The sequence below is a fragment of the Tachyglossus aculeatus genome, chromosome 2, assembly GCF_015852505.1.
Source record: "Tachyglossus aculeatus isolate mTacAcu1 chromosome 2, mTacAcu1.pri, whole genome shotgun sequence".
NCBI classification, from domain to species: Eukaryota; Metazoa; Chordata; class Mammalia; order Monotremata; family Tachyglossidae; genus Tachyglossus; species Tachyglossus aculeatus.
The window spans coordinates 134,867,323-134,939,411 of record NC_052067.1 but is presented as its reverse complement, the minus strand read 5'-3'; the positions used below and the strand labels follow the sequence as shown (position 1 = coordinate 134,939,411).

Genomic DNA, 72,089 nt, shown 5'->3' with positions numbered 1-72,089 from the left:
CCACACAGCAGACAAGTGGCAGAGCTGGGATTATAACCCATGACTTTCCTACTCCCAGACCTGTGCTCTATCCACTATGCCATGCTGCTTCCCAATAATAATGGTATTTGTTAAGCACTTACTATGTGCCAAGCACTGTTCTAAGTGTTGGGGTGGGGGGGATACAAGGTAATCAGGTTGTCCCACATGAGGCCCAGAGTCTTAATCCCCACTTTACAGTTGAGGTAACTGAGGCCCAGAGAAGGTAATTAACTTGCCCCAAGTCGCACAGCTGATGAGTGGCAGAATGAGGATTAGAACCCACGACCTCTGACTCCCAAGCCTGTGCTCTGTCCACTGACCCACGCTACTTGGATTGACTGGCTGATTGACCGGTGAATACTCCAGCCAAGGCTGAATCAGCCTGGGGAGGACTGGTCCTGAGAAGCAGAATCAGATCCCTTTTATTGCTGTAGAGGCTAGTGGGGATCAGCTCAGAGGGAGGGTAGCAATGGACTGAACTGAACCATACCCACCAAGATAACTAGTCACTGGCCATGTGCCTTTCACAAGATCACATCATTGCCCCCAAGACTTTTGTTATTAATTTTAAAATAACTATGACTTCACAGAAATAGCTCCATGGCAGAGGACAGGAGACTGCACCCAGTGCTGCCTTCTACCACCCTACAGAGAAAGAGAACAGCACCGGCCCCACAAAACCACAGAAAGACTGATGGCTGCTATAGTCGTTGCTGTGCCTATGGGTGAACCTGGACTCTGAGCCACGTGGAGCTTGAAATTCTGCTCCACTAGCCACAGCATCTTCCTGATGATTGTATTTATTATGTTTATTTGTCACTGTGTTTATGCTGTTTTGGTGTTCTATTGTTTCATCAGTCCTAACGCATCTGTCTACAATCCCCTCTCCCCATTTGTATTCTCAGATTGCCAGCCTCCTGAGGGACAAGGCCCGAGTTTCATTCCCACCTCTGAATATTCTCCTTGACCTTAGTACAGAGCCCTGCACAAAGTATTCACTTATAAATACTATTACTTATACTACTACTACTACTTATACTACTACTACTAAAACATGAAATTACACCACGTATTTTTTTCTTTTTCCAGATCATTTCTGCTGCCATTGTGGTTGGCAAGGAAAGGGACTAACTCATTTCCAGCCTAGTTAACTCTAATCAACTAGTTATCAGGGAGTGGAAATATCTCCACCTACCATTTTGCTGGCAACAAAGCATGGCCAAAGATTCCTGTTGCCTCCAGTTTGTTTCTTCCCTCTTTTTTTCCCTCATTCACCCCAAATATCTGGGAAAACTACAATTTCCCCAGTAGCCCTCCTTAGAGCATGGCACTTTGATTTTAAATTTTCCAGATCCACAGGCCCAGAGAGCTGAACAGGGCCATTTGTGAACGGGCACTAGAAGAGGTGGGTAATATGAAGGCAGTGACTTTAGTGACTTCCTGTCATTGGTCTGTGCATCTCAAAAAGATTTTATTGTCACCCGAAGCCTCCAATGGCTTCAACCCCAGGTTGACAAGTTCATCCTAATGGTTTTCCTGGGCATTCACAGCTGGAAGCACTGGCTCTTCCTGCCCCTGGCCCTGCTCTGCTAATGATCTTGCTCACTATCTTGTAAGAAACGTTTTTGCATCAGCCTGTGTTCTATTTCCTGGCTGTTATGGGCCTGGTGGACGTGGGTCTGAGCACCACCATCATGCCAAGACCTGGCTCAATGCCAGGACCATCAGTCTCCCATAATGCTTCATTCAGATCTATGCTATTCACATCTTCATCGGGCTGGAGTCCAGCATCTTGCAAGGCAGTGGTCAGGTAAGTGGCCGTCTGTCACTCCCTCTGCTACCCCTCTGTAATCACAGAAGGCTTTGTCCTCAGAGACACCATGTTCATGGTGTCAGAAATGGTCTAGTTGTCCCATGCCTGTCTTGACCACAAAGCATAATAACTGCTCCAGGAATGAGTTTGACCACTGTTTGTGCTCCAACCTGGTCATCACCAGCCTGGCATGTGATGACAGAAAGGCCAGCAGCATTTTCCAGCTATCTGTGGCTTGAATCTTGATGGGCAGTGACTTGGGTCTCATCATTCTCTCCTATGCCCTGATCTTGCAGGCGGTACAGAAGTTATACTTGGCCAAAGTTGCCTCCAAAGCCCTGGGCACCTGAAGCTCCCACATCATCCACTTTCTCTTCTTCTACACAGTGATCGTAGTCATGTCCATTACTCACAATGCCAAAAGACAAGGTGCCCCTCATCCTGGTCCACCTCAGTGTTCTGCATGGTAATAATAATACTAATAATAATGATGACATTTATTAAGCGCTTACTATGTGCCAAAGACTGTTCTAAGCAGTGGGGTAGATTCAAGGTAATACAGTTGTTCGACATGGGGCTCACAGTCTTAATCCCCATTTTACAGATGAAGTAACTGAGGCACAGAGAAGTTAAGTGACTTGCTCAAGGTCACACAGTAGACAAGCGGCAGAGCCAGGATTAGAACCTATGTCCTCTGACTCCCAAGCCCGTACTCTTGCCACTATCCCCCTAACCCTCAACCCCATAGTGTATGTCCTGAGGACCCAGGGGATCAAAGAGGGGATCTTGAAGCTGATAAGACTGGCTGGGGTGAGAAAGTGACCTGCTCTACCATGGCTTCCATGGACTTTCTTTCTCCACCACTCAGTGTCAGCACAGCAACCAGGAAAACACAAGAAGAAGGAGGAGCCAGATTCCAAACCTGGCTTCTGGCTGCTCTTAGAGGGAAAGTCACCAAAAGTCACCGTCAAAGTCACCGTCACCAAAACCTGCCGTTCTCAGCTCCGCAACATTGTCAAGATCTGCCCTTTCCTCTCCATCCAAACCGCTACCCTGCTCGTTCAAGCTCTCATCCTATCCCGTCTGGACTACTGCACCAGCCTTCTCTCTGATCTCCCAGCCTCGTGTCTCTCCCCACTTCAATCCATATTTCATGCTGCTGCCCCGATTGTCTTTGTCCAGAAACGCTCTGGGCATGTTACTCCCCTCCTCAAAAATCTCCAGTGGCTACCAATCAATCTGCGCATTAGGCAGAAACTCCTCACCCTCGGCTTCAAGGCTCTCCATCACCTCGCCCCCTCCTACCTCACCTCCCTTCTCTCCTTCTACAGCCCACCCTGCAATCTCCACTCCTCTGCTGCTAATCTCCTCACTGTGCCTTGTTCTCGCCTGTCCTGTCATCAACCCCCAGCCCACATCATCCCCTGGGCCTGGATTGCCCTCCCTCTGCCCATCCGCCAAGCTAGCTCTCTTCCTCCCTTCAAGGCCCTACTGAGAGCTCACCTCCTACAGGAGGCCTTCCCAGACTGAGCCCGTTCCTTCCTCTCCCCCTCGTCCCCCTCTCCATCCCCCTCATTTTACCTCCTTCCCTTCCCCACAGCACCTGTATACATGTACATATGTTTGTACATATTTATTACTCTATTTATTTTACTTGTACATATCTATTCTATTTTATTTTGTTAGTATGTTTGGTTTTGTTCTCTGTCTCCCCCTTTTAGACTGTGAGCCCACTGTTGGGTAGGGACTGTCTCTATATGTTGCCAACTTGTACTTCCCAAGCACTTAGTACAGTGCTCTGCACACAGTAAGTGCTCAATAAATACCATTGATTGATTGATTGATTGAAAGTCAGGTAGATAGCTCTGAAGTGATGGCCCATTTACAAGGAGAAACTGGGGCACATTGAAGAAACATTCAGATAGACATGATCTAGTTCCTTCCAACCCTGCTTTTCATCCAAAACCTGGTGCTTCATGCTGGGAGTTAGATCAGTGAACTCTATGAGGTCAATGCTGTGCAAACCTTCCCTCCCTGGAAAGTCATCTCCATTTTTACTTTCTTGATGACTGAAATAGGAAATTAGGAAACTTTTTTTCTATAATAGTGCCATACCCCTCTAACTTGGCTCTAGTCTCTTCTATGTTCCTCTTGCTTACATATTGAAACTGACATGCTTCAATGTTTGGTTCCTTTTGTACACTCCTTGAGGATAGAGAAAGTGTTTACTAACTCTATTTTACTCTGCTAAGATTCATTCATTCATTCAATCATATTTATTTAGCGCTTACTGTGTGCAGAGCACTGTACTATGTGCTTGGGAAGTACAAGTTGGCAACATATAGAGACGGTTCCTACCCAACAGTAGGCTCACAGTCTAAGATCTTAATATGATGCTCTGCACATCATAAGTACTTAATAAACATCATTGATGGATTGATCGATTGATTGAGATCTCTGAGAGAGTAACAAGCACCCAGCCCAATGTTACGTTCTGATTGATTTTATAGTAACTGATAATCATTAGTCATGATGTTTTGAATTTCCATGCACCCATATGCTTCTTCTACTGCATCAGGCCAGAGATAAAACCAATAATAATAAGTATGGTACTTGTTAAGCACTTACTATGTGCCAAGCACTGTTCTAAGCACTGGGATAGGTACAAGTTTGGTTGGACACAGTCCCTGTCCCACATAGGGCTCACACACATTCCCATTTTACAGATGAGGTAACTGAGGCCCAGAGAAGTAAGCACTTAGTACAGTGCTCTGCACACAGTAAGTGCTCAATAAATATGATTGAATAAATGAATGAAGTGACTTGCCCAAGGTCACACAGCAGACATGTGGCAGAGCTGGGATTAGAACCCATGACCTTCTGAATCCCAGGCCCATGCTCCATCCACTAAGCCATACTTCTTCTCTATCTTCCATAATTCCTGGGTAGATTTGGCATTGGGCCACAAAGGCAGACTCTACCTATGGCTCTGGGAGAGGCTGCCAGAGTCCAGGATTGAATAGTCAGCTGTGGGCAGACTAGATTACTTATCTCCCTCCTGTTTCTGAATTTCCTTTGCTCAGCCTATTTGGAATACTTGTTGTGGATCTCTAGTCCACAGCACCTATGGTGGACATGTAGACTTATTGCATTACTATACACCAAATCTGTCAAGCAAGATATAGCCGATTCAAGGTTCTCATGTACACTAGGGACACTAAGGACACTAGGGTTTTTGTATTTATATGTGTGCACTGCAGGTGCTGTGAACCATCCTTTGATGAATCAAAATCAGAATCAGAATAATAATCAATTTGAAGCAAAAATGTCCATTTGGATATTATACTGTCTATAATTTCATTAAATGTACTTCGTGGTTTTTCTTGGTATTAGAGAGTTCTGGTCTCCTATTCCAGTTAAACTATCCCAGCCTGGAAATATTTCATGTTGGGTCCTTCCGAGCTGTGCTAACACCCCTCGTTCTCTGGCCTGTGCTCTCTGGGAGCCCTCAGTTCCCACTGGGATTTCTGCCCACCTAAATAAAGCAGACCACTCTTAAGGTTGCACCTGGAGAGTTTCCAGTACTCTACCAGTCTCAGCTATGGGAGTGAGAGTCAAGCAGAGGCATATCCATTCCATTTCTAGCTTGGCAGTGGCTAACGAGTGGAAGGCAATCTGTTACAAGTCAAAACCCACCTGTGCTGGGCAGCAGCAGCGTGAGGGAGAGTTGAGGGCAGAGACTCAAGTTTACTGTGTGGAAGGAGAAAATGGTAAACCACTTCCATACTTTTACCAAGAAAACCCTATGGACACACTCCCAGAGTGATTGCAGAAGGTGAGCATGGTGTTCTGGGAGAAATCTGTCTGTAGTGTCACTATGGGTTGGAAATGACTTGACGGCATGAGACAAGACAAATAAAACAGAAAACTACTAACTCAGTTTCCTCTCATTAACCCACATCCATTTCTCTCTGACTTTATTTCATAGTAAAAGAAAGACCATCAAACACCACCAATTTCCCATTGAATAATCCTCCCTGGATTTCTTATCTAAAATCGTTCTTTAAAATTATTATCATTATTATTAATAATAATAACAATAATATTTGTTAGGCACTTACTTTGTAGTCAAGCTCTGTTACTAAGCACTGGGGTGGATAGAGAAGCAGCATGGCTCAGTGGAAAGAGCATGGGCTTCGGAGTCAGAGGAGGTGGGTTCTAATCCCAACTCCCCCACTTGTCTGCTGTATGACCTTGGGCAAGCCACTTAACTTCTCTGTGCCTCAGTTTCCTCATCTACAAAATGGGGATTAAGACTGTGGGCCTCACATGGGCCAACCTGATTACCTTGTATCTACTCCGGCACTTAGAATAGTGCTCGGCACATAGTAAGTGCTTCACAAATGCCATTATTATTATTATTACAAAATATTCAGGTGAGACACTGCCCTTGTCCCACATCATAGTCTAAGTAGAAGGATGAAATAGGTATTGAATCCCTATTTTACAGGTGAGGAACCTGAGACCAAGAGAAATTGAATGACTTGCCCAAGTTACACAGCAGACAAGTGTTGGAGAGGGCACTAGAACCCAGATCCCCATACTCCCAAGATCATGTCCTTTCCAATAGGCTACACTACTTCTCCATAACCAACTGCACAACTCTTGACAAATTTCATGTGCTTCCTAATATCTGGTTCGTTTACTTCTAGGATTTTTGAACTGTAGACACTGTAATTTCATGCTCATTTCCAAGGTGGGAGGGGGGTATACATTTACAACTGTGTCCTGAGAAAGAGGAGACAAAGCCCAAGAATAAGAATGGTTTGGATGACAATCAATGAATAGTACTGTAAAGCACTTAAGTGCTTTATCCTCACTACCAGCCCCACAGCACTTTCATTCATTCATTCATTCATTTATTCAATTCAGTCATATTTATTGAGTACTTGCTGTGTGCAGAGCACTTTACTAAGCACTTGGAAAGTACAATTCAGCAATAAAAAGAGACAATCCCTGCCCACATCAGGCTTACAGTCTAGAAGGAGGGAGACAGACATTTAAACAAGTAAACAGGTGTCAATATAAATAAATAGAATTATAGATATATACACACCAAAATAAGCACTTATGCACATATCTGTATTTTATTTATTCATCTTAATGTCCGGCTCCCCCTCTAGACTGCAAGCTCGTTGTGGTCAGGGAACGTGTCTGTTTATTGTTATATTGTACTCTCCCAAGTGCTTAGTACAGAAAGTGCTCAATAAATATGATCGAATGAATGAATGAATGGGAGAGTACAATGCAACAAAATTCACTGACACACTCCCTGCCCATAGCGAGTTTAGAGGCTGGAGGACTAGCTTACGGTCTAGATGATATGTCTGAAACATTCTGGAGACCAGTCCTGCTTTGTGGGTGTTGCTTCTGGGAATGTGACATTCTGACCACAGCACCTATGGTGGATTTGAGGTCTTACTGCATCGCAGTACACCAAATCTGTCAAGCGGGATATAGCCGATTCACAGTTCTCATGAGTGGCAGGCTCACAATAAGCTGCCTTATTAGTGACTGTTTGTGATCCCATGAACGACAACAAGGAAGAGACTTGCGAAGGCACTGATGATTGCTGGCCTGTGGGAGTGGGGCATGGAGGGAGGTATGGCCTTCTCTCCCTGTTTTATCTGGTAACAGGCCTGGACCAATCAATGACTGCCAAGTAGAGCCCCAGCTGTGACGCCTAAGGCAAATAAAAGGCATCAGAGGTGCTCATTTTGAATGGTCAGGGGGCACCTGGGGGGTAGCATGGAGGCACACAAAGGAGCAGAGTGTGAAGAGAAGCAAGAAGGAAGCACGGTGAGAGCAGCACTTGAAAGCAGCAGAAGGCAGCAGCACTTGGAATCAGAAAGAAGAAGCATTGGCAGAATGGGCTCCTTTGACCACAGACTAGTATCGGACCCTTGGGTGGTCGAGTGAGTGTATGTATGTGTCACTCCCTTGCATGTTCGTTAAACTAAGTAAAAAATTTACCACACTAACCTTGGTGATGATGTGTGGTTTGAATTCTACTTTGTGTTACTGAGGCTCCCCCAGTCCAGGAGGTCCTGGTTGGTGTGAACTGGGGGCTTGTGACATCATGTACATGTGAAGGGACAGACACTAGGGCTTTGGTATTTACATGTGTGCCCTGCAGATGCTCTGACCCATCCTTTGATCATCTCTGCCTGGTCTTCAGTAATGAGGTGAAGGTGCTTTTGTCCTAGAGCTAAAGGGGCAACAACAGACAAGCACACCCATTCTTGGGCCCTGTCTGGTACCCAAAATCTCTCAGGCTATTCCCACTCTGGGCCACTGGAGATATAGGGAGAAGATGGGGGCCTGAGACCCAGGAACCTCTCCACCTGTTCTCTTCCCAAATCCCAATCACCAACCATCCCTGCTCCCTTCCCTATTCCAGCCAACCCAACCTAGATGGTGTGATCAGGGTGAACATGGAATTGGAGCCCACCATATGTAATTTACCAGGAAAAAGGGATACATGTTTCAATGCTTGAGGGCCAGATTTCTCAAGTGATGTCACCAGGGACCCTCTCTCTCATGTGAGTGGCTCTGTTGCGCTGGAATCACTGAGGATACCAGGTGCTACTTAGGGGCTCCCAGCAGCCCCAAGGCTCAGGTCGCCCTCCTCCTGCAGCTACAAAACTGCTCCCTCCTTCCCTTTCTCACTATAAAGGCCCAGATCACCACAGCTTTGGCCCAGATGGCCCCTAAAGAATGAGCCAAATTTCCGCTGCAGACCCCCATCACAGAGGAGAAGCCACAGCCCATCTGCACACTGCTGGTGAGTATCCCAGCCAAGGAGCATTGATCTGGAGAGAACAGGTCCTGAGAAGCAGAATTATATTCCTCTTCAGACTGAAAGGAATAACTCCCAGTCAAGGAGAATTGATTTGGAGAGAAGAGGTCCTGAGAAGCAGAATCATATTCCTCTTCAGGCTGAAGGGAATAGCAGTGTCAGTTGAGTCAAACTGAACCTGAGCTACAGAGTTGGATGGTCAACAGCCATATGCCTTTCCCAGGATCCATCCACTGCTCACAAGACTTTACACTGCTATATCGTTATACTGTACTCGCCCAAGAGCTTAGTACAGTGTCCTGCATACACTAAGGACTCAATAAATACAATTGATTGACTGTGCTTAGTATGTGCTCTGGAAATAATAAGTGGTCAATAAATTCGATTGATTTTATTTGTAATTATTAAAGAGCTATGATTTTACAGCTCTAGCTTCATGCTGGGAGAGGAGACTGCACTCCATCCATCCAGCACTCCAGAGGGAAAGAGAAGAGCACCTTCAGCTCAAGGCATCCACAAAACCCTGGGAAGACTGATGGTTGCTGTAGTGGTCACTATGGCTATGGGTGAACTTCAACTCTGAGCCAGGTGGAGCCTGAATTTTTGAGCCTCTATCTACAGCACCCTACTGATTATTGTATTTATTATGTGTATTTGTCCTTGTTTTTCACACATGCCCACATCTCCTGGCTGCCCTCCTCAGTTTCTGTTGTCAGATTATGAGCCCCTGGGGAACAAGGACCTAGTTTAATGACCACCTCTGTATATATTCCCAAAGCTCACTTCAATGCTCAACACACCTAAGTGCTTAAAAATACTATTCTTCCACTACATGGGTAAAATGATTTGTCTTTTGTCTATTTGAAATTGCACCATCATTTCTGCTGCCTTTGGGGTTGGCGAAGAAGGGACTCACCTATTTCTGGCCAAGCTAAACTCCTATCAACTATCCATAGGGAAGTAGAAATACTTTCACCTGCCATTTTGTTGGCAATGGGGATTGGCCCAAGATTCCTCTGTTACCTCCTCCTTGTTTTTTCATCTGCTTTTTTTGTCTTTTCCTGCTCAACCCAATATTTCCCAGCAGTGTGCCCTTCTTGCAGCATGGCACTTTGATCTAAAATTCCCCAGATCCACAAGGCTATTGGAGGGACACAGAGGCAAGAGGATAGTTATTGTTCCAGCAAGCTGAACAGGGCGCCTGGTAAAGGGGCATTAGAAGGGGAAGGAAATAGAAAGGGAGTGATTTCCGGGTCTTCCATGTGCATCCCAAAAAGATGGTTGTGTCCATCGGAGCCTCCAATGGCTCCAACCTCCAGGTGACTGAGTTCATCCTAATGGGTTTCCCAGGCATTCACAGTTGGCAGCACTGGCTCTCTATCCCTCTGGGCCTGCTCTACCTCTTGGCCCTCGTGGCCAATGTGATGATCCTGCTCACCATCTGGAAGGAAACAGTTCTGCACCAGCCAATGTTCTATTTCCTGGCTGTTCTGGCCGTGGTGGACATAGGTCTGAGCACCACCATTATGCCCAGGATCCTGACCATTCTCTGGTTCAATGCCCGGGCAATCAGCCTCCCAGAATGCTTCATTCAGATCTATGCCATTCACACCTTTTTCGGGATGGAGTCAGGCATCTTTGTGTGCATGGCATTGGACAGGTATGTGGCTATATGTCACCCACTCCGCTATTCCTCTGTCATCACAGAAGGCTTTATCCTCAAGGCCACCCTGTTCATGGTGTTCAGAAATGGTCTCCTATTGGTCCCGGTGCCTGTCTTGGCCTCAGAGCATATTTACTGTTCCAGGAATGAGATTGACCACTGTCTGTGCTCCAACCTGGCTGTCACTAGCCTGGCATGTGATGACAGGAAGGCCAGCAGCATTTTCCAGCTCTCTTTGGCTTGGATTCTGATAGGCAGTGACGTTGGTCTCATCATTCTCTCCTATGCCCTGATCCTGCTGGCGGTACTGAAGCTACACTCGGCCAAAGCCACCTTCAAAGCCCTGAGCACCTGCAGCTCCCACATCATCCTCATCCTCTTCTTCTACACAGCGATCCTGGTCCTGTCCAGTACCCACAGGGCAAAGGGGAAGGTGCCCCTCATCCCGGTCCTCCTCAATGTCCTACACAATGTCATCCCCCCTGCCCTGAACCCCATAGTGTATGCCCTGAGGACCCAGGAGATCAAAGTGGGAATCCTGAAGATGGTCAGGCTGTCAGAGGTGAGAAAATGACCTTGGGTCCCTCATGGTTGCAATGAGACTTTTTTCTCAACCACCCAATGTAAGCACAGGATTTGGAAAGCACAAGAAGGAGCACGAAGTGGATTCCAAGCCCAGTTTCTGGCCACTCTTTGAGGGTAAGTCAGATATATGTCTTTGCAGTGGTGTCCCAGTTCCCACCTGGCACCAGGATACATTGAACATTGACATCCAGATAGACAAGATTCCAATCCTTTTAACCCCAGCTTTTCCTTCCAAATCTGCTGCTTAGTGCTGAGACTAAAGCCAGCAAACCTCATGAGGTCAAGGCTCCTGAAAGCTTTCCAACCCAGAAATTCATCTCCATTTTTATTTATTTCCAGGCTAAAGGAGCATTTAGTTGGAATAAGTGCCATAGCTTTCTGAACTGGCTTTAGGCCCTTCTGTGTTTTTCTCTCCATTATCCACTATAGCCAAATTGGAAGGTTGCCTAGTCCAGCCTAGATGAATTTTTGGTTGTGTCTTCCCTACCTACCTTTGCCTAGCTCATCTGGTGCTCTGACCTGTGCTCTCTGGGGCCTTCTACTTTCCATTAGGATCTCTCCCCCTGAGCATGACAGAAAATTTAATAAACTGCTGTTGCCTTTCACCAGATTTTATCCATTCCTTTGTGATCTTATCTTCATCAAAAGGAAAGACAATCAAGCCCCTTTAATTTTCCTTTAGGTAGTTCTCCCTGAATCACTCATTCCTACCCCTTTAATAATAACTGTGATATTTATTAAACACCTACTCTGTGCCAAGCACTGTACTGAGGATATATGATAATCAGGTTGGACACTGTCCCCATAATAATAACAATAATAGTAATGATGGTATTTGTTAAGTACTTACAATGTGCCAAGCACTGTTCTAAGCCCTGGGGTAGATACAAGATTATCAGGTTGTCCCACGTGGGGCTCACAGTCTTAATCCCCATTTTGCGGATGAGATAACTGAGGCACAGATAAATTAAATGACTTGCCCAAAGTCACACAGTTGACAAGCAGTGAAGTTGGGATTAGAACCAATGATCTCTGACTTCCAAGCCCATGCTCTTTCCTCTAAGCCACAATGCTTTTCTAAGCAGCCCCATCCCACCTGGGCTCACAGTTTAAGTAGGGGGAGTCAGGTATTGGATGCCCATTTTACAGATGAGGAACCTGAAGCACAGAGAAGTTAAGTGGCTTGCCTAATGTAATTTAAAAGGCCAGTGGTGGAACCAGATTTAGAACCCAAATCCTCTTACTCCCAGGCTTATATTGTTTCTAGCGACTAGGTGTTGCTATTTCTCTAGGACCGCCTGCACAACTTGTGAGAAATTGTGTTCTTCCCATTTGCTAGGTCAAGAACTCTTCCTGTTGAGTGTTTTTGAACTCTAGACATAATAATTTCACCTTTTTTCACAGAGTGGGTGTTAGGGAGCTGCACAACCTGCACAAGGAGACATGAGTGTATCATGGAGAAGAGGAGACCAAGTGCAAGAGTGAGGTCAGCTGGCACACATTTGACACACTCAGGAGACCAGCCCTGGTTTTATGTAAGGTGCTTCTGAGAACGTGACTTTCTGAAATGGTGGTCTTCAGAGCTTTTTGCATCATAGCTCACAAAGTCTGTCGAATGGGTTTCATGTGATTCTATTGTATTGAACTGTCCCAAGCTCTTAATGCAGTGCTCATCACCCTGTAATTGATCAATAAATACCATTGACTGATTGATTCATCTGATTCAAAGTTCTCCTGTACTTGTGAAGGGAGTGCCCAAGTTCCAGCCCTGAGCATCATTGTTGAATTAGAAAACCTTTCACAATTAGAGCTTGTGTGTCCTGCATATTCGTGATCATTTGTACATTTTTTTTAATCTTTGGGCTGCCCTGCCCAGGAAAACCATGTTTCTGTGGATATTGGCTGAACAATATACCAGACACATTCACTGCCCACAATGAAATTATAGTCTAGTGGGGGTAAAAGACATTAATATAAATACCTAAATTACAGATAGGTACATAAATACTGTGGGGCTGGGGTTGGGAGAGATTAAAAAAGAAGCAAGTCAGGGAGATACAGAAGGGAGTGGAAGAACGTCCCATCACCTTGCCCCATCTTACCTCCCCTCCCTTCTCTCCTTCTAGCAGCATGGCAGTAAGCAGCAAGCAGCATGGCAAAGAGTGTGAGCCCACTGTCTTCTAGTCTGTGAGCCCACTGTTGGGTAGGGAAAGGTCTTAGCATGGCTCAGTGGAAAGAGCCCAGGCTTTAGAGTCAGAGGTCATGGGCTCGAATCCAACTCCACCACATGTCTGCTGTGTGACCTTGGATGTCACTTTACTTCTCTGAGCCTCAGTTACCTCATCTGTAAAATGGGGATTAAGACTGTGAGCCCCACATGGGACAACTTGATCACCTTGTAACCTCCCCAGCGCTTAGAACAGTGCTTTGCACATAGTAAGTGCTTAACAAATGCCATTATTATTATTATTATTATTATTATTATTAGGGACTGTCTCTGTATGTTGCCAACTTGTACTTCCCAAGCGCTTAGTACAGTGCTCTGCACATAGTAAGCGCTCAATAAATACGATTGATTGATTGATTGATTACGGGCTTGGAGGTCAAAGGGTGTGGGTTCAAATCCCTGCTCCACTAAGGGTCATATATGTGACTTTGGGCAAGTCACAACTTCTCTGTGTCTCAGTTACCTCATCTGTAAAATGGGGATTAAGACTGTGAGCCCCACGTGGGGCAACCCAATAACCTTGTATCTACCCCTGTGCTTAGAATAGTGTTTGACACATAGTAAGTACTTAACAAATACCATTATTATTATTATTATTATTATTCTAAATCCCAGCCTGCACACTCCTCTCTTTTGGTGCTGACCTTCTCACTCTGCCTTGCTCTCGCCTGTCTTGCCATCAATCCCTGGCCCACATCCTACCTCTGTCCTGGAATACCCTCCCTCCTTAAATCCACCAAACAACCAAACTTCAAAGCCCTACTGAAGGCTTACCCACTCCAAGAAGCCTTCCCAGACTAAGTCCTGCTTTTCCTCAAGTTCCCCCTCTCCATTGTAGCCCTGACTTGCTCCTTTTGCTCTACCCCCCTCCCTGCTCCACAGCACTTGTGTATATATGTACATATCTCTAATTCTATTTATTTATATTAATGCCTGTTTACTTGTTTTAATGTACATATATCTATAATTTCAATTATTTATATTGATGCCTGTTTACTTATTTTGATGTCTGTCTTCCCCCTTCTATACTGTAAGCCTGTTGTGGGCAGGGGTTTTCACTTTATTGCTGAATTGTACTTTCCAAGTGCTTAGTACAGTGCTCTGCATACAGTAAGCAATCAATAAATACAACTGAATGAAAGAAAAGGAGAAGAGCACTTAGTCAGGGAAGGCCTCTTGGAGGAGATGTTCCTTTAAAGAGGCTTTGAAGTGCTGGGGAGTAATTGTCAGGTGTGAAGAGGGAGAGCTTTCCAGGCCAGAGGCAGGATGTGAGTAAGAGGTCAGTGGAGAGATAGATAAGCTCTCTCAATGTTTCCATTGACTGTCCCTCTTCCCCAAATGCCACCTGTCCTTTCTCTCTTCCCCCCCAGAGCTCCCCACTCCAGGTATGTTGTGATGGCCAAGCACAGAGAGACCCCTGGGCTGGTCTGGCCTTGGTTTTTCCTCCATCCATACTTCAACGGGTTTAGCAGCCGCCTTGTTCCTGGCCTTAGCCTGCCTGACACTCCAGCCCCAGACAGAGAGGTCAAGAAGTAGTTAAACTGATTGGCATCTACCTTTGTTTTTTTTCCAATAAAAGTAAAAGGTAGTCAGGGCTCCTGGGGAGTTATAAATTCTCTATCTCCAAAATGGTCACAAGAGAGATTCATACATTGGGGGCTCTGGGAGGGGAGGAGCAGGAAAGCAGCTAAGTGTGTGCCTGGGAAAATTCAGCAGAAGCACAATATATGTTCCCTAACAATAAATAGAAGCAGTAGTGGTAATAGTAGCGGTAGTAGTAGTGGTAGTAATAGTAATAGCAATAGCAGTAGCAGCATTTATTGAGCAATCACTAGGGGTAGCACGTACTACAGTGTGCTTGGGAAATGCAGAATAAGGAAATGACCTTTTCCCTGCCCACCAGGAGCCTATAGTCTAAATGAGGAGACAAACTTAAAAGTATCTACTTGAGTAGTCAAAATTTGTGAAGGGTGTAAATAATTCATAAGTACCAGAGTTGACTGTGAACCCATTGTTGGGTAGGCACCGTCTCTATATATTGCCAATTTGTACTTCCAAAGCGCTTGGTACAGTGCTCTGCACACAGTAAGTGCTCAGTAAATAAGATTGAATGAATGAATGGATGAATGAAGGCACGATATAGCTCAGAGTGTTGGGAAAACACTGGGAAAAAGTTGTTGGAAGAGGTGAGATTTAAGGAAGGATTTGAATGTTGGGAGAGCTGTGGTCTGTTCGATGTGGGGAGGGAGAGAATTCCAAGGGAGGGAAGCAGCATGAGTGAGGTACAGATAGAAGGTTGGTTTGGGAGGAATGAAACAGTGTTTAGGGAATAGGAGGTGAAAAATGCAGACAGGAAAATGATAATAATAATAATGGCATTTATTAAGCACTTACTATGTGCAAAGCACTGTTCTAAGCGCTGGGGAAGTTACAATAATAATAATGGCATTTATTAAGTGCTTACTATATACAAAGCACTGTTTTAAGCGCTGAGGAGGTTACAAGGTGATCAGGTTGTCCCACGGGGAATCACAGTCTTAATCCCCATTTTACAGATGAGGTAACTGAGGCACAGAGAAGTTAAGTGACTTGCCCAAGGTCACACAGCTGACAGTTGGTGGAGCCGGGATTTGAACCCATGAAAACTGACTCCAGAGCCCGGGCTCTTTCCACTGGGCCATGCTGCGTGATCAGCTTGTCCCACGGGGGGCTCACAGTCTCAATCCCCATTTTACAGATGAGGTAACTGAGGCCCAGAGAAGTTAAGTGACTTGCCCAAAGTCACCCAGCTGACAATTAGCAGAGCAGGGATTCGAACCCATGACCTCTGACTCCAAAGCCCGGGCTCTTTCCACTGAGCCACGCCAGACGGTGGGGAGCCTTCGACGCGGATGGTGAAGAGTGTTTGCATCATCGGGGGGTGGCGACGTGGTCGTAGGGGCTCGCTGGGGCGGGGAGTCGGGCGGAGGAGAAGGCCACCCCCAACTCCCCCTGTCCCTCTCCTCTCCTCTCTCGCGCTTGGGAGGACCCCTTCCCCAGTCTCTCCTCCGGCCGTTCTCCGGATCGCCCCTTCGCGGAGCCGCCCCCCCCGACGGCCCTCCCAACCTTCCCCTCCGGGGGAATTCTGGTGTTGGGGAGGGGGAGATAGAGGGAGAAAGCTGGCGCGCCCTAAGGCGGAGCCCATCTCCTTGGCTGGGCGCTCATTCATTCATTCATTCAATCGTATTTATTGAGCGTATACTGTGTGCAGAGCACTGTATTAAGCGCTTGGGAAGTACAAGTTGGCAACATATAGAGATGGTCCCTACCCAACAGCGGGCTCACAGTCTAGAAGAGGGAGACAAAACAAAACAAAACATATTAACAAAATAGAGTAAATGTGTACAAATAAAATAAATAAATAGAGTAATAAATACGTACAAACATATATACATATCTACAGGTGCTGTGGGGAGAGGAAGGAGGAGGCCCAGTGTGGGAAGGCCTCCTGGAGGAGGTGAGCTCTCAGTAGGGCTTTGAAGGGAGGAAGAGAGCTAGCTTGGCGGATGTGCGGAGGGAGGGCATTCCAGGCCAGGGGGAGGACGTGGGCCGGGGGTCGACGGCGGGACAGGCGAGAACGAGGCCCGGTGAGGAGATTAGCGCTCAATCAATCAATCAACCCATCAATCGTATTTATTGAGCGCTTACTGTGTGCAGAGCACTGTACTAAGTGCTTAGGAAGTGCAAGTTGGCAACATATAGAGACAGTCATCATCATCATCATCAATCGTATTTATTGAGCGCTTACTGTGTGCAGAGCACTGTACTAAGCGCTTGGGAAGTACAAATTGGCAACATATAGAGACAGTCCCTACCCAACAGTGGGCTCACAGTCTAACAGGGGGAGACGGAGAACAAAACCAAACATACTAACAAAATAAAATAAATAGAATACATATGTACAAGTAAAATAAATAAATAAATAAACATATATACATATATACAGGTGCTGTGGGGAAGGGAAGGAGGTAAGATGGGGGGATGGAGAGGGAGACGAGGGGGAGAGGAAGGAAGGGGCTCAGTCTGGGAAGGCCTCCTGGAGGAGATGAGCTCTCAGTAGGGCCTTGAAGGGAGGAAGAGAGCTAGCTTGGCGGATGGGCAGAGGGAGGGCATTCCAGGCTCACTTACCCCGCGCACTCCCGCTCTCACTCTCTCCGCCCCCTGTCTCCCCGTCGTCCTCTCTCTTCCCCGTCCCACGCCAGCCCCAGCCACCCATCCCGCCTCCGTGAGGGTGCGTGTTGGGGGTCGGTGTGCAGGGGAGGTGGGGGTTGGAGGGGCGCCGAGACGATTTGAGCGCGGGGAGGAGGGGGCGGTGGGAGCCGCGTCCGCCCAGAGGCTCGCCGCGTCGGGCTAGTGTGGGTTCCAGGCGGACGATGTCACCGCTGGTTGCGGTGTGGATTCCCGCTGGAGCAGCCTTGCTCAATGGAAAGAGCCCGGGCTTTGGAGTCAGAGGTCATGGGTTCAAATCCCGGCCCCGCCACTTGTCAGCTGTGTGACTTTGGACAAGTCACTTAACTGCCCTGAGCCTCAGTTACCTCGTCTGTAAAATGGGGATTAAGACTGTGAGCCCCCAGTGGGACAACCTGATCACTTTGTAACCTCCCCAGCGCTTAGAAAAGTGCTTTGCACATAGTAAGCGCTTAATAAATGCCATCATTTCATTCATTCATTCAATCGTATTTATTGAGCACTTACTGTGTGTAGGGCACTGTACTAAGCGCTTGGGAAGTACAAGTTGGCAAGATATAGAGATGGTCCCTACCCAAGAGTGGGCTCACAGTCTAGTAGGGGGAGACAGAGAATAAAACAAATCATATTAACAAAATAAAATAAATAGAATAAATATGTACAAATAAAATAAATAAATAGAGTAATAAATACGCACAAACATATATACGTATATACAGGTCCTGTGGGGAGGGGAAGGAGGTAAGGTGGGGGGGGATGGGGAGGGGGAGGAGGGGGAGAGGAAGGAAGGGGCTCAGTCTGGGAAAGCCTCCTGGAGGAGATGAGCTCTCAGTAGGGCTTTGAACGGAGGAAGAGAGCTAGCTTGGCGGATGTGGGGAGGGAGGGCATTCCAGGCCAGGGGGATGACGTGGGCCAGGGGTCGACGGCGGGACAGGCGAGAACGAGGCAGGCACGGTGAGGGCATTAGCGACAGAGGAGCTGAGGGTGCGGGCTGGGCTGGAGAAGAAGAGAAGGGAGGTGAGGTAGGAGGGGGCGAGGTGATGGAGAGCCTTGAAGCCGAAGGTTTCAAGGTGAGTTGAGGTGAGTTGGGAGAGAAGCGGGTTGAACTTGGGGAGTATAGAGGGGCCAGGCTAGGAGGAATTATGTGGGAACTTTGATGATGGTAGTGATGGTGATGGCGATGACAATGATCATGATGGATAAATTTGATCGTAGTGATGACAACAGTGATATTGGGACTGACAGTGGAGCTGCTGATGATAATAATAATGCTGCTGATGGAACTGTGGGACTGGGAAGGCAGAAATGATGATGGAGTTGATGAGAAGTGGATAGTTGGATGATGCACCAACCCCACCAAGGGAGAGAAGTTCTATAGAACCTGAAACTCCCCAGGTTTGCAGAAATGTTTGGGCCAACTCATTCAACATCTTGCCTTGGGAGTTGAATACATCTCTCCCAGTTCTCAGATGTTCTCTCCTTTTTCAAAAAAAGAGAATGTATGATCGATTCAGGGTCCCTCACCATTTCCAGCCAAAATATTCTTCCTTTTTCTAACTTAAATTCTTCTTGCTGCAGAGTTCAATCAATCAATCAATCAATCAATCGTATTTATTGAGCGCTTACTATGTGCAGAGCACTGTACTAAGCGTTCAGGAGGGCTGAGGATGACACTGTGGCTAGACACAATCCCTGGGAGGGAGGTCTTTTTGCTGGCCAAGGTCTGGGGAACCTGACCTCAAATGTTGGAAAAGTCCTGAAGGAAATCCTTGATGATAACATCTGGGCCTGAAGCAGGAATCCAGTGCTGGGATGCTTTCATTCAGAAGACTTCAAAGGGTTTTCAGTGGATTAAGTGGCAGGTTGGACATGGCAGAGAAGATCATACAAGATCTTTCTGACTGTATTCGTTGCTGGGCAGTCTCCAACTAGAAGAGGTTATAAGGTAGAGGGAGAGAGGTTAGAAGAGTTAATAATAACAATAGTAATAATTGTTCAGCACTTACTGTGTGTGAAGCACTGCACTAAGTACTGGGGAAAATATAAGTGAATCAGTTTGGACACAGCCCCTGTCCCATGTCGGGCTCACAGTCTCAATACCCATTTTGCAGATGAGGTAACTGAGGCACAGAGAAGTGAAATGACTTGTGCAAGATCACAGAGCAGACTTGTGGCGGAGCAGAAATTAGAACCCATGACTTTCAGACTCCCAGGTCCATACTGTATCCACTATGCCATGCTGCTTCTCATGGTGAAGGAAGGAGTATCTCAACAATATTTTCCAGACCCTCTCCCTTCTCTCTTCATCTTTATAGCCACCAGCATGGTCCAAGGCTTTGTCACCTCCTTCTGGACTCCTTTATCAGCCTCTTTACTGCCCCCCTTACTTCCAGCCTCTTCTCTTCCCTAACACTCTGCTTACTGAATCAAACTTCCTAAAGTACAGTTCAGAATTTATCACTTCCTTCCTCAAACTGTCCAGTAGCCACCCACTTCTCTCTGCAAATCTGAATTTCACATAATCAGAGAGAAACTCTTGAGAATTAGATTCATGGCTCTCCACCAGCTGTTTCCTTGCATCTCTTCCTTGCACATTGCCAAGATCTGCCCTTTCCTCTCCATCCAAACTGCTACCCTGCTCATTCAAGCTCTCATCCTATCCCGTCTGGACTACTGCACCAGCCTTCTCTCTGATCTCCCATCCTCGTGTCTCTCTCCACTTCAATCCATACTTCATGCTGCTGCCCGGATTATCTTTGTCCAGAAAGGCTCTGCGCATATTACTCCCCTCCTCAAAAATCTCCAGTGGCTACCAATCAATCTGCGCATCAGGCAGAAACTCCTCACCCTGGGCTTCAAGGCTCTATCACCTCGCCCCCTCCTACCTCACCTCCCTTCTCTCCTTCTACTGCCCAGCCCGCACCCTCCGCTCCTCTGCCGCTAATCTCCTCACTGTACCTCGTTCTCGCCTGTCCTGCCGTCGACCCCCGGCCCACGTCATCCCCTGGGCCTGGAATGCCCTCCCTCTGCCCCTCCGCCAAGCTAGCTCTCTTCCTCCCTTCAAGGCCCTTCTGAGAGCTCACTTCCTCCAGGAGGCCTTCCCAGACTAAGCCCCTTCCTTCCTCTCCCCCTCGTCCCCCTCTCCATCCCCCCGTCTTACCTCCTTCCCTTCCCCACAGCACCTGTATATATGGTTGTACATATTTATTACTCTATTTATTTATTTATTTATTTATTTTACTTGTACATTTCTATCCTATTTATTTAATTTTGTTGGTATGTTTGGTTCTGTTCTCTGTCTCCCCCTTTTAGACTGTGAGCCCACTGTTGGGTAGGGACTGTCTCTATGTGTTGCCAATTTGCACTTCCCAAGCGCTTAGTACAGTGTTCTGCACATAGTAAGCGCTCAATAAATACGATTGATTGATTGATTGATTGATTGATTGATCTCTGTGCTCTGTGTCTTCTGAATCCCAGCACCCAATCTTTTCTTGTTCCAAGCTAATCTTCATGCAGTTTCTCTCACTTGGCGCTTCAGTGTGCAACCCCCCATTCCTCACATCCTTCCTCCTCCCTGGAACTACTTCTCCCTTCAAATCTTCTGAACCGTGTTTCTTTACATCTTAAAGCTCTTCCTGAAAGCCCTCCTCCTCCAATTACTTACCATGTCCTCTGTCATTCCATCTCAACAGCCACATGTACATGTAAAATAATTTATTTTGTCATTTATGCTTTCATTTTTTCATTTTCTCCATAACTAAACTGTTCCCTGAGGAAAAATGGACAATCGCATAAATAATGAAATAAATGAAAAATGCTAAAATATTCTTCCTGTTCCCTCTGTATGTATTCAATGTGTGTCTGTCTATGATCCCTTGTAGTTCACAAACTTTTCAGGCATAGAAATATGTTTTCATTTTATTGTAATCATTTCCAAGTAATCATGACAGTGCTCACCACACAATAAATGCTCAATAAAGACAGATTATTACTATGACTGTGATAATGATAAGAGGGAAGAGAAGGAGGAGTAAGAAGAGATCAAGGACAAGGAGGATTAGAAGGGTGAGGAGGAGGAGAAAGAGAAGCATGAAGAAAAAGGAAGAGAAGGAGAAGGAGGAGAGGGGAGGAGAAGGAGAAGTAGGAAGATGAGAAGGGGAGGAGGATGGGGAGGACAAGAACATGGAAGAGGAGGAAGAAGAGGAGAAGGGGTGGAGGAGGACGAGGAGAAGGGTGGGTGGAGGACTAGGAAGGGAGGGAGGAGGAGGAAGAGGCGGGCTTATTAAAGTTTGGGGGGTAGCAATTGTTCAGAAGAGAAGGTCTACAATTAGCTTAATATTGTTATTTAATGGAAATGATTGGTTTTATTTCCACTGAAAACAGAGCAAACATACTACATTAATGACAATTTAGGTAAGATAGAAGAAAACCTTCTGACAGTGAGGATTGTTAACACTGTGTTTAATAAATACTGGGATAGCTACTGAATGGAGATCTTAAAAGAAACATACCATGCTTTCAACTGGGGTGCACATAGCCATTCCAGGAGGCAGGGGGCTGGACTCTTTGATTGATTGATTCATTCATTCAATTGTATTTATCGAGCGCTTTCTGTGTGCAGAGCCCTGTATTAAGCACTTGGGAAGTACGAGTTGGCAACATATAGAGACAGTCCCTACCCAACAACAGGCTCACAGTCTAGAAGGGGGAGACAGACAACAAAAAAAACAACATGTAGGCAGGTGTCAAAATCATCAGAAGAAATAGAATTTAAGCTATATGCACATCATTAGCAAAATAAAGTAGTAAATATGTACAAGTAAAATAGAGTAATAAATCTGTACTATATGTATATATATACACACATATATATATGTATGTACATATATGTATGTGTGTATGTATGTGTGTATGTGTGTATATATATATATACAGGTGCTTTGGGGAGAGGAAGGAGGTAGGGTGGGGTGTGGCAGACCTAACATCTGGGCCTAAGTAGTAAGCCAGGCCCCCTGGCTTTCCGTGCTCACAGGAAGACCTACAAGGAACAATGAAGGAAGTCAGGCTGCTAGATAAATAACTAGGCGCTGTTCTGAGAATTGCCTAGGAACGTGCTGATCTAAGCATGAGCTCAGCCTTGCTGATAAGCTCAGCCTTGCTGATAAGCTTGCAGTCATCCGCCTGTCACCTAACTCCCTTGAGGTTCCGCACTGTACAAAATCCTCCACGGTGTGCTGAATAAACAGTCTCCTCCATTGCGTGTGCCCGTCTCCCCGCGCCGGACGGGTGGAGGCAGACGGCTACAGTGGGGGGATGGGGAGGAGGAGAGGAAAAAGGGGGCTCAGTCTGGGAAGGCCTCTTGGAGGAGGTGAGCTCTCAGTAGGGCTTTGAAGGGAGGAAGAGAGCTAGCTTGGCATATGTGTGGAGGGAGGGCATTCCAGGACAGGGGAAGGACGTGGGCCAGGGGTCAACAGCGGAACAGGTGAGAACGAGGTACAGTGAGGAGGTTAGTGGCAGAGGAGTGGAGGGTGCAGGCTGGGCTGTTGAAGGAGAGAAGGGAGGTGAGGTAGGTGGAGGTGAGATGATGGAGAGTCTTGAAGCCGAGAGTAAGGAGTTTTTGCCTGCTGCGTAGGTTGCTTGGTAGCCACTGGAGATTTTTGAGGAGAGGAGTAACATGCCCAGAGTGTTTCTGCACAAATATGATCTGGGCAGCGTTGTGAAGTACTGACTGAAGTGGGGAGAGAAAGAAGGATGGGAGATCAGAGAGGAGGCTGATGCAGTAATCCAGTCGGGATAGGATAAGAGATTGAACCAGCAAGGTAGCGGTTTGGATGGAGAAGAAAGGGCAGGTCTTGGCAATATTGTGGAGGTGAGATTGGCAGGTTTTGGTGACGGATTGGCTGTGTGGGGTGAATGAGAGAGCGGTGTTGTTTCCATCAGGTGGCAAGGATTTCATTATGAAGAGCCCCTGTAGCTTCAAACTCAACCGTAGAGACATTGGTAAATGATTTTGCACTTTATGTTTTTCTCCTCAGATTAGCTCAAAGGCTCTGAAGAGCCTCAGCTTTGGGAATATGATCCTTATCCCTCTGCCCTTGGTGCCTTTGAGCCAGTGATAGAAAGAAGTACAAACATCTGAGGCCATGCTGGATGGAGAACCCCCTGGGGAAGGGCCACAGAAACAATAAGTCAAATCCACACCCTCATCCTACCCATAGCCTGATGCTCCCAAATTTCATTCTGCCACTTGCCTCCCGGGTTCATCACACAGCCAGGTTCCAGCCAGTGTTATGGTAAGACTTCATCATTTCTAAATCCTCTTCTGAGTTGCCATGGACATGATATGTTTGCTGTAAATACAACAGGACCTCTTATTGTGTGAGGAAGATCCAGAAACAGAGGGTCGAGGGAGTTGGGGACATTGGCCAACATGTATGTGCTGGGCACCCAACAAGGGACATCTGTCTGGGATGGGGGAGAGATGGTACAGCCCAGAGGACCAAAGGTGGAGGAATAAGCTTGTCAAAATTCACAGTAGTTGCTGGGGAATGAAAGACGTCTCCATGGAAGAGCAGGTTTGGGGATGGAGTTATATTTTCTGTTTAAAATTGCATCAGAAGGATCCAGATGTCCAGGAGATGCCTTTGGGGGCTGCTAAATGATATTTTACACTGTCCCTTTAAGAATGTCAACTGGCCACTGTGGTGACTGTGAGTGCCTTAAATTTATAACATAGAAGCCATTTTATGGAGCAACCATCATTTGACCCCATGAAAAACATAGAAGGAGGAATTTGAGGAGGAATCAATAGCATAGAATCAATCAATCGTATTTATTGAGCGCTTACTGTGTGCAGAGCACCGTACTAAGCACTGTACTAAGCTCAAGGTGGACCTTGAGGAGGCACTGAACCGTCTTGCCATCAGGCAGAAGGAGGACTACTGGAGGTACATGAGATAAGCTACCTTGCAAAAACAGCCCATGGGGTGGGTGCAGGGAGAGTGGTAGCTGTCCCCCTGGGCTTTATCCGGTAATAGCTTGAGAGAGCAGGCAAGTCAAAGCAGTGAATCAGGACCTGCTGTGACCCCTGTGAAACAACCAACATGAGTGGATTGAAGGGCGGGGCTGGGGGGGCGGGGAGGGTAACCACCCAAATAAGAGAGCAAAGAGAGCAAGCACGGGCCCAACACGGGGGCCGAACAGCTGAAGCAGGTGGTTGTCATGAGCTAAAGAATCCGACCCCGGTGGGCGGCAAAGACCACCTGACCTGATATGTCTATGGCACGGCCGCCAAGAACCACCTATAGACTTGCACCAGGACGATGGGTTGTGAGCAGCCAGACCCCTTGAACTCCTCTGACATGAGACCATGTGCATGAACTTGGGGAAAACAGACGTGTGTCTGTGTGTGTGTGTGTGTGTGTGTGTGTGTGTGTGTGTACCCCTTCAATTAGACTGAGAATTGAATAAAGCTTTACGTTATATAACATAGTCGTTTGGTTTCACCGTGGTTTGATATGTCACTGAGTACCTGATGGGGTGAGAGAGTACCAGGGACAGACTTATAGAATAAGTGCCAAATGGGATGAGAGGGGGGACAGACCCATAAGAGAGGTGCCTGACAGGACCAGGGATGGACTTAAAGACTTACAGTGTCGGTGACGGTGACCTACCTGATGGTGTGAGCCGGGCTCATGACAGCCACCAAAAAGCCTAGGGTCAGGAGCACAGTCCATGTGCTGCTTCTGTGAGCCCTAGGTGATTGATGGAGACTTGGGGTGTGGGTGACCAGGGAGAATTTGGATGGAACAGTGTGGGAAATCACTCCTTCTGCTTGCAGGTTTGGGGAAATTCCAGATCCTGTGTCCAGAAATGGCAAGAGATCAATTTCTTGGCTCAGCACAGGCAGTTTCTGGGAGAAATACTGTTTTTTCTGAACACCAAGATTGAGGGATATCTACAACACTTGGGCTAGAATGAATCCACCTCGCTTCCGATATCCAGTGCCTGAAGGTGGGCACCTGATCCAGCCCAGACAAATTGGCAGCCTTGAGATCTGAGAACTGTTTAATGCTGCCTCTCTCCTCTCCACACCCTTTCCAGAGTCATCAAGGGTGATGCACGATGTGGCGGGCATGTCATTTTGCAACAGCTCCAGCTTCGCCCCAGTGCTTTTCACCCCTGAATGGCATCCCCCCAAGTCTGGAGGCCTTACATGCCTGGCTCTCCCCTCCCTTTCTGCTCCATATATGTCATCGCCACGGTGGGGAACTGTGGACTCTCTGTACCTCATCTATCATGAGGAGGCACTACACCAGCCCATGTAATACTTCCTGGCCATGCTGTCCTCCACAGACCTGGTCCGTGTGCAGCAGCACAGTGCCCAGAATGCTTCTTCTCTTCTGGTTCGATTTAAGGGGAGATTGACTTCAGTACCTGCCTCATCCAGATGTTCGTTGTCACACACCTTCACGGGAAATGGAATCCGGAGTCCTCATGCTCATGGCCCTGGATCGCTATGTGGCCATCTGCTATCCTCTGAGATACTCCACCATCTTGACCAACCCCATCATCGCCAAGGCTGGGCTGGTCACTTTCCTCAGGGCGGCTGTTCTGATTATTCCCTTCACTGTCCTGACCAAGAGACTGCCCTTCTGTCGGAGCCACGTCATCCCCCACACCTACTGTGACCACATGTCTGTGGCCAAGTTGTCCTGTGGTAACATCAAAGTCAACACAATCTATGGGCTGATGGTTGCCATTCTAATTGGAGGATTTGACATCTTCTGTATTTCTGCATCCTACACCGCTATCCTCAGGGCCGTGGTGAGCCTGTCTTCGGCGGAAGCTCAGCGCAAAGCTTTCAGCACCTGCACTGCTCACATCTCTGCCATCGTCATCAGCTACGTGCCGGCTTTCTTCACCTTCTTCACCCACCGCTTTGGGGGCCACACAATCCCCCACCACGTAAGCATCATCATTGCCAATCTGTACCTGCTGCTGCCCTACGACGATGTAACCACCCGTCATCTATAGCGGGTGAAGACCCAAGCAGGTATCTAAGGAAGCGATGTGGTCAGGCTTTTGGAGTGGAAATGGGCAAATGCCCCCTAAGAGAACCAGATTGACCCTTGGTCCAATTGGATTGAGGAATTAATAATGATAAAGATAATGATAATAATTAACAAAAATAATGATAATAACAATTTACATGCTTACCTTGTGTTAGACACTCTACTAAGCACTGAGGTAGGGTACAAGATAAGTAGGTTGGACACAGTCTCTGTCCAATACATTTGCTTACAGACTCTGAAAAGGAGGGAGGAAAGGTGTTAAATTCCCTTTTTACCCTAAGAAGAAACTGGAGAAGAAAAGAAGGTAAGTGACTTGCCCAAGCTCACAGAGCAAAGTGTCAGAGATGGGTATTAGAATCCCGTATCCTTGCTCTCAATTAAGGCCACAGTGCTTCTCTAAGGGGGAGGGTCGTCCCTCAAATGAGGGGGCCAAGGAATGAAGAAATCAATAGTGGCATTTTGTGTATTGTCCACATCTTGGTTTATGCCAAGAAGAATATACATCTATCTTTGTCATAAATGTTTTCTTTGGAAAGTATGTACTCTAAAATTTGGATTTGATTTCTATAATCATCCTGTTGGCCATTCCTTTCCTAATCTACCACCTCCCTTCTGCATCCCCCCCTGACTTGCCTCCCTTGCCCCCCCCCCACCCCGCCCAGCCACACCACAGCACCTATGTATATATCTGTAAGTTTATTTACTTATTATTGATGTCTGTTTATTTATATTTGATGCCTGTCTCTCCTTTCACCCCCTGTCCAGACTGTGAGGTCCATGTGGTAAGGGATTGTCACTGTTTATTGTTGTATCATACTTTCCCAAGTGCTTAGTATAGTGTTCTGAACACAATAAGTGCTTAATAAATATGATTGAATGAATTTATCAATACTAAAGGGCATTTGTCAATACTATTGATAAACAAATACTAATGATTGTTTCCCTGGGACTGAAGATTATTCCTAGACATAAGGCTAGTTAATTAGTCAATCATTCAATGGTATTTATTGAGTGATTACTGTATGTAGCATATGATACTAAGCATTTTCCAGGGTTATGCAGGAAAAATCATTTGCCATCTCACCAGCTCCAAAAGTCTGGCTACCAGCACCGTCGGTGGCACTAATTTCAGTTCGGGGCTGCAACTGGTGGTAAGTCTTGAATAGAAGTGAGCCAGGGCTGTCAGTTCCTTTTCTGTTGTTTCTGGATGACCAAAAGTGGTCATCGAGCATGGGTTCAGGGCTGTTAGATTTGGGAGAAACCACTCAGAGTTAAGAGCACAAGTGGAACAGAGAGTAATACTCTGCCAGTATGCAGCAGGCTGAGTGACATTTAAAAACCCTAATGCTAGGAGTCAGGAGGGGGATATTCTTTTGTGACCACAATTGATTTTATAATAATAATAATAATAATAATGGCATTTATTAAGCACTTACTATGTGCAAAGCACTGTTCTAAGCGCTGATTTTATGCCATTTTATGCCTTTGGACCTAGTTTTAAGACTGTTCTGTTATGTGATCATTCTCCATTTCCTAAGTGCTTAGGATGTGTTAAGCCCTGGGTTAAATACAATGTTACATCGGACACAGTCTCTGTACCATACGGGAATAAGGCTATCTTTCCCCATACTATATATGAAGAAGCTGAAGTCCGGAGAGGTTACATAACTTTTCCGAGGTTACACAGTAGGCCAGGCAAAGTTAGGACTTGAACCTGGGTTTCCCAACTCCCAAACATGTGCTATTTCCATTTGGCCATACCAGCTCCCCATACTCATTGGATGCTAATCATAATAATTATTATTATGAAATTTGTTGACATTTGTTATTTAATTGCTATGTTCCAAGCCCTCTGCAAAATATGATGTAGTCAGAGAAGTCCTGGTTTCTGTCTCTCCTGGAGTTCCCTGTCTAAGGAAGGAGAAGAGATAATTATTTAATCCCTATTTTACAGATGAGGAAACTGAGGCACATAGAAGATAAGTAATTTGTTCAAGGTCACACAGCAGGCAAGTGGCAGACCAGGGATTAGACACCCATGCTCATCACCCTCATTAGTTGTTCCAGACATTTAACTCCCTACTCAGGTCCCCTGTACCCCCTGCTCCCCCATCCCTCTCCCCTAACTATCTGGTCGTCTACTTCATTAAGAAAATTAACACCATCAAGTCTGAGCTCCCCCAGATCACCCCTCCCTCCACCTTGGACCCCATTTCAATTTTCCCATCCTTCCCAGTAGTATCTTTGGAGGAGATCTCCTGCCTCCTCTCAGGTGCCACCCTCCCCTCCCAACCATGTGCATTGGATTCAATTCTTTTGCACCATATAAACTCTCATCCCTTCCCTCCTTCCCTCCTTCCTCCTTTACTATGATCTTCAACCGTTCACTCTCCAATGGCTTCTTCCCCTCTCCCTTCAAAGATGTCCATGTCTCCCCCATCCTTAAAATGCCCTCCCTTGACCCCACAGCCCCCTCCAATTATCACCCCATCTCCCTCCATCTCCCTTCTACACTTCCTTTCCAAGCTCCTGGAGTGAGTTATCAACACTTGCTGCCTTAAATTCCTCTCCTCCAACTCTCCTCCAATTCCCCTCTAATATGGCTTCTGCTCCCTCCTCTCCACTGAAACTGCTTTCTCAAAGGTCACCAATGACCTCCTTCTTGCCTAATAATAATAATAATGGTAATGGTATCTGTTAAGCACTTAGGATGTACCAAGCACTGTTCTAAGCACTGATGGGAAGATACAAAGTAATCAGGTTGTCCCACGTGGGGCTCACAGCCTTAATTCCAATTTTACAAATGAGGTAACTGAAGCACAGAGAAGTTAAATGACTTACCCAAAGTCACAAAGCTGACAAGTGGTTTAGAACCCATGACCACTGACTCCCAAGGCCATGCTCTTTCCACTGAGCCATGCTGCTTCTCCAATGGCTCCTACTCCATCCTAATCCTCCTTGACCTCTCAGCTGCCTTTGACACTGTTGATCATCCTCTTCTCCTCAACATGGTATCCAAGCTTGGCTTTACTGACTCCATTCTCTCCTGGTTCTCCTCATATCTCTCTGGCCATTCTTTCTCAGCCTCTTTCACAGGCTCCTCCTCCCCCTCCCATCCCCTAATTGTAAGGGTCCCTCAAGATTCAGTTCTTGGTAACCTTCTATTCTCCATCTACACTCACTCCCTTGGAGAACTCATTCACTCCCATGGCTTCAATTACCATTTCTATGTGGATGAAACCCAACTGTATATGTCCTTCCCTGTTTTCCCTCCCTCCCTCCAGGCTTCCATCTCCTCCTTCCTTCAGTACATCTCTACTTGGATGTCCTCCCACCACCTAAAACTCAACATGTCCAAGATAGAGCTCCTTATCTTCCCTCCAAAACTCTGTCCTTTCCCAAACTTTCCCTTCACTGTTGAAGGCACAACCATCTTTCCCATCTAACAAGCCTGCAACCTTGGCATCATCCTTGACTCTGATCTCTCATTCACCCCACATATCCAATCCATCCTCAAATCCTGATTGGCTCACCTTTACAACATCGCTAAGATCTGCCCTTTCCTCTCCATCCGAACCGCTACCATGTTAGTATAACCACTCATCCTATCCCGACTGGATTACTGCATCAGCCTCCTTTCTGACCTCCCAACCTCCTGTCTCTCTCCACTCCAGTCCATACTTCACTCTGCTGCCCAGATTATCCTTCTACAGAAATGTTCTTGGCATGTCACCCCCCTCCTCCTAAAATCTCCAGTGGTTGCCTATCAACCTCCATATAAAACAAAAATTCCTCACTATTGGCTTCAAAACTCTCCATCACTTTGCCCTTTCTTACCTCACCTCTCTTCTCTCCTTCTATATCCAGCCCGCACACTCCACCCCTCTGGTGCTAACCTTCTCACCGTGCCTCGATCTCGCCTGTCTCGCCACTGACCACTGGCTCATGTCCTACCTTTGGCCTGGAACTCCCTCCCTCCTCAAATAATAATAATAATAATAATAATAATAATAATGATAATAAATTTGTTAAGCGCTCACTATGTGCCAGGTACTGATTCTTCCAAACAATCACTCTTCCCCCGTTCAAAGCCCTACTGAAAGCTCGCCTCCTCCAAGAGGCCTTCCCAGACTAAGCCCCACTTTTCCTCAGCTCCCCCTCCCTTCCACTTCATTCATTCATTCATTCAATCGTATTTATTGAGTGCTTACTGTGTTCAGAGCACTGTACTAAGCACTTGGGAAGTACAAGTCGGCAACATATAGAGACGGTCCCTACCCAACAACGGGCTTACAGTCTAGAAGGGGGAGACAGACAACAAGAAAAAACATGTAGACAGGTGTCAAAATTGTCAGAACAAACAGAATTAAAGCTATATGCATGCCATTAACAAAATAAATAGAATAGTAAATATGTACAAGTAAAATAAACAGAGTAACAAATCTGTACAAATATATTCATTCATTCATTCAGTTGGATTTATTGAGCGCTTACTGTGTGCAGAGCACTGTACTAAGCACTTGGGAAGTACAAGTTGGCAACATATAGAGACAGTCCCTACCCAACAATGGGCTCACAGTCTAGAAGGGGGAGACAGACAACAAAACAAAACATGTGGACAGGTGTCAAGTCATCAGAATAAATAGAAGTAAAGCTAGATGCACATCATTAACAAAATAAATGGAATAGTAAATATGTACAAGTAAAACAAATAGAGTAATAAATCTGCACAAACATATATACAAGTGCTATGGGGAGGGGAAGGAGGTAGGGCGGGGGGGAGGAGAAGAGGAGAAAGGGGCCCAGTCTGGGAAGCCCTCCTGGAGGAGGTGAGCTCTCAGTAGGGCTTTGAAGGGAAGAAGACAGCTAACTTGGCGGGTGTGTGTAGGGAGGGCATTCCAGGCCAGGGGAAGGGTGTAGGCCAGGGGTCGACGGTGGGACAGGTGAGAATGAGGTACAGTGAGTAGGTTAGCGGCAGCGGAGCAGAGGGTGCAGGCTGGGCTGGAGGAGGGAGAGAAGGGAGGTGAGGTAGGAGGGGGTGAGGTGATGGAGAGCCTTGAAGCTGAGAGTGAGGAGTTTTTGCTTGATAAATAGGTTGCTGGGCAGCCACTGGAGATTTTTGAGGAAGGGAGTAACATGCCCAGAGCGTTTCTGCACAAAGATGATCCGGGCAGCAGCGTGAAGAATAGACTGAAGTGGGGAGAGACAGGAGGATGCGAGATCAGGGAGGAAGCTCCCTCCTTCCTCTCCCCCTCCCCATCCCCCCCGCCTTACCTCCTTCCCCTCCCCACAGAACCTGTATATATGTATATATGCTTGTACAAATTTATTACTCTATTTTATTTGTGCATATTTATCCTATTGATTTTATTTTGTTAATATGTTTTGCTTTGTTCTCTGTCTCCCCTTTCTAGACTGTGAGCCCTCTGTTGGGTAGGGACCATCTCTATATGTTGCCAACTTGTACTTCCCAAGCGCTTAGTACAGTGCTCTGCACACAGTAAGTGCTCAATAAATATGATTGAATGAATGAATGAATGAGGCTGATGCAGTAATCCAGTCGGGACAGGATGAGGGATTGAACCAGCAAGGTAGCGGTTTGGATGGAGAGGAAAAGGCAGATCTTGGAGATGTTGTGGAGGTGAGATGGGCAGGTTTTCGTGACAGATAGGATTTGTCGGGTGAACGAGAGAGCGGAGTCGAGGATGACACCAAGTTTGCGGGCTTGTGAGACGGGAAGCATGGTAGTGCCATCTAACTTGCTCCCTTTGCCCTTCTCCCCTCCTCCCAGCCCCACAGCACTTATGTATATAAGTACAGATGTATATATATAATTCTATTTATATTGATGCCTGTTTACATGTTTTGATGTCCGTCTCCCCCCTTCTAGACTGTAAGCCTGGTGTGGGCAGGGCTCTCTTTATTGCTGAATTGTACTTTCCAAGTGCTTTGTATAGTGCTCTGCACACAGTAAAGGCTCAATAAATACGATTGAATGAATGAATGAATGAACGAACTCAGGTCTCTTGATGCCCAATCTTACGCTTGTCCCCTTAGACCATGCTAGCCTCCCACTGTCCCTGCCATTTTCTGTGTCTACCTACTATTTAAACCAACTCCATAGCTTTAAGAAAATATTTTTGCTTCTGTTTTTCATACATTAGAAAACACCCTCTGGAACTTCAGTATTGATAATTGTATATGATTTTTTTATTCAGCTATCATCCTTATTTATTAGTATGATTTCCTATTTTGTCTTTTGTTCTTCCTACTGATTCCACTGTTTGTTAATCCCTTTAGCCCATCTGTCTACCCTATTGCGCTGTAAGCATCTTGAGGCCAGGAAATGAGAGTCTTGCTTCTGTCATAGTCTCCAAAATGGTTAAGATAATGCTTTTTCTGCAAGTTCAATAAATTCCGTTGGCTGAATGGTCATCCAGTAAAGACTCGTGCACACAGTAATCCAATACATACAATACACACAATACATCTGATACAGAGCTTCCCCCAAAATAGGCTTTCAATACCCACAATGACCTTACAGTCTAGAGGGGGTCAGAAATTAATATAAATGAATTATCAATATGTAGTTAAGTGCTTTGGGGCTGAGGATGGGGTACACATCAAGTGCTTAAACAGTTCAGATTCAAATGCATAGGTGATACAGAAACAGAGGGAGTCAAGGAAAAGAGGGCTAAATTTGGGGAGGCCTTTTGGAGGAAATGTGACCTTAAAACTTTGAAGATGGGGAGAGGGGTGGTCTGGTGTATATGGAGGAGGAGGGTTTTCCAGGCCAGAGGGAGAATGTGGGAAACTAGCCAGGTGATGAGTTGGAAGAGATGTAAAAAAGAAGTTTCTGATCATGAATATAGAGGCAGACAAGTAATAATGATGGAATCCCTTGTAGTGGGGAATGGTAGACAAGCATCAGCCCTGAGACTTCAGAACCGAGAACCTGCACACAGGAATAAATTTTAGAATGAGTGGCTTGTAACAATGACTAAAAAGAATCTCTTTTCCCACAAAGTCTCTAAAGAAAGAACACACTCTTCTGTCCCAGCCAAGGGAAGCTTAAAAGGCAGATAAATGGACTACACAAGGATGGGAACAATATTCGGATAATAATAATAACGATGGCATTTATTAAGCACTTACTATGTGCAAATCACTTTTCTAAGCGCTGGGGAGGGTACAAGATGATCAGGTCATACAACGTGGGGCTCACAGTCTTAATCCCCACTTTACAGATGAGGTAACTGAGGCACAGAGAAGTTAAGTGACTTGCCAAAGTCACACAGCTAAGTGGCGGAGTTGGGATTTGAATCCATGACCTCTGAATCCAAAGCCCGTGCTTTTTCCAATGTGCCATGCTGCTTCTCTAATGAATAGGAGCCCTTGCAATCACATGCCCACAAACCCAGGCGGTGTTAAACCTTTCTGCCTTCCTGAAATTGATCAAAAGCATTCTCGGGCCCTGACCCCCTGGGATTGGGTTCTCTCTCTCTCTGTCACTCTCTCTCTCTCTCTCTGTCTCTCTCTCTCTCTGTCTCTCTCTCTCTCTCTCTGTCTCTCTCTCTCTCCCTCTGTCTCTCTCTCTCTCTCCTAAACTAGAAGGAATTGAAAATCCAAACACAAATAGAGGTCTTGCTGAATAAGGAATCCCACTGGTAATACAGTGTATTGTTTTGGTTATGAGTTTAGATATGGAAAACTAGAGCTAACCAGAGAAGGACAACCAAGGTTAAGGAGATGAGAAACTTCCATAAGGCCATTCTCTGCTCATGAGTCAAGGGGCCCACAAACAATGGTATCTCAATTGGCAAACATAAAGGACAATCACCTGCCAATATGCAAAGCAAAGCTATTCATGCTTTTCTGGCTTTGTTTGGTTTGGGTTTTTCCTTCAAATAACTGACCATTAATTGAAGTGGTGGGGGCTCCATCTCTGGAGATCTTTCTGGAAAGAACAGGCACTGCTCTAACAGTTCTGGTAGGGGACAGTTAGATAACATCTTAAAACACTGAGAAAACCAGTTAAAATGCAACAAATCCAAAGAGATCAGAATGGATCCAGCAGATCCCATTAGGCAGCTTTGGACTGGCAGGGAGGGCAGCTGGTGGAAACCTGGAATCAGGAAATGGTTCTTCTCTTCTCCTTGACTGGGAAGTTACTTGCCAGTACCATCGTGGGCTATGAGCAAAGAATTGAGTTCACCACAATCCAGTGGGCTCTGATTCCTTAATATGATGGTGCTTTTTGTTAGCAATTACTATGTACCAAGAACTGTACTATATGATTGGGTGGGTACAAGATAATCTTCTAGACTGTGGGCCTGTAGTTTGGTAGGGATTGTCTCTATCTGTTGCTGAATTATAGTTTCCAAGCACTTAGTACAGTGTTCTGCACACAGTAAGCGCTCAATAAATACTATTGAATGAATGAATGAATCAGGTTCGACACAATCCCTAACCCACATGGGGGTGGAGAACAGGTATTGATCCCCATTATACAGTTGGAAAACTGAGGCAAGGAGAAGTGGAGTGATTTGCCCAAGATCACCCATCAGGCATTATGCCCCCCGCCCCCATGCACCATGGAAAGGTTGCAGATATTGTTTGAATGTACACGGTTCTGTTGCCGTATTTGGTATGGGCCTTAGACCCTGCAGCCCACTGGCTGGGTCCAGGAACCTAACCAAATAGATAGACTTCGCCCAGCTCTGCACCAAATCTGGACCAAATCTGCACCAATCCAGTCCCCACTGTTTTCAAATCTACCAATCACTGTGAACAGCAACAACAGTATGTAAGCCCATTGTATCGGGCACTTGGGGCCTTTTCCCTTAAGGAAATGAGCCTGCTGGGTGCGTTACCCCCCTATTCGGTCTTTGGGGCCTTTTCCCTTAAGGAAATGAGCCCGTCGGGTGCGTTACCCCCTGTTCGGTCTTTGGGGCCATTTCCCTTAAGGAAATGAGCCCGCCGGGTGCGTTATCCCCTATTCGGTCTTCGGCCTTACCAGTAAAGCTTTATTAAAACTTTTGGCAGTCACATGCTGACTAATTCTTTAGTCGCCCGGCGACTTGTGGCCATCCGGAACAACCGCTGCCATCAGGCATGAGGTAAAGCTGGGATTAGAACCCATGTCCTCTGATGACTAGATCTGAGCTCTTTCTACTAGGCCATGCTGTTGCCAGTAGATGCACAGAGATGAATGAAGATGGGGAAAGAGGACCTCTACAGCAGTTCCCAAACCAACTCCTTCTTCTCCATCTTTAGAGCCACCACTATGGTCCAAGCCTTCATCATCTCTTAACTAATACATCAGCATCCTTACTGACCTTCTCATCTCCAGCCTCTCCCCTTTCGTTCATTCATTCATTCATTCAATCATATTTATTGAGCGCTTACTGTGTGCTGAGCACTGTACTAAGCACTTGGGAAGTGCAAGTTGGCAACATATAGAGACAGTCCTACACAACAGTGGGCTCACAGTCTAGAAGGTGGAGACAGAGAACAAAACAAAACATATTAACAAAATAAAATAAATAGAATAAATATGTACAAATAAAATAAATACGTAGAGTAATAAATACGTATGAACAAATATACAGGTGCTGTGGGGAGTATAAGGATATCTACTTAAATGCTGTGGGGCTGGGGTGACTATAGAAATGCTTAAGGGATGCCTTGAATGGGGCAACGAAGGCTTAGTCAGAGAAGGCCTCTTGGGAGAGATGTGAGTTTTAGGAGGGATTTGAAATTGGGGAAGAGTGGTATACTGTCAGATACAAAGTGGGAGGGAGTTTCAGGTCTGAGGGAGGATGTGGGTAAGGGGCTCAACTTTGGGCTAGTCAAGATCATGGAACAGAGAGAGAAAGCCGCAATGGTTCAATGAAGTTGATTTCGTTCTTAATTCTACTAAAAAGAACTGACTACTGATTCCTGCCTTTCTCCTACACCGTCATAAAAGCAGAATCAATATCAAACTTCCTAAAGCACAGCTCGTAATTGATCACTTCCTTCCTCAAAATCTCCAATTATCACCCATTTTTCACTGCAAATCTGAATTTCACAGAATCAAAGGGAAACCCCACCAGCTGTATCCTTATATCTCTCCTCTATGCTCCCTCTGAATACCACTCCCCTATCTTTGCTTCTCCCAAACTAATCTTCTTACATGAATAAATAATAGCAGAAGAATAAGGAGGAGAATAAGAAGGAGGAGAGGGAGAAAGAGGAGGATGAGGAAGAAGAGTAGAAGAAGGAGGAGGAAGAAGAGGAGGAGAAGGAGGAAGGAGATGAGGAGGAGGAAGAAGAGGAGAACTTAGAAAAGGTTGAGGGGGCAGGGAATATTCCAAAGACAAGGTCAAGCATTAAAATAACCTCATTATTTTATGGAAGTGAAAGACGTCATTATCTCCACTAAAAACAGAACAAACTGCAGCAAGGAAGATTTAGGCTAGATAGAAGGAAATGTTCTGACAGTGAGGAGTGTTAACAATGTGTCTGATCAATACTAGGATAATTGCTGAATAGAGATCTTAAAAAAATGTGCCATACTTTCATCTGGGTCCACACAGGCTTTCTCAGAGGCAGGGGGCTGGACTCTGTGATATCAGGAACCTTCCCTCAGATGAATTCCCTCAGAATGCATTACAAAGAGCCCCTGAAATCTCAAACTCAACCACAGAAACAGTGTTAAACTTTTCCACACTCCATGTTTTTCTCCTCAGGTTGACTCAAGTACTCTGAAGGGCCTCAGCTCTGGGAATGTAGTACTTGTCCTTCTCCCCTTTGGAACCTCTGAGCCAGTGAGAGAAGGAGGAAGAAAGGTCTGGGGCCATTCTCTGCTGGAGAGCCCGCTGGGGGAGAGCCACAGAGACACTATGTAAAATCCCTGTCCTTATCCAACCCATAGCCTGAAGCTCCTGATTCTCATCTGCCACTTGGCTTCTGGGTTCTCCACACAGCTGAGTTCCAGCCTAGGTTCAGTGTAAGACTTAGTCATTTCTACCCCCTCCTCTGGGTGAATGAGTATGCATGGACAAAGATGGATTTTCTGTAAAGACACCGTGTCCTCTCATTGTGAGAGGAAGATCCAGGAACAGGGAGTCGAGGGTCATGCTTTGATCCTTCTGGACAGCTGCAGACATGAATGCACTGGGCATCCACCGAGGGGCATCTGTTAGGGGTGGGAGACAGATCCACCCCAGGGGTCCACCCCAGGGGCCCAAAGGTGGAGGGACAGACAGAACAACAGAGAAGCAGCATGGCTCAGTGGAAAGAGTATGGGCTTTGGAATCAGAGATCATGGGTTCAAATCCTGGCTCTGCCAATTGTCAGCTGTGTGACTTTGGGTAAGTCACTTAACTTCTCTGGGCCTCAGTTCCCTCATCTGTAAAATGGGGATGAAGACTGTGAGCCCCATGTGGGATAACCTGATCACCTTGTATCCCTCCAGCGCTAAGAACAGTGCTTTGCACATAGTAAGCACTTAATAAATACCATTATTATTTTTTATTATTAATAACAGTCACAGGAGCAGCTGGACATGAAGAGGTCTCCAAAGAAGAGAAGGGTGAGGGACAGAGTTGGATTTTCTGGTTAAAACAAGGTTAGAAGGATCCTTACAGAGTGAAAGGGAGTTGAGGCTGGGCACCAGATGACCAGCAAATGTCCCAACAGCTCCAGCTTCACCCCAACTCCATTCACCCTGAATGGCATCCCAAGTCTGGAGACCCTATATGCCTGGCTCTCCCTCCCTTTCTGCTCCATTCTATGTCATTGCCATGGTGGAGAACTGTGGCTTCTGTATCTCATCTGCTGTGAGCAGCTACTGCACCAGCCCATATACTACTTCCTGGCTATGCTGTCTTCCACAGACCTGGCCCTGTGCTGCAGCACAGTGCCCAGAATACTTCTTCTCTTCTGGCTTGATTTTAGGGAGGTCAGCTTCAGCACCTCTCCGGTCCAGATGTTCTTTGTTCACACCTTCAAGGAGATGGAATCCGGGGTCCTCATGCTCATGGCCCTGGATCTCTCTGTGGCCATCTGCTACTCTCTGAGATACTTCACCATCTTAACCAACCCCATTATTGTCAGGGTTGGGCTGGCTGCTTTGCTCAGGGGGGCTGTACTGGTCATTCCCTTCACTTTTCTGACCAAGAGACTGCCCTTCTGCTACGGCCACGTCATCCCCCATATCTACTGTGACACATGTCTGTAGCCAAGGTTTCCTGTGGTAACATCAAGGTCAATGCCGTCTATGGGCTGATGGTTTCCATTCTTATTGGGGGATTTGACATCCTCTGTATATCTGCATCCTACACTGCGATCCTTAAGGCTGTGGTGAGCCTGTCTTCAACAGAGGCACAGCACAAAGCCTTCGGAACCTGCACTGCTCACATTACTGCCATCATTATCACCTATGTCCCGGCCTTCTTCTCCTTCTTCACCCACTGCTTTGGGGGGGACACCATCCCCACCACATACACATCATCATTGCCAATTTGTACCTATTGCTGCCCCCGATGATGAATCCTGTTGTCTACAGGGTGAAGAACAAGCAGATCCGGGAAGCCGTGGTCAGGCTGTTGGGTGGGAAAAGGCACACTGACCCATAGTGCCTGACCTAAAAGACCACAATTGCGCTGGGGAATAATAATAATAATAATAATACTAGTAATAACAATAATGATAAAAAATAATGATAATGACATTTAAGTGCTTGCATTTAAGCAGACACTTCACTAAGCACTGAGATAGATATAAGATAAGTAGGTTGGACATTGTATCTGCTCAACAAGTTGCTTCCGGTCGAAATAGAAGGGAGGATAGGTGTTGAATTTCCTTTGTTCATAAGATGAAACTGGAGGACAGGGAAAGTAAGTGACTTGTGCTAGCACACGCATTGTGTCAGAGATGGGATTAGAACCCAGATCCTCACTCTCCATTAGGCAACATTGCTTCTTAAGGGGAAGGGCCTTCCTCAGCAGAGGAAGCCAAGGAATGAGGAGATCAATGGTGATGTTTGATGGACTGTCCATAGCGCTTTGGTTCATGCCAGGATTAATACCCATCTATCTTTTGTATAAATGCTTTCTTTCAAATTCTTTGGATTTGATTTGTAAATTTGTCCTGTTGCCCATTCTCTGAATTGCTCAATTTTAAAGAGTGTTTGTTAATATTATCAATGAACAAAAACTAAGGATTGATTCCCTATAACTGGCGATTACTCCTATACATATAGCTAGTTAATCAGTCAATCAATCAGTAGTATTTCTCGAGCTCTTTCTGTGCACAGCAAACTGTACTAAACACTGTCCAGAGTCCTGTAGGAAAAGTCATTTAGCCATCGAACTAGCTCTGAAGGACTGGATAGCAGTGCCAGATGTGACACCAGTTCCGGTTCAGGGGCCACAGCTGAGGTAAGGGTTGAATGGAAATGAGGGAGTGCAGTCACTGTCTTTTCTTTTGTTCTGGGCTGAGTGAAAGTGGCTGGCTAGCTTGGGCTCAGAACTGGGAGAGTCAGGAGAAACCATTAGAGTTCGGAGCACATATGAAGCAGAGAGCAGTACTCTGCCAGTTTGGGTAAGCTGAGCTCAAACAGTTTCAAAACTTAAGACTGTCAGACACTGGCTCAAGAGGTGGGAGCAGTAGCATTCATTTGTGACAAGCACTGATTTTAGGCCCATTGGATCTAGTTTTGAGATTATTTCATTATGTGACTATTATGTAATTTACTGTGTTTACAGTGTGCTAAGCCCTGGGGTAAGTACAGGGTTAAGAGACAGGACTAAGTCCCTGTCTCACATAGGCATAGCAATACCTTGCCCCAGTTTATATTTGAGGAACCTGAGGTCTAGAGATGCTAAACAACTTTTCCAAGGTTGCACAGTAGGCCTGGTAAAGATGGAACTCTAACCTGGGTCTCCTGACTCCCAATCTTGTGCTATTTCTATTTGAGCTCACCAGTTCCATATGCTGGTTGGATGCTAAATATATTCATTACTATTATGGCATTTGTTTTGTGCTTACTATAATAATAATTATAATAACTATGGTATTTGTTAAGCGCTCACTATGTGCCAAGTACTGATCTAAACGCTGGGGTAGATACAGGATAATCAGTTTGTCCCTCGTGGGGCTCACACTTTTAATCCCCATTTTACAGATGAGGTAACAGGCATAGATAATAACAATAATAATAATAATGATGATGGCATTTGTTAAGCGCTTACTGTGCAAAGCACTGTTCTAAGCACTAGGGGGTTTAAAAGGTGATCAGGTTGTCCCATGTGGTGCTCACAGTCCTCATCCCCATTTTACAGATGAGGTCACTGAGGCTCAGAGAAGTTAAGTGACTTGCCCAAGGTCACACAGCAGACATGGGGTGGAGCCGGAATTAGAACCCATGACCTCTGACTCCCAAGGCCATGCTCTCTCCACTCAGCCACGCTGCTTATACTATTTGCCAAGCCCTGTGGTAGATATGATATAATATGAGCAGTCAAGGTCCTTGTCTCTCCTGGGACTCCCTATCTAAGGGAGGAGAAGAGATAATCATTTAATCACCATTTTACAGATGAGGAAACTGAGGCACAGAGAAGGCAAGTGACTTACTCAAGGCAAATGCTAGACCCAAGTTTAGAACCCAGGTCTCTTGGTGCCCAATCCTGTGCTTTTTCCACTAGGCCATGCTGCTTCCCAGTGTCTCTGCCATTTTTGATGTATTTACCTACTGCTTAAACCAACTGTATAGCTGTAGGAAAACATTTTTGCTGCTTTTTCAAATACTAAAAAAACTATCCTGTATGTGTTGTATTATAGTATCTGCATCATAGTTTGAAACCTCACTATTGGTAATTGTATATCATGTTTTATTCAGCCATCTCATCCTGGTATATTAGTACTACTTCCTATGTGGCCTCTGTTCTTCCTCCTGATTCCACTATCTGTAAATTCCTTTTGTTTGTCTGTCTATGTCATTGCACTGTAAGCTTCTTGAGGTCAGAAAATGTATTTGTTGCTTCTGTCATACTCTCCAAAATGGTTAGGAATATGCTTTATTTTGTCTGCGTGTTCAATAAATTCCACTGACTGAATGGTCACCTCCTCCAGGAGGCCTTCCCAGACTGAGCCCCCTTTTTCCTCTCCCCCTCCCCATCCCCCCAGCCCTACCTCCTTCCCCTCCCCAAAGCACCTGTATATATGTTTCTACAGATTTATTACTCTATTTGTTTAACTTGCACATATTTACTATTCTATTTATTTTGTCAGTGATGTGCATGGCCCTATTTCCCCTCCCCCTACAGCAGACATTGGTCCTATTTCACCTCCAGGTAGGATCTTAGGCACACATTCTTCACAGGTCCAAGTGCAGAGATGTCGCAGAATGGAGACCAAGCTGGGGAAAAGAGGGCTCAATTGGGGAAGCTCTCTTGGAGGAGACTGACTTTGGAAGGTGGGGAGAGTAGCTGTCTGGTGTAGATGGAGCGGGGAGGAATTCCAGGCCAGAGGGAGGATATGGGAAGGGGGTCGGCAGCGAGGTAGACGAGATTGAGGCAGTGAGCGAGGTAGCGCTAGAGGAGCGAAGCATGCAGACTGGGTTGTAGTCGGAAATCAGTGAGGTGAGGTAGGATAGGGCGAGTTGAGGGAGAGCGTTAAAACCAACGGTAAGGAGTTTCTGTTTGATCCCCATTTTACAGATGAGGTGACTAAGGCATAGCGAACGTAGGTGACTTGCCCAATATCACACAGTGGACAGGTGGCAGAGAAAGGGTCAGAACCCGGGTCCTCTGACGCCTGGGCTCGGGTTCTTACCACTAGAACGCACGGCTTCTTATTCTTAGGCCTGTCTTCCTGTGAGAATGGGTTCCACATGTTTACCATGGAGGAGAGTAGTAATATTACAATAATAATTGTACTTGTTAAGCCCTTACTATGTACCAAACACTGTTCTACGTTCTGGGGTAGATACAAGTTAATTCCCAGACTGAGCACCCTCCTTCCTCTCCTCCTTTTCCCCCTCCCCATCCCCCCTGCCTTACCTCCGTCCCCTCCCAACAGCACCTGTATATATGTATATATGTTTGTGCATATTTATTACTCTATTTATTTTACTTGTACATATTTATTCTATTTATTTTATTTTGTTAATATGTTTTGTTTTGTTGTCTGTCTCCCGCTTCTAGACTGTGAGCCCACTGTTGGGTAGGGAACGTCTCTATATGTTGCCAACTTGTACTTCCCAAGTGCTTAATCCAGTGCTCTGCACACAGTAAGTGCTCAATAAATATGATTGAATGAATGAATCTAGCTTTAATTCTATTTATTCTTATGACACCTGACCACATGTTTTGTTTTGTTATCTGTCTCCCCCTTCTAGACTGTGAGCCCGTTGTTGGGTAGGGACCATCTCTATATGTTGCCAACTTGTACTTCCCAAGCACTTAGTACAGTGTGCTGCACACAGTAAGTGCTCAATAAATACGATTGAATGAATGAATCCAACGGAGACCTGTGCACACAGTAGTGCTCAATACAGTGCACTGCCCACAATACATTCTCAGTGCAGTTTTCCCAACAATAGGATTTCAGTAATTATCGATGTGTAGTTAAGTGCTTTGGGATTGATAGGCTAAACAAGTGCTAAAATGGTATACCTCAAAGTGCTTAAGTGATACAGAAAAGATAAGGAGGCAGGAAAAACAGGGCTTATTTGGGGAAGGTCTCTTGAAGGAAAAGTGATCTAAACAAAGTTTTGAAGATGGGGAGAGTGGTGGTCTGGTTTATATGGAGAAGGAGGGAGATCTAGGCCAGAGGGAAAATGTTCAGTGGTGAGATATATGAGATGTAAGAAAGTTACTGACCATAAGTACTCAACACAGAGACAGATAAACATGGGCATGGATGACTGATAATAATAATAATAATAATAATAATAATAATAATGGCATTTGTTAAGCACTTACTATGTGCAAAGCACTGTTCTAAGCACTGTGGGGGGGGGCTACAAGGTGATTAGGTTGTCCCACATGGGGCTCACAGTCTTAATCCCCATTTTACAGATGAGGTAACTGAGGTTCAGAGAAGTTAAGTGCCTTGCCCAAGATCACAAAGCAGACGTGGGGGAGTCAGGATTAGAACCCATGACCCCTGACTCCCAAGCCCGTGCTCTTTCCACCAAGCCACGCTGCTCATGATGGAGCTTTCCACTGTGGGGGATGACAGACATGTCACAGCCCTAACTTCAGAATAGAGAACCAACACAGATGAATTAATGATCGAACTAGTGGCTTGCATCAATGACTAAATAGAATCTCTTTCCCACAAAATCTTTAAAGAAAGGATAGACCCTTCTGTCCCAGTTATGGGACGTTCTAGAGGCAGAGAAATGGACTATAAGAGGATGGGAACAACATTTGGTTGACTAGGAGGCCCTAAAATCACTTGATCTCAAATACAGGTAGTCTTACCTTACCTCCCTTCTCCCCTCCTACATCCCAGCCTGCACACTCAGCTCCTCTGGTGCTAATCTTCTCACTGTGCCTCGTTCTCTCCTGTCCCACCTGCAACCCCTGTCCCACGTCCTGTGTCCTGTCTCTGGCCTGGAACCCCCTCCCTCCTCAAATCCTCCAAACGACCACACTTCCCCCCTTCAAAGCCCTACTGAAGGCTCACCTCCTCGAAGATGACGATGATGATGACGATGACGTTATTTGTTAAGTGCTTACTATGTGCAAATCACTGTTCTAAGCACTGGGGGGATATAAGGTGATCAGGTTGTCCCACATGGGGCTCACAGTCTTAATCCCCCTTTTACAGATGAGGTAACTGAGGTCCAGAGAAGTTAAGTGACTTGCCCAAAGTCACACTGCTGACAATTGGTGGAGTCGGGATTTGAACCCATGACCTCTGACTCCAAAGCCCGGGCTCTTTCCACTGAGCAACACTGCTTCTCTAAGCCCCCCTTTTCCTCAGATCCCCTTCCCTCCCTGTTGCCCCAACTCGCTCCCTTTGCTCTACCCCTCTACCCCCATGCCCCACAACACTTGTATATATATGTACATATCTATTACTTTATTTATTTGTATTAATGTCTGTTTAATTGTCCTGATGTGTGCATATATATATGTATATATAAAATATAATTCTATTTATTTCTATGGATACTACTGACGCCTGTTTCCTTTTTTTGATGTCTGTCTCCCCCATTCTAGACTGTAAACCCATTGTCGGCAGGGATTGTCTCTCTTTATTGCTGAATTGTACTTTCCAAGCACTTAGTGCAGTGCTCTGCACACAGTAAGTACTCAATAAATACGATAGGATGAATGAATGAATGTTAAACTTTTTTGCATTGCTGAAATTGATCTAAAGTTTTCCCAGGCCTTGTCGCCCTGGAATAGGGCCCTGTCTCCCTCTCCCCTTGAGCCTGAAAGTAGAAGGAGTCGAAAACGTAAACACAAGTAGGGGTCTTGCTGGCTAAGCAATCCCACCAAACAACACCAGCAATGTGTTGTTATGGCTATGAGTTTAAGTATGAAAAACTAGAGCTGGAGATGGTCCAGAGAAGAACAACCAAGAAGGTCACGGAGATGAAGAGTTTCTATGTGGCCACTCTCTGCCCACGAATCAAGGTGTCTACAGAAGAAGGGTTCTCGTTGTACAAACAGGACAATCACCTGCCAACGTGCAAAGGAGAGCTGTTCATGCCTTAGTACAGTGCTGTGCACACAGTAAGCACTCAATAAATACGATTGAATGAATTGAATGAATGAATGCCTTGCTGGCTTCCTTTGGCTTGGGATTTTCCTCCAAACAACTAGCTGTCAGTTGAAGTGGTAGGGATCAACTCTGTAAATCCTTATGGGAAGAACTGTCACTGCTCTAACTGTTCTGGTAGGGGACAGAATAGAAATGAAAATACTGAGAAAACAAGTTAAAATTAAACAAATCCAAAGATATCAGAATGCATCCTGCAGACTCCCTGAGCAGCTTTATCCTGGCAGGGAGGACAGCTGGGTGGAGAGTTGGAATCAGGGAATGGTTTCTCTCTTCTTGCTTGGAAAGTTACTTTGCTAAGACCCTCATGGGCTATAAACAAAGTAATGACTCATTTCTTAATAATGATGAGTGTGTTTTTTGGTTAAACTATTTCCATGTACTAAAAGGTGTACTAAGTGCTTGGGCAAGTACAAGATAATCACGTTGGACACAGTCCCCATCCTAAGGAAGCAGCATGGCTCAGTGGAAAGAGCCTGGGCTTTGGAGTCAGAAGACATGGGTTCAAATCCTGGCTCCATCACTTGTCAGTTGTGTGACTTTGGGCAAGTCACTTAACTTCTCTGGACCTTACTTATCTCATCTGTAAAATGGGGATTAAGACTTTGAGCCCTCCATGGGACAACCTGATCACCTTGTAACCTCCCCAGCACTTAGAACAGTGCTTTGCACATAGTAAGCACTTAATAAATGCTATTATCATTATTATATGAGGTTCATAATTTTAGTGGGGTGGAAAACATGCATTGATCCCCCTTTTACAGATAGGAAAACTGAGGCAAGGAGAAGAGGAGTGACTTGCCCAAGGTCACCCATCAGGTATGAAGTACAGCTGGATTTAGAACCGAGGTCTCTGACTACCAGATCTGAGCTCTTTCTAATAGGTCATGCTGTTTCTAGGAGGTGCACAGAGACAGATGAAGAGGGGAAAGAGACCTTCACAACATTGCCCAGATCCACTCCTTCCTCTTCTTCCATCTTTAGAGCCAGCACCACGGTCCAAGCCCTCGTCATCTCTTTCCAGGCTAACCCATCAGCGTCCTTACCGGCATCCTCATCTCCAGTCTATCCCCTACCTTACCTTCCACTCCATTTACCTTCAAGCACCCTAAACTACTGTTCAGAACTGATCACTTCCTTCCTCAAAATCTCCACTGATCACTCAGTCCTGTTTGCAAATCTGAATTTCACAGAAGCAAAGAGAAACTTCTGAACATTCAATTCAGGGATCTCCACCAGCTGTATCTTTGCATCTCTCCTCTCCATCCCTTCTGGATCCCAGCTCCTTGTCTTTGCTTGTCCCAAGCTACCCTTCTTACGTGAATAAATAACAGCATAATTGACTAAGTAATAGCATGTGACAAAATTAATAAAATCTATTAATTTTCTTCCTGTTCTCTCTGTATGTAGATGTGTGTCTGTCTGCATTCTCTTCTGTTTCTTCAACTTCTGAAAGAAACATGTGTTTTCACTTTTACTGTATAATTCCAAGTGATCACTACAGTGATCACTACCCAGTAGGTGCTTGATTAATACTGATTATTAATATTCTTTTGCTAAGGGGAGGAGGAGGAGGAGGGCGATGACGATGCGAAGAGAAACACAACCAAGAAGGTCAAGGGGATGAGGAGCTTCCATGCGGCCACTCTCTACCCGTGAGTCAAGGTGCCCACAGTCAGTGGGCACCTTTTTGGCAAAATGAAAGACAATCACTTGCCAAGGTGTGAAGCAGACCTGCAACATGGCTTAATGAATAAAGCACGGGCCTGGGATTCAGAAGATCATATAGTTTGTAGTTTCTAATCCTGTTTCTACCACTTGTCTGCTCTGTGCCCTTGGGCAAGTCACTTCACTTCTCTGGACCTCTGTTACCTCATCTGTAAAATGGGGATGGACACTATGAACTTCGCATGGTATAGGCACTGTGTCTCACCCCAGAGCATAGTACAGTGCCTGGCACATAGTAAATGTTTAACAAATACCACAGTTATTATTATTATGCCTAGCTGGCTTTGTTTGGTTTGTGTTTTTCCTTCTAGCAACTGGACATCAAGTGAAGTGATGCGTGTATATATTTGGAGATAATCATGGAAAGAACTGGAAGTACTCTGTTCTGGTAGGGGACAGTTAGAATACAAATTAAAGCACTGAGAAAGCAGGTTAGAATTCAACAAATCCGGAAGAGATCAGAATGGATCCTACTGGCACCATGGGCAGCTTTGTCCTGGCAGGGAGGATAGCTCGGTCGAGAACTGGAATCAGGGAATGGCTTTTCTCCCCTTCTTGACTGGGAAGTTACTTTGCCACTGATCTCTTGGGCTTTGAGAAAAGAATTGAGTTCACCAAACCTGTTACCCCAATGGACTCTGATTTCTTAATGATAATTTTGGGGTTTTTTTAAGTGATTACTTTGTGCCAAGAACCATTCCAAGATAATCAAATTGGACACAATCTCTATCTCACACGGGGCTCACAATTTTATGAGATGGAGAACTGGTACTGATTCCCCATTTTACAGATGAGGAAACCAAAACAAGAAGGGGAGTGACTTGCCAGAAATCATGCAGGAGGCAGATGACCTGGTTTCTAATAATCAGCTCTGTCAATGGCTTGCTGTGTGACCTTGGGCAAGTCACTTAATGTCTCTGTGCCTTAGTTTCCTCAACCCTAAAAAAATGGGGATTCAATACCTGTTCTCTCTCCTACTTAGACTTTCACAACCCCATATGGGACATTCATTCATTCACACGTACCTTGTCCAACTTAACTTACATCTACCTGGCACTTAGACCAGTACTCGACACATAGTAAGTGCTTAACAAAGATAACAATAATAATGATAAGAATAATATGAAGCCAGGGTTAGCTCTGACTCCCAGGCTCCTGCATTGTCCACTATACCACGCCCCTTCTCTCTCATCATCATCACCACCATCGTCAGTGTAATAATAATAATGATGGCATTTGTTAAGTGCTTACTATGTGCAAAGCACTGTTCTAAGCACTGTGGGGCTACAGGGTGATCAGGTTGTCTCACGTGGGACTCACAGTCTTAATCCCCATTTTACAGATGAGGTAACTGAGGCTCAGAGAAGTTAAGTGACGTGCCCAAGGTCAAACAGCAGACATGTGGCAGAGCCAGGAATCGAACCCAAAACCTCTGACTCCAAAGCCTGGGTCTTTCCAATGAGCCATGCACTTGCTTGAGAGCATATAGAAGGCATGGTCCCTGTCTTTGAGGACCTGACAATCAAATGGGGGAGACAGGCAGACACTGATATCATATCATGTAGTGGGAACAAGAGGGAAGTATAGTTCTAAATCATCTTGTCTTGTCTTATGCCATTGAGTCATTTCCGACCCATAGCGACACCATGGATATATCTCTCCCAGAGCGCACCACTCTCCATCTGCAATCAATCTGGTAGTGTATTCATAGCGTTTTCTTGGTAAAAATATGGAATGATTTACCACTGACCCTCCCACACAATAAACTCGAATCACTGCCCTGCACTCTCTCCCAAGATACTGCTGCCCAGCATAGGTGAACTTTGACTTGTAGCAGATTGCCCTCCACTGGCTAGCCACTGCCCAAGTTAGGAACGGAATGATTAGGACTCTGCTTTACTGTCCCTCCCATAGCTGAGACTGGTAGAGTACTGGAAACTCTCCAGATGCAACCTTGAGAGGGGAGTTCTAAGTTGACAACCACAAAAGAAAGCAAAAAATGAATACACAAGTGAAATAAATAAGCCCATAGCCTCTTAAGTTCTTAGGTTCATTCATTTATTCAATCATATTTATTAAGAACTTATTGTGTGCAGAGCACTGTACTAAGAGCTTGGAAAGTACAATTTGGCAATAAAGGGAGACAATCCCTGCCCACACTGGGCTTACAGTCTAGAAGTGGGGAAACAGACATTAAAATGAGTAAAAAGGTGTTAGTATAAGTAAATAGAATTCTAGATACATGCACATAAAAACAAGTAATCAGATGGAGGGTGGTGGGAATTAGTTAGCAGTATCTGACTTGAATTCAAAGCCCTCTCACTCAAGAGGGCCATTCAATGTAGTAGTAGTAGTAATTGTCCTACTAGTAGTGTTTACTAAGCACTTTGCTAAGCAGTGGCTTAGAAAACACAAGTTGGAATTAGATATGGTCCCTGTTTTCCAGGAGGTTCACAGTCCATGTGTGGGGAGAAAGGACTAGAAACAGACACATCAGGAGAGATGCAGCATTCTCACTTCCTCCAGAAGGCTTTACCAGGCTGAGCTCCCTTTTTCCTCTCCTCCTCCACATCCCCTCCACCCCGCCCTACCTCCTCCCCATCCCCACAGCACTTGTATGTTTGTACAGATTTATCATCCTATTTATTTTACTTGTACATATATATTATTCTATTTATTTTGTTAATGATGTGCATATAGCTTTAATTCTATTTGTTCCGACGATTTTGACACCTGTCTACGTGTTTTGTTTTGTTGTCTGTCTCCCCCTTCTAGACTGTGAGCCGTTGTTGGGTAGGGACCGTCTCTATATGTTGCCGACTTGTACTTCCCAAGCGCTCGGTACAGTGGTCTGCACAAAATAAGTGCTCAATAAATACGATTGAATGAATGAATGAATGATATGTACACAGAATGATGCAATTGCCTGACATCCCCACAGCGTATTTTCCCTTCCCAACATTTGGGCCTGGCTTAATGGGAGACAAGACCAGGATCCAGAAGGCCAGTGCATGACTCAAAAGACAACCCATATAAAGGGTTAAACTGGAAAGGGGTGAGGAAACAAAGCACCCAGGAGATAAAGAGATAAACCCAGAAGGAGCAGGGTGATTGGGAGTGGCCAGCACCAAAGAGTCAAGACTAGGTTTTTCCAGATTTTTTGGGAGCAGCCAGGCTTTCCTTGTAGGGACCCAGGGGAGGCAGGTTGCAAGGGAAAACGTCAGAGGTCCAATCCAGAGATGGCTCACCAATTCAGAAGATTAGGTATTAGGGATCCAGGGACTCTTCTGCCCTGCTATTGCAGGGTCCAGGGAACCCTCAGGGGAGGCAGCTCCCAAGGGTCTCAGGTGCAATAAACATTCCTCCCTTCTCTGGGCCGTACAGGCATTAGATTCAGGCCGATGCTCCTTGGCTGGAGAGCCCCATCCCTTCCAGAGGATTTCTGGGGTGGCAGCAGAAACATGTGAGTCTGATTGGGCTGGACTGGGAGCAAGAAGGGTGAACTGTAGAGACAGACACTGGCTGAGGGAAGGAGAAAGCAGGAAGTTCTGCTGGTGCTGAGCACCACAACACCCCATCCTGGCCATACAAAGGACATACTGGGCTACAGCTCCAAGAGTAGCAATGAGGAGAGGGTGCAGAGGGGGTAGGGGTGGGGTATCTCCAGCTCAGGGTTGGTGATGGACAGGGGATGGTGCGACCCGCCAAGGCAGTACAGAGAGTCTTCTCCAGGAGTCTCAGAAGAGAAAATGTCAATGTGTCAGTTTGAGGTCATGTGTACTTCGGGTACGGGGGCAAATAGACAATGTGGATGTTCTTACACGGAGCAGTTTAGACTACTAAGGAACTGCTGCCTCTTCAGCCATCAATCATTCTGATCCCCACACTGATTTAGATTTGATTCCCAGCCCTTGGGAGGAGAGATGCTCAACATTCTTGGCTGGTGGTGATGCTCCCTTGGTGAATAAAGTCCTCGTAGTCACACTCCTGCATCTGTCATTCATCAGTCAATCAGTGGTAATTACTGAGCACTTTCTGTATGCAGAGCATGTACTAAGCACTTGGGACAGCATGTTATAACAGAGTCGGTAGACATGCTCCCTGACCACAAGGAGCTTATAGTCTAGAAGTCAAAATAAATATTATTTATTTAATATAAATAAATGAATTATGGATATGTACAAAAGTACTGTGGGGCTTAGGTGGGATAAATAAAGGGTATAAATCTAAATGCAAGAGTGACGCATGGAAATTCATTCAGGGATAGAGGTAGCAGGGCAGGTGGGATGGCTCAATCTGAGATCTTAGGCATCAGTTCGAAAAAGGGGCATAAATTGTGGGTGTAGTGAGTGTGATCCTGGTAACTGGGGTTTCCAATTGTCTGGGATCCAGGTGATTCTATGGAGAAAAAGAGACGAGATTAGAAAGGAAGAAAGGGAAACACTTAAAACAAAGGTCTAACCTCTTCAAATTATCAAAGCTCCAGCTATTATAAATGCAGCAGGCTGGTCATTGACATTTTTATAATTAGTATCTGCTTTGTGCAGTGCACTGCCCAAAAACTTTTATTCAAGGCCTGTGGACTTAAACTACGTCTATCTCTGGCTCTTTGATTTGGCTATGGAGAATAGTATCTTGAATAGTGTGCTATCGGGGCTTATTTAATAAGAAAGAAAGAGAAATAGGGGAAAAGATGGAGAAAGAAAAATATGAATAAAAAGATAGATAGATAGATAAATACATTAATAAAGAGACATTGGGAGATGAAAGCAGTATTATGCTTTTCTTGGAAAATTATGAAACTGGTTCTAAGATCCTATCCATTTTAACTATTCTTCTCTTTACCAATGAAAGCACCTGTCAAAGTTTTCTAAACTACCTCTTTGTATTCTGATCTTCCCCAAACCTTTATTTATTGAGAACAACCCCACTCCTGATGGCCTCAGCTTCTCTAGCTGTCACCTCCCACCTCTATGTCACAGTTTATTAATAATAATAACAAAGGTATTTGTTATGCACTAACATTGTGCCAGGCACTGTACTAAGTGCTGGGGTGGGTAACAAGCCAATTGGGTTGGACACAGTCCCTGTCCCACATGGCTCACAGTCTCAATCCCCATTTTACAGTTGAGGTAACCGAGACACAGGGAAGTGAAGGGACTTGCCCAAGATAGCACAGCAAATAAGTGGTGGAGATGGGATTAGAGCCCATGACCTTCTGACTCTGAAGTCCTTGCTCTAGCCACTACACCCGACTGCTTCTCTACACCATGCTTCTTCTATAGTTTGAGACTAGTAATTCTTCATCTTTAAAATACTTCTTGAATCCACCCTGTTCCCATGTACACATTACAGTTCATCATTAAAGTGTTACTTAGGTGACCTGCTATTATCCATGATCTGTTGAGGAAACTATGCTGCTCTGAACATTGCCTAATAGTAGTTGATGTATTTCACAAGTTCATTGACAAGTTTACCTCTGTCTAGCTACCTGTAAGTGACTCCAGTGAGGCAGATAATGTTAATGCATTTGGAAGATCCATAAATATAGCAAATAAAGGTCTTTTTGATGTTGCTCCCTATATGTCCCCTGAATTTCTCATCCTACAGAGACTATGTCTGCTGAGCTGTGTTGTGTTTTGAAGCGCCATTGAAAGTCAAGTATTAAGTATATGACATGAGAATTTTTTAAATGATATTTGTTAAGCTCTTACTATGTGCCAGTCACTGTACTGAGCTCTGGGGTAGATAGAAGCTTCATATTTGACAGACTGCCACTCTTCCCATATTCAAATCTCTCGGAAAACCATATCTCCTCCAAGAAGCATTCCTGGATTAACCTCTTATCTCCCCACCCTATTCTCCCTCCTTTCTGCATTGCCCCTTCTATATCACCGAGGCTCTTGGGTCTGTACCTTCTAGGAACTTGGATAGTCACCACAACCCCACACAAGTTAGGCAAATATCCTTATACTCTGCTTTGATATACTCTGCTTCGAAGCACAATGGCATAGTAGATAGAGCACAAACCTAGGAGTCAGAAGGTCATGGGTTCTAATCCCAGATCCACTACTTGTCTGCTATGTGACCTTTGGCAAGTGACTTCATTTCTCCATGCCTCATCTGTAAAATGAGGATTGAGATTGTGAGCCCCACGTGGGACAGGGACTGTGTCCAACCTGATGTGCTTGTATTCTTCCAAGCACATAGTACAGTCCCTGGCCCAAAGTAAACACTTAACAAATGCAATAATAATAATACTACTACTAATAATAATGATAATAATAATACACCCAGTCATCTATATGGCTTTCCACTGTGGGAACAGAATCAGTGATAATTCAGAGCTGCCATGCCAAGGCAAGGGACAGAAAAATCTGTTGGCAACAGAGCTGTGGAGAAACATAATTCTTATGTATGGCTGATTTCAGTTCTTCCCTATTTCCTGGGAATAGCCAGATAATGATAATAATCACCAAAATAATTATAATAACAATAATAATGGTATTTGTTAAGTGGCTACTATGTGCCAAGCACTGTTCTATGTGCTGGGGCAGACTCAAGGTAATCAGATTGTCCCACATGGGGCTCACAGTTCTAATCCCCATTTTACAGATGAGGAAAATGAGGCACAGAGAAGTGAATTGACTTGCCCGAAGTCAGGCAGCTAGAAAGTGGCGGAGCCAGGATTAGAACCCTTGACCTCTGACTCCCAAGCCGGTGCACTTTCCACTAAGTCACGCTGCTTTTCCCAGGACTTGTTCCAATTCTGGAGAGAATCTGGGTTCCAGAAGGGGGACAGAGAGGAGATCTTTTCTTCCAGTGACTGCACTCCAAGCTTAGGCTTTGGACTTTATACTCTCCCAAGCATTTAGTATAGTGTTCTGCTCTCAGTAATTGCTCAGTTAATACCACTGATGATTGACTTACTCATGGACTCATTGATTGACTGGAAAATCCTATTTGGTCTGCAGGGCCAGAACCGCTGCAAGGATCGTGATGGAATGACTCAGTGGGGATTCCACAAAGACGATGTTATCTGATCCATTTTTGCTCAAGCATCATTATTGTTAGTGGTCAATGAAGGATTTGTTTCTGGATTGTTGTAGCATCTTTCCTAAAAAGAAACCAAAAAAAAAATATTACTGGGAAAAACAAATGGATTCTACTTGCATAGGCAAATAATAATGTATTTTCTTTAGGTTTCTCCAGAACTCATGATAAGTGAAATAAGGAGGATGTGTTCTCTTCCAGTAATCCCTATGGCCAACAGCAATCACAACAACACCCAGTCCCACCCCTCCTCCTTCCTCCTGCTGGGGGTGCCGGGTCTCGAAGCCTCACACTTCTGGATGGGCTTCCCCTTCTGCGCCATGTACCTGATTGCACTCATGGGGAACTGCACCATCCTATTTGTGATTAAGATCGAGCAGAGCCTCCACCAGCCCATGTTCTACTTCCTGGCCATGCTGGCCACCATCGACCTCGGCTTGTCCACGGCCACCATCCCCAAGATGGTGGGCATCTTCTGGCTCCGCCTGCAGGAGATCAGCTTTGGGGGCTGCCTCACCCAGATGTTCTTCATCCACATGATCACTGGCATGGAGTGCACTGTTCTCGTGGCCATGGGCTACGACCGCTACGTAGCCATCTGCAAGCCCCTGCGGTACTGCACCATCCTCACCAATAAATCCATTGGGGTTATCCTAGGGTTAGCTGTCCTGAGGAATTTCTCTCTGGTGATTCCGACGGTGTTCTTTCTCTTGAGTTTGCCCTACTGTGGGCACCAAATCATCCCCCATACCTATTGTGAGCACATGGGCATTGCCCGGTTGGCATGTGCAAGTATCAAATTCGACATCATTTATGGTTTATGTGTCATCTGCCTTATTCTTTTGGACCTACTGCTGATCGCCATCTCCTACATCAGGATCCTCTACGCTGTCTTCAGACTCCCTTCCCGAGATGCCCGGCTCAGAGCCTTAAGCACCTGCAGCTCGCACGTCTGTGTCATCCTGGCCTTCTTCATCCCGGCTTTCTTCTCCTTCCTCACCCACCGCTTTGGACACAACAAAATCCCTGGCTACATCCACATCCTCCTGGCCAACCTGTATGTGGTCATCCCACCCGCCCTCAACCCCATCATCTACGGGGTGAGGACCAAGCAGATCCGTGAATATCTATCCAGTGTTTTCACAAAGAAACAGTCATTCTGATAAAAACTGGAGGAAAGTCCATCTGATCATTCCCTGCTGGTTTCCTGATGCAAATAAAAGCTAACATAATTAGGGACTGGAACCAGGTAGCTATTTTGTTTGCATTTAATGAAGGCACTGCTAATAGTGATGTACTTTCTGTGTAACAGAAGTTTCTGAAAAAGCCTATATTGGCAAAGTTCTCATGAAGGAAGGTGGTGGACCAACCATCTCATATCAAATTTGTGATGATAGCATTTTTTAGTCCTGAGTCCTTAGTTTGTGCCATAGAATTTCCTCACACTGAATGCATCCAAGTTTTTGTAACTCACCACTCCAAACCTTTCTCCCTACTTTATTCATTATTTCCTGCCAAGATGATCCCCAAATTGAAAGTCATTTACTGTCACTACTGAGCAACTTGAAAACTTATCCTAAAACCAGTCATGGAATCAATTAGGATTAATCTGTCTAACCCAGCCCTGTGGTAGAAAAGCCAGCGGATTTACTAAATTTCTGTCCCCTGCTCTAAAGAAGGACATAGTTACCAGAATACTAGACACATAGATATCTCTTTTTGATTCAATAAAACACTTTCCCCAAACTAAATATAGGCTTGAAATGAGCTAAAATGATTAATCAACAATGAGCATTGAGAAAATGTAAATGGTATAAATTCTAAGCAAGATGAGCAACAGGCAAAAGGAGCATAAAATAAAATCCAGGTACATAAAACAACATTTCTCTACCCAAGGCTGCAACCTCAACTCAATTTTCAGTCTTGTGATTCAAACACTGTTTTCTCTGCCCATTCATTTTCAGAGGAGGCCTTTTCTCTCAGCTCTGCCCAGTCAAGAGCAGAAGCTTCTCATCTGCCTCCATTTCATCCTTTCTCTAATCCTGATCCTGGAGCCAATTTCCACTCCGGCATTGGTTTGACTTCCTGTCCAGCCTGGGTGGTGTTCCATCCTTGAAAGTGACTGCCACTTTCTTCTTGGTCCTTTTTGGAAGTAGACAGTGATTTGGAGCCTGTGAATCAGCAAATAACCTTCCTTTAATGGATCCTTGATGTGAACATAGGCTTTATCAATCAATAGTATTCATTGAGCACTACTGTGTGAGGAGCACTGTACGAAGCTTAAGGGAGAGTACAACATAACAGAGTTGGTAGTCACATTCCCTGCCCACAATGAGCTTGCAGTCTAGAGGGGGAGACAGACGTTAATCTAAATAAATAAATTAAATTACAGATATGTACATAAGAGGCTGAGGGAGGAATGAATAAAGGGAGAAAATCCAAGTGCAAGGGTGATGCTGACGGGAGTGGGAGAAGAGGAATGAAAGCCTTGTTGGGGAAGGCCTCTATAAGGGATGGCCCTTATCTTGGAGTCAGTGACAGTAATTGTAGTAATAGTAGTAGTAATAGTAGTAGTAGTAGTAGCAGTTGCAGTAATAGTAATGGTATTTATTGAGTGCCTATTGCATGCATTGCACTGTACTATGCTCATGGGAATGTACAGCAGAAGTAAAACATCCATTTCCTGCCCACAAAGCTTACAATCAGATGTACGAGAGACAGTTGTATGAGATATACACAAATAATAGGAATTATAGAGAAGATGAATCTGTTGTCAACAACTACGTTCCATCAACAGTGTACAAAGTTTCCTGTAAGAGACATGCCCACCTCTCCCCACACAAAATAAAGAGAAAGTACCTTCCATCAGCTTAGTGTAATTACCAGTCCAATGGGCAAACACATCAAGAGATCCACAACCATGTAATGAATTGGCTCACCTTTACAGTGGTTCAGGGATCAATGGACTCTCACCTAAGAGCGAAGATCATTGTCCCCTGGACCCTTTTTATACCCTCCAACATTCCTTGCCCCTCCCTGGTTCTGCTCTGAAGGTGGGCTTCCTCACTTCTGACTTCAGTCTGCATGGTCTGGAATGTTCCTGCGGTACAACTGCGTATTTTGGGGTGTCCCCTGGTTAGGAAGCTGAACAGTCCTTGCAAAAGGATCATGGTGGGGTCAGCTAGTATGACCTTCTTGGGATGATTGTCCAGCAAAGTAAATGGGGAAAGTTTCCTCCCCCTTCAATATTGCCAATATCAGGTTTTCTGGTGATGATGGGATTAACTATTCTTTGTTGTTGCTCTATTATCCTTTGTCCATTGTGCTTGTAACTGCCCTGATCCCGTCATCCTTTCATGTTCTATTTATTCAGTCATTCATTCAATCGTATTTTTTGAGTGCTTACTGTGTGCAGAGCACTGTACTAAGTGCTTGGGAAGTACAAGTTGGCAACATATAGAGACGGTCCCTACCCAACAGTGGGCTCACAGTGTAGAAGGGGGAGACAGAGAACAAAACAAAATATATTAACAAAATAAAATAAATAGAATAAATATGTACAAATAAAATAAATAAATAAGGTAATAAATACGTACGGACATATAGACATATATACAGGTGCTGTGGGGAGGGGAAGGAGGTAAGGTGGAGGGGATGGAGAGGAGGAGGAGGGGGAGAGGAAGGAGGGGGCTCAGTCTGGGAAGGCCTCCTGGAGGAGGTGAGCTCTCAGTAGGGCCTTGAAGAGAGGAAGAGAGTTAGCTTGGCGGATGTGCAGAGGGAGGGCATTCCAGGCCAGGCGAATGACGCGGGCCAGGGGTCGATGGTGAGACAGGTGAGAACGAGGAACGGTGAGGAGATTAGCGGCAGAGGAGCGGAGGGTGCGGGCTGGGTTGGATCCCAGAGGAGTTGGGCCGCGATGAACACACGACACCTTTCGCCATAAGAAATGCCTCCGGTCGCCCGACTCCCGATCAGCGTGTCCGCCACGTGGCTGAGGCTCAGCTCCACCATCCCCGATTCTACCTTCCTATAGAAGTCAGGGGAGCTGGTGCCAATGGCCAGCTGTGCTGTGTACGTCAGGGTCTCCCAGATGGTGAGGTAGCCCAGAAAAGTGTCCTCCTTAAAACCAGTCGAACTGGCAGCCCAGCCCATTCTAATCTTTCAAATCCTGGCTCCGCCACTTGTCATCTGTATTTACTATTTTGTAGCTCATGATGCCCCACTTCTTCTTCTCCCACTCCCTCCTGCATCTCCCTAACTTGTTCCCCTTATTCATCCCCCATCCCATCCCCACACCACTGGTGTACATATCTTTAATTTATTTATTTATATTAATGTCTGTCTCCCCAGCTAGACTGAAAGCTCACTGTGGGCAGGGAATATCTTTGTTTATTGTTATATTGTACTCTCCCAAGTGCTTCCAACACTTAGAACAGTGCTTGGCACACAGTAAGCGCTTAACAAAAACCATCATTATTATCATTATTAATATTACTAATATTAGTACAGAGCTCTGCACACAATAACTGCTCAGTAAATATAATTGAATGAATGAATGAATAGCTGATGGTGATGTAGACTGAGATTCATGAAAATTCAGGTGCTATGCCCTCTGAATAATACTTGATAATACTAATTATGGTACTTGTTAGCACTTAATATGTGCCAAGTGCCGTTCTAAGCCCTGTGGTAGATACAAGTTAGTCAAGTTGGACACCGTCCCTGTTCCACATATGGCTCTCCTCAACTGGAGAGTAAAAGGGACACAAAGAAACAAATGCAGCAAAACAGCATGGCAAAGTGGATAGAATATGGGCTTGGGAGTCAGAGTAACTAGGTTCTAATCCTGGCTCCTCCACTTAACTGCTCTCTGACCTTTGGCAAGTCACTTAAATTCTCTGAGTCTACTTAGATGGTGAGCCCCATAGGGTGGCATAGTGGAAAGAGCCCAGTCTTGGGGGTCAGAGGACATGGGTTTGAATCCCGGCTGTGCCACCTGTCTGCCACTTGGGTAAGTCACTTCACTTCTCTGTGCCTTGGTTATCTCATCTGTAAAATGGGGATTAAGACTGTGAGCCCCATGTGGGACACGCTGTTTACCTTGTATTAATTAATTAATTAATTAATTAATTAATTCAATGACATTTATTGAGCTCTTACTGTGTGCAGGGCACTGTACTAAGTGTTTGGGAAGTACAAATCGGCAACATATAGAGACGGTCCCTACCCAACAGCAGATTCACAGTCTAGAAGCGGGAGACAGACAAACAAAACAAAACAAATAGACAGGTGTCAATACCATCAGAATAAATAGAATTACAGGTATATACACATCATTAATAAAATAGAGTAATAAATATGCACAAATATACACAAGTTCTGTGGGGAGGGGAAAGGTGTAGGGCAGAGGGAAGGGGAGTGATGGGGATGGGAGGGGGAGAAGGAGAGGAAAAGGGGGTGGGGCTCAGTCTGAGAAGGCCTCCTGGAGGAGGTGAGCTCTCAGTACGGCTTTGAAGAGAGGAAGAGAGCTAGTTTGGTGGATGTGTGGAGGGAGGGCATTCCAGGACAGAGGCAGGACGTGGGCCAGGAGTCGACAGCAGGACAGGCGAGAACATGGCACAATGTGGAGGCTAGCGGCAGAGGAGCAGAGTGTGCAGGCTGGGCTGTAGGAGAGAAGACAGGTGAGGTAGGAGGGGGCAAGGTGATGGAGAGCTTTGAAGTCAATAGAGAGGAATTTTTGCTTCATGAGAAGGTTGATAGGCAACCACTGGAGATTTTTGAGGAGCGGAGTGACATGCCCAGAACTTTTCTGCAGAAAGACAACCACCGGGCAGCAGAGTGAAGTATAGACTGAAGTGGGGAGAGAAAGGAGAATGGGAGATCAGAAAGGCAGCTGATGCAGTAATCCAGTCAGGATAGGACGAGATCTACCCCAGCTTTTAGAACAGGGTTTAGCACATAGTATGTACTTAACAAATACCACCATTATTATTATTATGTATCTACCCCTTAGAAAAGCAGCGTGGCTCAGTGGAAAGAGCATGGGCTTTGGAGTCAGAGGTCAAGGGTTCAAATCCCGGCTCCGCCAGTTGTCAGCTGTGTGACTTTGGGCAAGTCATTTAACTTCTCTGTGCCTCAGTTACCTCATCTGTAAAATGGGGATTAAGACTGTGAGCCCGCTGTGGGACAACCTGATCACCTTTTATCCTCCCCAGTGCTTAGAACAGTGCTTTACACATGGTAAGCACTTAATAAATGCCATTATTATTATTATTATTATTATTATTTTTATTATTATTATTACCCCAGGGCTTAGTACAGTGCTTGGCACATAATAAGCACTCAAAAAATACCAGGATGATGATGATAATCTTAATCTTAATCATCAATCGTATTTATTGAGCGCTTACTATGTGTAGAGCACTGTACTAAGCGCTTGGGAAGTACAAATTGGCATCACATAGAGACAGTCCCTACCCAACAGTGGGCTCACAGTCTAAAAGGGGGAGACAGAGAACAGAACCAAACATACCAACAAAATAAAATAAGTAGGATAGAAATGTACAAGTAAAATAAATAAATAAATAAATAGAGTAATAAATATGTACAGCCATATATACATATATACAGGTGCTGTGGGGAAGGGAAGGAGGTAAGACGGGGGGATGGAGAGGGGGACGAGGGGGAGAGGAAAGAAGGGGCTCAGTCTGGGAAGGCCTCCTGGAGGAGGTGAGCTCTCAGCAGGGCCTTGAAGGGAGGAAGAGAGCTAGCTTGGCGGATGGGCAGAGGGAGGGCATTCCAGGCCCGGGGGATGACGTGGGCCGGGGGTCGACGGCGGGACAGGCGAGAACGAGGTACGGTGAGGAGATTAGCGGTGGAGGAGCGGAGGTTGCGGGCTGGGCAGTAGAAGGAGAGAAGGGAGGTGAGGTAGGAGGGGGCGAGGTGATGGACAGCCTTGAAGCCCAGGGTGAGGAGTTTCTGCCTGATGCGCAGATTGATTGGTAGCCACTGGAGGTTTTTGAGGAGGGGAGTAATATGTCCAGAGCGTTTCTGGACAAAGATAATCCGGGCAGCGGCATGAAGTATGGATTGAAGTGGAGAGAGACACGAGGATGGGAGATCAGAGAGAAGGCTGGTGCAGTAGTCCAGACGGGATAGGATGAGAGCTTGAATGAGCAGGGTAGTGGTTTGGATGGAGAGGAAAGGGCGGATCTTGGCAATGTTGCAGAGCTGAGACCGGCAGGTTTTGGTGACGGCTTGGATGTGAGGGGTGAATGAGAGAGAGGAGTCGAGGATGACACCAAGGTTGTGGGCTTGTGAGACGGGAAGGATGGTAGTGCCATCAACAGAGATGGGAAAGTCAGGGAGAGGACAAGGTTTGGGAGGGAAGACAAGGAGCTCAGTCTTCGACATGTTGAGCTTTAGGTGGCGGGCGGACATCCAGATGGCGATGTCCTGAAGGCAGGAGGAGATGCGAGCCTGGAGGGAGGGGGAGAGAGCAGGGGCAGAGATGTAGATCTGGGTGTCATCAGCGTAGAGATGACACCCAGAGATGATAGTGATATAGATGATAGATGATAGAGATGATAGTGATGATGATGATTATGATGCATTTTGGGAATGAGACCGTAAGCTCCTTGTGGGCAGGGAATGAGCTTACTGATTCTGTTGTATTACTTGTTCTCCCAAGTACTTTATATAGAGCTCTGCGCATAGAAATCACTCAATAAATACCACTGATTGATGGATTGATTGAAAGCAGAATCAGGAAAGGGATGGGGAGGAAATTCAGTAACCCCCCACTCAAAAATGAAAACTATCTCCAAGCACTCTTCCTCAGGGGCTCTCGGAATCCCTGACTATGCTCAGCTGTCTTAGGGCCATCATAACTGGGTTGGTGCCCCTCACTCTTCTGTCCTTTCTCTCTACCCCTATTGGATCTGCCCATAATTTATTTTGCTCTCTATCCCCCTACAAATGACTTTCCTTGCTTATTACTTAACCCCCAAACACTGTCTTCCTAGAGACACTTGAATTTCCATTTAAAATTCACTCATTTCCAGGTTTCCCCTTGGTCTAAGAGAGCACTGAGGTCCTGCATTGGACTGCACAACTCCTCTCCCGCCGGAGTCCCCGCATGTCCACTCATCAGTGTCATATAAGCCTTGGTGAGCTGGCAGCTGACTTGAAGAATGTCTCAAAAATCCTTCCTCTGATTGGACAGGATCAGGTCTCACACAGGCAGTGGACAATGGCCTCAGTTAATCAAACCCCAGGTCTTGCTACTGGCCACCAGCCCAGCCTTCTTACATCTTATTGTAGTAGTTGTTCCAGTAGTATTTACTAAGCACTCTAGTAAGCACTAGGTAAGAATACACAGGTTGATGATGATGATGGCATTTGTTAGGCACTTACTATGTGCCAAGCACTGTTCTAAATGCTAGGGTAGATACAAGTTAATCGGGTTGTTCTACGTGGGGCTCACAGACAATCCCCATTTTACAGATGAGGTAACTGAGGCACAGAGAAATTAAGTGACTTGCCCAAAGTCACACAGCTGATAAGTGTCAGAACTGGGACTAGAACCCATGATCTCTAACTCTCAAGCCCACACTCTTTCCATTAAACCACACTGCTTCTACAGGTGAGAGTTCAATCACTCATCATATCCTGACTGGATTACGATATCAGCAAACTTTCTGATCTCCCAACCTCCTGTCTCTCTCCATTTCGATTGTTCTGCACATTGTAAGCATTCACTAAATACCACTGATTGATTGGTTGTAGCCAGAGGAACTAGAACTGGAGTTAAGTGCAAGCTGGTGTCAGGTGGGAGCTGGAGCTGGATTTGACACTGCTAACTTTTTGGTACAAACTCTCATCCTATCCTGATTGGATTATTGCATTAGTGTCTTTTCTGATCTCCCATCCTCCTGTCTCTCCCTGCTTCAGTCTGTACTTCACACTGCTGCCTGGATTATCTTTCTACAGAAACACTCCGGTCATGTCACTCTGCTCCTCAAAAATCTCCAGTGGTTGCCTATCAACCTTCTTATGAAGCAAAAACTCCTCACTATTGACTTCAAAGCTCTCCATCACCTTATCCCCTCCTACTTCACCTCCCTTCTCTCCTTCTACAGCTCAGCCTGAAACTCCACTCCTCTGCTGCTAACCTCCACATTGTGCCATGTTCTTGCCTGTCCTGCCATGGACTCCTGGTCCATGTCCTGCCTCTGGCCTGGAATGCCCTCCCTCCTCACATATGCCAAATTAGCTCACTTCCCCCCTTCAAAGCCCTACTGAGAGCTCACCTCCTCCAGGAGGTCTTCCCAGACTAAGCCCCCTTTTTCATCTGCTCCTCCTCCCCTACCTATCGCCTCTACTCCCTCCTTCTGCTCCACCCCTCCCTGCCTCACACCACTTGTATATATATTTACATATTTATTATTATATTTATTTTATTATTGATGTGTATATATCTATAATTTTATTTATTTATTTTGAAGCTATTGATGCCTGTCTACTTGTTTTGTTTTGTTGTCTGCCTCGCCCCTTCTAGACTGTGAGCCCACTGTTCGGTTAGGATTTTCTCTATCTGTTGCCGAATTGTACTTTCCAAGTGCTCAGTATGGTGTTCTGCACACAGAAAGTACTCAATAAATGAATGAATGAATGAGTTAGACATGATCTCTGTCCCTCAGGGGGCTCATAATCCAAGAATGCAGAGAAGGGACTGGAAACAGACAGATCAGGAAAGATGCAACACTGAGAAAGAACACCAATCAAGCCCTTACATCCCCCAGGGTATTCTCCCTTCCCATCTGTTAGGCCTGGCTTAATGGGAGATAAGGCCAGGATCCAGAGGGTCCATGCATTACTCAGAAGGCCAGCCACATTATGGGTTAAACCAGAAAGGGATAAGTCTTCAAAGCACCCAGGAGATAAGAGATTAACCCAGAAGGAGCAGGGTGACTGGTAGTCACCAGAAACCACACAGCCAAGAAGCAGGTTTCTCCAGGGTCTGTAGGAGCAGCCAGGCTCTCCTTGTAGGGATCCAGAAGAGGAATATTGCAAGAGAAAGGGTTAGAGTAGGTCAATCCAGCCTAGAAATGGCTCACCAGGGAGCTCCAGGCTCCAGAGAGCCTCGAGGGGAGGCAGCTCCCAAGGGCTTCGGGTACAATAAACATCCCTCCCTTCTCTGGGCCATACAGGCATCAGATGCAAGCCGATGTCCCATAGCTGGGCAGCCTCATCCCCGATGGAGGATTGCTGGGGGCCACAGCAGAGATGCGTGAGTCTGCTTGGGCTGGGCTGAGGAGAAGAAGGGTGAGGCGGGTGAACCCCAGTGGCTCAACTGGGGTTTGGCAGAGACAGACACTGGCCGAGGGAAGAAGGGAGCACGAAGTTCTGCCGGTGCCAAGTACTACAGCACCCATCCTAGAAGTAAAAAGGAGATACTGGGCTCCAACTCCAAGAGGGCAGTGAAGCGCTGAGGAGAGGGTGCAGAGGGGGCAGGGGTGGGGTAACTCCAGCTCCGCCTTGGGTTGGTGGGACCCTACAAGACAGCACAGAGAGTCTTATTCCGGCATCTCAGAAGAGAGCATGCCAAGGTGTCAGCCTGAGATCAGGTGTACTCGGGGCTCCGGGATATATAGGCAATGTGGATATTCTTACACAGGACAGTTCAGACTCCTTGGGAGTCTCCTGATTGCTGCCTTTTCAGTCAGCAATCAGTCTGGCACTCACACTGATTTAGGTTCTATTTCACCCCACCCTCTCAAAGGAGAACAAAGTCCTCGTAGCCACACCTCTGTGTCTTTCCCATTCATCAGTCAATCAGTGGTATTTACTGAGCACTGTACTAAGTACTTGGTCGACTATGGTATAACAGAGTTAGTGGACATGATCCTTGGAGCTTGCAGTCTAAAGCAGAAGGCAAGGATTATTATAAACAAATGACTTATAGATATGTACGTAAGTGCTGTGAGTCTGCGGCTGGGATAAATGAAGTGTGTAAATCAACACAGGGAAATTCATTCAGGGCAGAAGTAGTGGGGCAGGTGGGATGGCTCAGTCTGAGAACTTGGGCATTAGTACGAAAAGGGGCATACATATTGGGTGTAATTCATGTGCTCCTGGAACCTGGGGTTTCCAATGGTCTCAGATCCAGCTGATTCTAAGGACACAAAGAAATGATGTCCATCAATTCTCAAAGCTCCAGCTGGTGTAAAGCCAGCAGGCTACTCATTGGCATTTTTGTGATTAATACCTACTTTATGTAATGCTCTGCTTTTATTCAGGACTGGTTTGCTTGAACAGCATCTCTCTCTGGTCATTCATTCATTCATTCATTCAATCATATTTATTGAGCACTTACCATGTAGAGAGCACTGTACTAAGTGCTTAATTTCATTCATCCATTCATTCATTCAATCATATTTATTGAGCACTTACTGTGTGCAGAGCACTGTACTAAGCGCTTGGCAAGTACAAGTTGGCAACATATGGAGACAGTCGCTACCCAACGGTGGGCTCACAGTCTAGTTGGGGGAGACAGAAAACAAAACAAAACAAATTAACAAAATAAAATAGATAGAATAAATATATACAAGTAAAATAAATAAATAGAGTAATAAATATGTACAAACATATATATATGCATATATATATACACATATATATATATATGTATATATATATACAGGTGCTGTGGGGAGGTGAAGGAGGTAAGGCAGGGGGATGGGGAGGAGGAGGAAGGGGAGAGGAAGAAGGAGGCTCAGTCTGGGAAGGCCTCCTGGAGGAGGTGAGCTCTCAGTAGGGCTTTGAAGGGAGGAAGAGAGCTAGGTTGGCGGATATGCGGAGGGAGGGTATTCCAGCCAGGCCAGTGGGAGGACGTGGGCAGGGGGCCGACAGTGGGATGGGCGAGAACGAGGCACGGTGAGGAGGTTAGCGGCAGAGGAGCAAAGGGTGCAGGCTGGGCTGTAGAAGGAAAGAAGGGAGGTGAGGTAGGAGGGGGAGAGGTGATGGAGAACCTTGAAGCCGAGAGTGAGGAGTGAGGAGTTTTTGCCTGATAGCCAAGAGTGAGGAGTTTTTGCCTGATAGATGAGAGTGAGGAGTTTTTGCCTGGTAGCCAGCTTAATGATAATAATGGTATTTGTTAAATGCTTACTTTGTGCCAAGCACTTTCCTAAGTGATGGGGTAGATAAAAGGCAATCAAATTGTCACACATGGGGCTGAAAATCTGAATCCCCATTTTACAGATGAGGTAACTGAGGCACAGAGAAGTTAAGTGGCTTGCTGAAAGTCACCCAGCTGACAAGTGGTGGAGCTGGGATTAGAACCCATAACCCCTGACTCCCAAGCTCTTGGCTCTTTCCACTAAGCCATGCTGCTTCTTTTATTGGGCTATGGAGAAGAATGAAATATTCTTGAAGAATATTTTAATGGAGCTTATTTACTAAGAGAGAAGGAGAAATAGGGGATGGAGGGGAGAAATAGATAGGTAGATAGATAGATAGATAGATAGATAGATAGACAGAGAGAGAGAGAGCGAGAGAGAGAGAGAGAGAAATAGAGAGAGAGAAAAAGCTCTTTTATGCTTTTTTTGGAAGTTCATGGAATTACCAGTAAGATCCTTTCCATTCTATCTATTCTTCTCTTCACCACCTGAAGCACCTGTCAGTGTTTTCTAAGTGGGCTCTTGGTATCCTAAACCTTGCCCAAGCTTTTAAGAACAACCTCTCTCTTAATGGCCTCACCTTCTCTGGCTGTCATCTCCCACCTCTATGTCACATTGTTTGAGACTAGTAATTCTTCATTGTGAAAATGCTTGTTGAGTCCATCCTGCTTTTATGTGTACATTTCAGTTCATCATTAAGAAGTTGCTTAGGTGACCTGTTATTTTCCATGACCTGCCAGGGAAGCTATGCTGCTATGAACATTGCCTAAAGCTAGTTGTCTGTATTCCACAATTTAATTGGCAAGTCTGTCTTTATAATATTGGGATTTATTAACTGCCTTATTAAGTACTGAGCCCTGAGGTAGATACGAGGTTATTTGATTGGACACATGGGCTTCAAAATATCCCCTCCCCATTTTATATGGGAAGAAACTGAGATCTGGTGAGATTAAGTGACCTTTCCCAAGTTCACAGATCAGGCCAGTGGCAGAACTGGGAATTGAATTCTCATCTCCTAATTCTCAGTCCTGTGTACTATCCACCAGATCACATTGCCTCTACCATCTGATGTTGAATGTGGTTCATAAATGATCATCCTCCTTAAGAAGTCATGTGGAGTACTTGTATTCATTCATTCATTCATTTGTATTTATTGAGTGCTTACTGTGTGCAGAGCACTGTACTAAGCACTTGGGAAGCGCAAGTTGGCAACATATAGAGACGGTCCCTACCCAACAGTGGGCTCACAGTCTAGAAGGGGGAGACAGACAACAAAACAAAACGTATTAACAAAATAAAACAAATAGAATAAATATGTACAAGTAAAATAAATAGAGTAATAAATATGTACAAACATATATACATATGTACAGGTGCTGTGGGGAGGGGAAGGAGGTAAGGAGGGGGGGTATGGGGAGGGGGAGGAGGGGGAGAAGCAACTTGTACTTCCCAAATGCTTAGTACAGTGCTCTGCACACAGTAAATGCTCAATAAGTACAATTGAATGAATGAATAAGCCATTGTAAGATTTCCTCATGAGAGAGGGTAACACCACAACTTTAAAAACTTAGTACTGAAGCCTGAGGTCTCATTTTGGGGGGATTGCTTTGGCATGCCAGATTTCTTGATTTCATTTACTCCTTCTATGCATGTTAGATAGGGATCTCCCAAAGTAATAGAATATAATAACAATATTACAGTTTGAATGTGCAATGAAGAACTTTGGCTTTGTGTAGTTTCTTTCCCCTCTCGGTGTCACACCTGGAGAGCAGATTAATGGATTCAGTCTAAGTGGGAAGCACCCCTTGAAGGGATGGGGTGGTGTGGCTTAGTGGATAGAGCATGAACCTGGGAGTCAGAAGGGCCTGGGTTCTAATCCTGGGTCCACCACACTTGTCTGCTGTGGGACCTTGGGTAAATCATTTCACTTCTCTTTGCCCCAGTTACCTCATCTGTAGAACGGAAACTGGAGCCCACTGTGGGATATGGACTGTGTCCAATCTGATTAGCTTGTATCTACCGCGGTACTTAGTACAGTATTTGGCACATAGTAAGCATTTAACAAATACCATAAGAAACCTCACGTGTGTGCCTCTCAAATGTCATTTCCAGCATCCAGCAGCTCATAAACTTTCTAAGATGGTCATGGCCTGTTGAGTGGGAAGCATTTCACAAAGTATCAGAAGCATATTCTGCTAACAGTTTCCAGATCTGTTGTTGCAACCTCCAACATTGCAGCATGGATATACTGAACAGGTCTGAACTGTCCACACCTCTCTCCTCTAGTCTAATAGTTACAGGGTAGTTCTGCCATGACTATCATGCTTTTATGGACTAGGCTTATGATCTTTTTTGTAATGGTGGCTGTTAAGTGCTTACTATGTGGCAAGCACTGCACTAAGTGCTGGGGCTCACAGTCTTAATCCCCATTTAGTAGAAGAGGAAACTAGAGAAGGTAAGTAATTTGCCCACAGTCATAACACAGACAAGAGGTGAAGCTGGGATTAGAACCGAGGTCCTCTGACTCCCAGGCTCATGCTCTTTCCACTGGGCCATGCTGCTTCCTTATGATCTGAGGAACTTTTCTGAGCAGCCAAAGTTGGAGAGCTGTTGCCAGTCTTCAATGATGCAGACAATGTTGAATGTATTATAGAAGATCAATAAATATAGCTAATAGAGGTCCTCTTAATAATAATAATAATAATGGCATTTATTAAGTGCTTACTATGTGCCAAACACTGTTCCAAGTGCTGGGAAGGTTACAAGGTGATCAGGTTGTCCCACGTGGGGCTCACAGTCTTAATCCCCATTTTACACATGAGGTAACTGAGGCCCAGAGAAGTTAAGTGACTTGATAGCATTTATTAAGCAGTTACTGTGTGCAAAGCACTGTTCTAAGCACTGGGGAGGTTACAATGTGATCAGGTTGTCCCACGGGGGGCTCACAGTCTTCATCCCCATTTTACACATGAGGTAACTGAGGCCCAGAGAAGTGAAGTGACTTGCCCAAAGTCACACAGCTGACAATTGGTGGAGCCGGGATTTGAATCCATGATCTCTGACTCCGAAGCCAGTGCTTTTTCCCCTGAGCCACGTTGCTTCTTGGTGTTCTTCCCTGTACATGCCCTGAATTTCTCATGCTTCAAAGATCACGTCTGCTGAGCTGTGTTGTGTTCTGAAGCCCCATTGCAATTCAGGTAGTAAATACACGGTATCCAATTTTTTAATGATATCTCTTAAGGGCTTACTATATGCCCTGCACTACATTAAGCTCTGGGGCAGGTACAAGCTAATCAGGTTGGACACAGTCCAAGTCCCAAATGGGGTTCGCAGTCTTAATCTCCATTTTATAGATGAGGTCACAGGCACAGAGAAGTGAAGCAACTTGCCCAAGGTCACACAGCAGAAAAGTGGCAGAGCCTGTATTAGAACCCTGGTCATTCTGACTCTCAGGCCCAAGCCCTATCCCTTAGGCCATGCTGTTTCTCTATCAGACTTTGATCCAGATTGAGTTTACCTGGGATCCTGAACAGAATGGTGAGATGCCCCAGAAATGCCTATCAGCTCTCTCACCTTTCTTCTTGAAGAAGGTGATTATGGTTCCAGTCTTGGAGACCTGAGACACTTCTACTGGTTGAAGAAAGCTCATCTGGATGTCTAAACATTAGGTTCCCTCTTTGCAGGAAGATTTCTGAAGGAACACCATCTGATTCAGGTTTATTACTATTTTCAAGACTTAAAGTTGGTGCTTGACCATGCATTCACATTTAGGTTGCTTCTCTGTTCTATAAAGGACCTCTTCTTTGATGGTGTAAAGTCTGTTCAGAACCTCTTTGAAAGATTACTGGAGAAAAAGAAGTTCAAAACTACAATGAAATGAAGTTCATAAATAGGGCAGAGGAGTAATTACAGAGAGAAGCAGTGTGGTCTAGTGAAAACAACATCGCTCGGGAGTCAGAGAAACTGGGTTCTTAATTTCTTTGTGCCTCTGTTTCCTCATCAGAAAATTGGGAATTAAATTCTTGTTCTCCCTCCTACCCATGTAGGACAGTGACTGTGTCCAACCTGATTATTTGATTACCCAATTACCCCATGCTTAGTACAGTTCTTGGCACATAGTAGGCATTTAACAATTATTATTATTAAATTTTCTGCACCCAAAATAAGTTTCACCAATTTGTTTCCAAGGTCCCCAAAGAGAGCAGCATAGACATAATTACAAGTTGTAAAAACTAAATGGCATTTAGAATCTATACTGGGCATAGAAAAATTAGGTGGTTTACATGGAAACAATCTGCAATAATGCACCTTGTGTCCAGTGGTAGAACAAGGTTGCATGTCTTTATTACCTGCTGTAAATTCCTGCTTCCCAATACAGGGCACAATTTGTGCATAGGGAGAATATCTCTTGGAATACAGCAGTGTGAAATAAGGCCTGGGGTTCCATCTGGCCAGCTAATTGAATCTCTCAACCTACCTCTGTTCTAGCAAAATTAGAACTCTCTATGATGTCATTGCTCTCTTTCCTCACCATCAACTTAAGGGCACTCAATCAGCTGTTCCCCTCTTATCTCACCTCTCTCCTCTTCCACCACAACCCAACCCACCCACATTGCTCTTCTAACACCAATCTGTGCTCCATCTCGTCTCCCTCATCACTGCCCCCTGCTCTGGAACTGTTGAGTGGGAAGCATTTCCCAAAGGAAAAGAAAGATATTATGTTATCAGTTTCCAGATCCCTTGTTGCATCCTCCAACACTGCAGCATGGATATACTGAACAGGTCTGAACTGTCCACTCTTCCCTGCTCTAGTCTACGGGTTACAGGGTAGTTTGGGCAAATATCTTTATACTTTTCTGCTTCCCCTATTGGTAATTTACTTTGATGATTGTCTCCCTCACTAGATTTAAGTTCCTGGAGAGCAGGAATCATGTCTACCAACTCTGTTATATTGCACTCTGCCAAGCCCTTAGTACAGTGCTCTGCGCACAGTAATATCATTGATTTGAATGATTAATTAGTCTGGAGAATAAAGAATGTGTAGTGTGTACAGAATACAGAGCTACTTACCACAACATATACCTTATGCATTTTGTGCCACACCAAAGTATCCCTCAGTATTCATTCATTCATTTAATCATATTTATTGAGTGCTTACTGTGTGCAGAGCACTGTACTAAGTGCTTGGGAAGTACAAGTTGGCAACATATAGAGATGGTCCCTACCCAACAGTGGGCTCACAGTCTAGAAGGGGGAGACAGAGAACAAAAAAAAACATATTAACAATATAAAATAAATAAAATAGATATGTACAAGTAAAATAAATAAATAAATAGAGTAATAAATACGTACAAACATATATACATATATACAGGTGCTGTGGGGAAGGGAAGGATTTAAGGTGGAGGGGATGGGGAGGGGAAGGAGGGGGAGAGGAAGCAGGGGGCTCAGTCTGGGAAGGCCTCCTGGAGGAGATGAGCTCTCAGTAGGGCCTTGAAGGGAGGAAGAGAGCTAGCTTGGCGGATGTGTGGAAATCTGGTATGCCAGCCTAGGGGGATGACGTGGGCCAGGAGTTGACGGCGAGACAGGCGAGAATGAGGCACGGTGAGGAGATTAGCGGCATCGGAGAGGAAGGTGCGGGCTGGGCTGTAGAAGGAGAGAAGGGAGGTGAGGTAGGAAGGGGCGAGGTGATGGAAAGCCTTGAAGCCGAGGGTGAGGAGTTTTTGCATGATGCGTAGGTTGATTAGTAGCCACTGGAGATTTTTGAGGAGTAGTGTAGTGTAATAAGACTTAGCAGTGTTTTGTTGTCTGTCTCCCCCTTCTAGACTGTGAGCCCGCTGTTGGGTAGGGACCGTCCCTATATGTCGCCAACTT

General features: G+C 45.4%; 2 protein-coding genes, 2 non-coding genes and 2 pseudogenes across 4 annotated transcripts; 5 read left to right on the top strand and 1 right to left on the bottom strand.

Annotated features, from left to right (window-relative positions):
- The first annotated feature begins 5,383 nt into the window (after window positions 1–5,383).
- Window positions 5,384–5,520, top strand: LOC119924000. Its single transcript, XR_005449017.1, has one exon. It is a non-coding gene; the product is annotated as a small nucleolar RNA SNORA7 (small nucleolar RNA).
- Window positions 5,521–9,970: 4,450 nt separating this feature from the next.
- On the top strand, window positions 9,971–10,930 carry LOC119942770 (putative olfactory receptor 56B2). Its single transcript, XM_038763711.1, has one exon. It carries the CDS (start codon window positions 9,971–9,973, stop codon window positions 10,928–10,930), a length of 960 nt encoding a protein of 319 aa, XP_038619639.1.
- Window positions 10,931–25,530: 14,600 nt separating this feature from the next.
- Window positions 25,531–26,431, top strand: LOC119942763 (annotated as a pseudogene).
- Window positions 26,432–38,131: 11,700 nt separating this feature from the next.
- Window positions 38,132–45,191, top strand: LOC119942755 (annotated as a pseudogene).
- A 3,618-nt stretch (window positions 45,192–48,809) lies between these two features.
- On the bottom strand, window positions 48,810–48,947 carry LOC119924524. The gene has a single exon (XR_005449234.1). It is a non-coding gene; the product is annotated as a small nucleolar RNA SNORA7 (small nucleolar RNA).
- A 5,298-nt stretch (window positions 48,948–54,245) lies between these two features.
- Window positions 54,246–55,199, top strand: LOC119949417 (olfactory receptor 52E8-like). The gene has a single exon (XM_038771183.1). It carries the CDS (start codon window positions 54,246–54,248, stop codon window positions 55,197–55,199), a length of 954 nt encoding a protein of 317 aa, XP_038627111.1.
- The last annotated feature ends 16,890 nt before the right edge of the window (window positions 55,200–72,089 follow it).

Bases quoted from the DNA above. Each gene is read 5' to 3' on its own strand.
- LOC119942770 (XM_038763711.1), top strand. From the start codon at position 9,971: ATGGTTGTGTCCATCGGAGCCTCCAATGGCTCCAACCTCCAGGTGACT.
- LOC119949417 (XM_038771183.1), top strand. From the start codon at position 54,246: ATGGCCAACAGCAATCACAACAACACCCAGTCCCACCCCTCCTCCTTC.